Source organism: Engystomops pustulosus, chromosome 2, assembly GCF_040894005.1.
Source record: "Engystomops pustulosus chromosome 2, aEngPut4.maternal, whole genome shotgun sequence".
NCBI lineage: Eukaryota > Metazoa > Chordata > Amphibia > Anura > Leptodactylidae > Engystomops > Engystomops pustulosus.
In genome coordinates this window covers 40,403,994-40,476,082 of record NC_092412.1, presented here as the reverse complement: position 1 = coordinate 40,476,082, position 72,089 = coordinate 40,403,994, and positions in this window count along the sequence as shown.

The following is a 72,089-nucleotide window of genomic DNA, read 5'->3' as shown; positions in this document are numbered from 1 at the left end:
TTTTTTTTTGCCCCAGTAACAATTGGAGTTTCCATTTTTTTTTTTGCTGTAATGGGACCAAGGATTATCAATAAAGCTTCGCTACAGACACCTTACAGCTGATCATTGCAGCCTGGGAATAAAGTAAAGCATCCAGAGAGCGCCTGTATGTATATTGTTGTGAGTATCTGGTATAATATACTGTACTTGTGTATACACACTATATATACAGTATGTATATGTCATAAAATATGTAACTCCATTAGCGTTACAACCTCTTTCGGCTAGAAACGCTCTTCTCACCTATCGTGATGATATGCAGGGTGCGCCACAGGATGGTGCCATTAGGCGATTGCTCTCCCAAGCCATTTAACAGCAGCTCTTATGGATAGATAAACACAGAGGGGCAGTAAACTAATTACTCCATGGATAGAGAAAATGTATTTTATTAGTAGGAATTACACAGTGTGCTCACAGATCCGTCAGCTAGAAGACCCTCTATTAACCTGTGCACTCCCAGAGTTCCTGGTATCTAGGGCAATATACTATTTTAATGGAAAGGGATAATATTGTTGTAATATACATAGTACTATCAGTTTTACGACTTGTTTGTCTTTGGTTGGTAGCGTAGATTTATACTCATACTGGTGCTGCAGTAAAGTAACAATAAAGATCATATGGAAGGAACTTTCACATGACTGCCGATCAGACTACATAGGGTTTTCTTTGTAGTCTGTAACCATGGAAACACAGATCTGTGCAGACAAGGCAGGCCTATAACTATACCAATAATAAAACTTAAATTAACCAATATTGTTTGCATAGTTGATATAAATTTCTTTGTATATACATTGGAAGGAGGAAATGCTCTATGGAGCCCACATAAACTTTAAATTGTGCAGCCTTAGGCACTTGTATATGGTAAATGTCACCAGCTATAATGCTCCAGTATGACATTGCATATCAGTATAGCATATTATACTGTGTATCACTGCAATATGTTTAACCTGTCAATTACCCAGCAGTGGGAAAACTCATTTAAAGGTATTTTGTCCAGAATCGTATCTCCCCACCACCACAAGAGGAGTCTTGTATTCTTGTTCACATAAAATATTGGCTGTGCATCGCTCAATAGATGTGTACAGGACTGTGAAAGATCTGTATCTTAAACATAACTTTCAGTCCAATAATGGTTGTCTTGCTTGCAGAAATGGGGTAAGGGGTTGGCCAGGGTAGGGGATCTTCTAGGGCGACACCCTCTCCTTCTACACATTCCAACCCTAGAAGTGATAAATGTGGGAACGAAAAGGAGGGTTGCAGGGAGCACAGGTAGGTTAGTATTTTTTGCTGTGCTACATATATAATGAGTGCATGTGTCTAGGCTACCTATATGCAAGGGGGAATGTTATGGGCTATCTATATACAGGGGGCCATGTGCCTGGGCTATCTATTTGGAGGGGGGCATGTGCTGGGATATATATATAAACAGGGGTCATGTGTCTGGGCTATCTATATACAGGGGTCATGTGTCTGGACTATATATATATATATATATATATATATATATATATATATATATATATATATATATATGGAGGCTGTACCTGGGCTACCTACAGGTATAAACAGGGGAATGTGCCTGGGCTACCTATATACTAGGAGCATGTGCTGGGCTATCTATATATAGGGAGCATGTTCTGGGCTACCTATATATAGAGGGGCAAGTTATGAGCTACCTATGTTCTGAGCAATCTATATACAGGGGGCATGTGCTGGGCTACATATAAACTGGTGGCATGTTCTAGGTTACCTATATACTGGGAATATGTGCTGGGCTACCTATATACTGAGGGTGCTTTGCTAAGAAATTTAAATTAATGAAGAGGTGCTGGTGTTAAATGTGAATTAATGAGGGGGAAGTATATGGTTGTATATATTATAAGTGTATTACCTGTATATGCAGGAGGGAAATTGTGGTCAAATTGAGGAGCACATAGCTGTTATCTAAGGGATATACTGACCATGATGTTTAGGGATAGAGTGTGGAGATGTTCTGCAGAGGACACAGTCACCCGGCTAATAAAATAACTTTAAAAGTAAGTGATGCCTGTGGCAGTCTGAAGGCAGCACACTTGTGCAGCACATTTAATGCCGGTATATATACATTTCTGCATGCAGTGTATTCATTTTGGTATGTATATATATCTACATGATATTCTAATGTGTGCTGTTTATTTATTGCTGGTAAATATTTATATGTGTGGCATAGTCTTTGGTATCTATTCGTTGCAGGTATATATTTATATTTCAGGTATATATTTATATGTTTAGTATTTTTAGCTATATTTACTGCTGGTAGGTCTTACTGTACATGATCCCATAGCAGTTGGCCACTAAGTTTAATTCTTATAATATTTAATAGGGGCCATTTCATTTTGCCCCTCAAGATCGGCCTTAATTCTGCTGCATTTTGTGTTACAATTTTGAAGGGTTGTGGCAATTTTGCCAAAAAGTCTTGTCCGACCCTGCATGCATGATAGTGAATTTGGGGACACAAAACCTCAGGATCAGTTGGGGTACCAGTGGCCAGAGCCCCAGCGATCAGAAATTGAATCTTATGACTAGATTGTAAGTTGGAATTTGGGAAAAGTCTCTTTTAAAGGGAGTAAAGTGGATATTGGAAGCAGTAGGGCTCCCATGTTGTATCAGCAGGGATTTCGCTGTTCTTGTGACCCCTCCGGTAAGCCCAGTTAATTGTGGCAAAATTGTCTGATCACCAAGGTCTGGTTTCTGAACCCTTTCTGAAACAACCATTGAGGTTCCAACTGGCCATTCACTTCATACATAGTGGTCACTACAGGGACCTTCCCTCTATCATGTCCTTGTGCCCCAGTAGGGTCAGGGGCCAAACTTTAAGTATAACGGAGATAGCAAAAGTAAAGGGATGGGTTGGTTTATAGAAGCATAGATCTATTACATTTCTTGTTACAGAAATTCAAGTATACATCTGTTGTGTAAGTTGGGGATTTATCACAATGGTTATTGACCCCATGTATACTGTAGCCGTGCGTTTCAAAGGAATGGCGGCGTGTTTGCGAATTCTCTTTACATTACCCAGTAATCGACATAAATTCTTTCATTTTCCAATGCCTCAGGATCATTGTGGTTTATCTGGCCCTGTCAAATCCTGACAAGCCTGTAATGCTGGGAGTGGGTGGAGCGGCCGAATCTGGGAGTCATATGTGAGACTTTTTTCTAGGTGAAACATGGGTGTAAAAATAGCGCTTTATCTAGGGGGGGAAAAAAAAACCTCACCACAAACTATTTGTTCTCAACTGAGTTCAATCCAAGGTCTCTGAGCAATGGCTGAGAGAAGCCGTGCGTCTGTCTGTTCCTGTGGGCTGTTGTCTTCAGGAAGTGGCTTAGAGGGTGTTTCTAGGGTCGTAGGTCACAGCACCAGGCGCTGTTCCACATTACTTCCAGCACTCATAGTGTTATTATAGAATGAAGGAAACTTCTTGATGAGTTGTGTGCCCTATTTTAGCCATAAATCTGTATATATCTAAAATACTGTTACCCCTTTTATAACAATTCTAGTGTCAGACATTAGGTGTGTTCTGGCGTGATAGGTGTGCAACACAGCAAATGTCCCCAAATGCCCGAGTCCAGCTACAATCCTGCAATATGTAAATATATTCCCAGTCCTGCTGTTACTAGCAAAGTTATAGTTACACACATCTCCAGGTCCATTACCTAACATTGTCTACAGCTTTATATGGTCAAACCTGCTGGTTGGCTCCCTAGAACTTTCCTTTCTGGAATCAATACCAGTGATTTCAAGTCTTACAAGACTCTGGCTGACGTAGAATGGGGGATTACCTGTGAATAATGACATCCTTGCTGACTGTTTCCAGTGTAAATCGGCAAACTTGTGACTGTAATACAGGCTTCTATTTAGGGTCAGTATAAGGTAAGTAACGCCATGTGTTTACTCACTTACTCTTATGATGGCCGTGGATGGAAAGGGGAAATGACGATACAAAATTGAAAATAAATTGTACCAATATCTTGAAGCTTATATTGCTACTATTAGAATAGCTTTTTATATGTTAATAAATTATGTTTATACTCGGCTGTCTGGTCTTGATTTATCTCCCTATCTCTCTCCACCACAAGTCAAGATAACATTACTACGGAACAATGTATGATATATAATGATTTATAGCTTTATACATACATAGAGGATATGAGACAAGGTGCTATAATGGCGAAAGCCTAATATTCATGACCTCATAATTAAGGTTTTTGGCTTTAATTTCATGTACTACTGGGGTTGTCTTCTGCTGGATCCCTGGGGTTCATCATTGTGCTGGAGCCTGGGCTGTCACGTGGTCCTCTCATATACCAGTGCAATGTACCCATCCATTGATATCACCCCCTGCACTAGTACAGAGAGAACCTACTTTAAGATTAGACATCACCTCACGTGCTGTTCCTCCGCTATTCTTACTAGAAACGTCGGAATAATATCCAATTGTCAACACGCTTATAAATATTCATGAGGAATAACAGAGGAACTCTACCAACCAGAATGATAACACAAAGGGGCTTATTTACTAAGGGATTTTCCGACATTTTCGGGGATTGCCCGGCTGTGACACCTATTTAGCAGGGGATTGTGTCGCATGCGATCGGATTGTGGCACAGCTGTGTTGGCTTTCATGCAACAGAAATCGGGGGGCGTACTGACGATCTGACTGATTCGGACTGAGCGCAGGATTTAACTTTTAAATTGTGTCGCAAGATCAGCACTCACATACACTGGGAAGAAGAAAGTGAACTCCGGCGGACCTGAGCGGGGAAGTGACACATGCAGGATACTGGGTGCACGATCTTAGTGAATCGCGGCACAGTGCATTATCGTCGAATAATGCACTTTCGGTGATCAACTCCGGACGGATCAGTAAATGTGCCCCAAAATGCTTCACAAATGTTCTGGGGCAATCATTATCGTCTTTACACCAGTTTTTTGGAGGTCTTGGGTCTATAGCTGGTGTTTGGAATGCCTATGTCTTATTCATGAATTGTTGAGGCCACAAACAAAACGCAGTTTTCCCAACTCTCCCGCCTTTTTTTGTGCAAGCTTTGAAATCCTAACACTTTTCCTGCACTTCTAGATTCCCGACACTTTTTTTGCCACACAATTAGCATCATGAATGTGGAGTTAGTTCAGAACGTTTTCAGTTGTGGGTCAATTCATTAAACTCTTTTGCCACAATCCAACATCCCAGTATAAAATACAAGGGGGATTTAACAATGTGCCTCAGGTCCCGCCAGTTTCTAGCTTTTGCTGCGCCAGATTTATCACTGTGATGATGAATTCTGGTGCAGGATAAGACTGTCGGTTCCTACTTTTAGTTGGTCTAAACTGTGTGCCAGAATTTTGGGCGCACAGACGATTTCTTGCAGGCCTTGCCCCTTTCTCGCGAGGCCATGCCCATTTTCCCAAAGGCCACGCCCCTAAATCGGACAAGTCGGAAAAGTGCCAAAAAAAGACCTAAAAGCCGTGATAACTGTTATTCAAGGCATTTTAGACAGTGTTTTCGGCGCAAAACCTCCAGAATTGTGGGGCAAGTGTGTTTAAAAATCCCCCCCACTGCACCATTAGTGCACCAAAAACACGGACCCTGCAACACTATTCCGCCAGCAAACGGCTTTTGTTTTTTTTTTCCTTGTTGCACCTGTTGCACCTTATTTATGAATTGGTGCTTTCCGACACTCATGAATTTTTCTATTTTTGGGAGCCTAATTTGTGACCCGCTTGGGAATCTGACACTTTTCCTGCGATTCTAGTTTTCCGACACATTCTTTGCACAATTTTTGGCGCACAGAGTTCTATTTAACCTTCATGAATGTGGAGTTAGGTTAGTCCATTTTTAGTTGTGCACCAATTCCCTACCCCATGGGCCACAATCTTGTATCCCAGTAAAAATTATAGCACAATTTGTGTGCCAAAAACAGTGATCCAGCACCACAATCGATAAATCCTGTCTAATGTCTCCTGCACACAAGAGGGGTCTCTCTATACCCAAAATGCTGAGAAGTCCATTTCAGATCCAAAGCAAATTTTGATATAATTTTAAAAATTGAGAAACTCGATAAGAGCTTTTTTTTTTAAATTGAAAACCTGTGTTTTAGAGGACGAGAGGGGGTTAAAGATCAATTTCCAGGACAAATGAGGCAAAATCGGTTCAGACCTTAGCCAAATCTTCAGAAAAATTCAATGAAGCGTTGATGAAATCAGACTGTACAAGATGTCAATACATGAGTGTCATTGAATTCTCTATTATCTAATAACAAAATAATAATAATCATTATAAAAATAATAGTAATAATATAAACAGTGTTATTAAAAAAAAATATATATATATATAGGGCTTTAATATTTACAAGTGTGCTAGAATCTCTGAGAAATAGTTACATCATTTAGTAGAATTTACATGACAGGGAAAAACCTGGGACTTAAAGTTCTACAAAACTTGAAGAGGTCCAAATCTATTGTCGTGGCATAGATAATAAAACACATGAAGAATATCTCAGAGAAAACATTCTGAGGCTTCAAGTGCCTCAAAACATTTACAGTAGTAGGAGAATATACATCCTAGCGCATGCTGGGAGTTGTAGTTCCACCAAGCTTGTACAGTCACGTATCTATAGGTACATGATTGGCAATCATATAGTATAAGGATAATATACATCAGAGTATATTCTGAGACTTTTAGTTCCACAAAGAGTTTACACTCCTATTTCTATTGTCACATCTTATACCATCATACAGTAATTGGAAAATATACATCTTAGCACATGCTGGGAGTTGTAGTTCTAGGATTGTACAGTAACATTTCTATGGTTACATGATTCATAAATTTATAGTACAAGATGAATATTCATCACATTACATTCTGAGACACATCTAGAATTACATTATATACAATTTTGAGACTATACATGGGAGGATATTATGCGACTTGTAGTTCCACAGACTTGTACAGAGTACGAACAGTCTAACCTTCAGGATATATAGTTAATGAGTAATAGGAGCATGTATATGTCAGGTATATACCTGTGCTGTGTGGATGAGGATGCATCTACATTAGACACATTTACAATGTATACAGAGGTAGCGTTGAAGGCTCCATATCCCCATATAAAGCAGTTGTGGCAGTGTAATGGGTGCACATGGCCGTGTCTTCTCCTATTTATACAATGGTAATTCCTGAGTTAAGAGGGAATCTAGGAGCTGCTATTTGTAATGTAAATCCCGATTTTACGAGCAGAGCTTTCTGTGCATGAAACACAAGACAAACTGTATCACCAATAAATGAGGGCAATAAAGGCACAGAAAGCATGCCCTCATCTCTAGGAACTCAGGACATGCACCCAGCAAGTGCACACAGCCATCCTGCATAGGGCACATTGCACATCCAACCACTCTGAGCAGGGCACATTACACACCCAGCCACCCTGCATAATACATATTACACACCTAGCCATCCTGCATAGGGCACACTACACACCCAGCCACCCTGCATAATACACACTGTACACCTAGCCATCCTGCATAGGGCACACTACACATCTAACCACCCTGAGCAGGGCACATTACACACCCAGCCACCCTGCATAATACATATTGCACACCTAGCCATCCTGCATAGGGCACACTACACATCTAACCACCCTGAGCAGGGCACATTACACACCCAGCCACCCTGCATAATACATATTGCACACCTAGCCATCCTGTATAGGGCACATTACACATCTAACCACCCTGTACAGGACACTCTACATACCTGGCCACCCAGCACAAGGCACATTACACACCTAGTTAACCTGCATAGTGCACATTACACACCTACTCATCCAGAAAAGGGCACATTAAACAACTAGTCAACCAGCATAGTGCACATTACAAGCCTAACCACGCTGCATAGTACTCATTGCACACCTACCCATCCTGTACAGTGCATATTACACATCTAGCTACCCTGCGCATCTCTAGGAACTCACAGATGCACCCAGCAAGTGCACACTATACAACTAGCCATCCTGCATAGGGCACACTACACATCTAACCACCCTGAAAGGGCACATTACATACCCAGCCACCCTGCATAGTACACATTGCACACCTTGGAATCCTGCACATTGCACATTACGCACCTAGGCAACCTGCATAGTGCACACTACACACCTAGCCACCATGCACAGAGCACATTACACACCTACATATCCTGGAAAGGGCACATAACACACCTAGTCTACCTGCATAGTGCACATTACACACCTAACCACCCTGCATAGTACTCATTACAAACCTACTCATCATGTACAGTGCATATTACACACCTAGCCCCCCTTCACAAGGCACATTACACACCTAGCCACCCTGCACCAGGCACATTACACACCTTGCCACCCTGCACAGGGCACACTACACACCTAGGCATCCTGCATATTGTACATTACATGCCTAGCCATCTGCACAGCACACACTACACACCTAGGCATTCTGCACAGTGCACATTACATACATAGCCATCCTGCATAGTGCACACTACACACCTAGGCATCTCTCCCAGTGCACATTACATACATAGCCACCCTGCATAGTGCACACTACACACCTAGGCATCTCTCCCAGTGCACATTTCATACATAGCCACCCTGCATAGTGCACACTACACACCTAGGCATCTCTCCCAGTGCACATTACATGCATAGCCACCCTGCACAAGGCAGTCTACTAATAACACCCTCCACCTGTAGAGGTGGAAACCCTTAGGCTGCTGAAGCTCATGGATAGATAGATGTAGATACTGACGTGTGTACTGGTATACTCTGCATTCCTCATCTATAGTTCTGATTTATACAGCAATTTGTATATATCTCATATATTTTAATATGTCTATCTATATATCATCATCATACAATTGCATCATGTTAAATGTACCCAATGTATCAAATAATGTACATATAATAATATTGTACAAATAATAATTATAAGTCTTCGGTGACATATATTTCATGGTCATATATAGTATATTGTATTATCTCATATTATTTGTGTATATTTTTTTATTTCAGTGTAATGGTAGAATAAATGACAACCAAAAAGTAACTTGTGCGGGACTTTTTTTTTAATCTTTTGCCACAAAGTATCCAAATGTCACAAAATATACTCAGCAATACCAAATATATGAAATAAGGACGCACTTACATTATAAATGAATGATACGATATGGGAGCACAATGGTATGATTTTTATTACTATAATAATAATAATAATAATAGAGCATCTTGGAGTAAATTGTTATCACTTTAATTAACAATGCACTTTTTTTCCATAACAAAATAAATTATATATATATATATATATATATGAAAAATTTAAAAAAATAGAATTGGAAAACATATATTAAGGGAAACTAAACATTCATGTAGATTAAAACCTAAGTATAGAGCTTCCAATAACTACTAATCATTGATCAGTGATATTTGGATGACATGCTAGGTTATATTCGATTGTATAATAGAATATAACCTGGAATGTCATTCAAATATCACTCATCAAGGATTAGTAGTTATTGGAATCTTTATAGTTATGTTTTAATCTACATGAATTTAGTAGCAATTTATTATCTTTCTCATAACTTTTCCATTTCAGTCTATAGGTATTGGAGTCCTCCAAAGCAGTTCCCAAGGGTAAAACTTTACAACTACAGTTGAAGTAAAAAGTCGCTCAGTAACTTTAGTTATGATGAAATAAGTGAATATGCATAAATATCCGGAGCAGAAGCTTATCTCTCCCTGTATGTGACCAGTGACCACTGCACTTATTAGCTACACCCTGCAGATATATATGTCACAGGTCACCAGAGAGCAGCATGATACATTATTATTTATATTGTTTTTATTATTATTATTATTATTATTATTATTATTATTATTATTATTATTATTATTTGTATTATTATAATTATTAGCATTACCATTACATATTATTTTTAGCATTTAAATCATTAGTAGTATTTATATTATGATTACTAGTTAATAATAATAATAATAATAATAATAATAATAATCTATTTTGTATTATAATTCGTTTTTAGCACCCTAATATTCATGCTCGTTCTTTTATTATATAACTTGTCATCATTATGATTACTACAGTAAGTAAATAATTATGATATTATGATATGACATACTTTTATGATTATCTTATAGTTTGCATCGTTACTTTGTTACCTAGACTAAAATTCATAGTTGCACATTTAATTTTTAGTTTCGTATTAAGATGTAGCGATATTGTTATAATATTATTCATATTTATTCAACAATTTAAACTAGTGTTCCACCCTAAATACATGTTATATGGGACAGGGTGAAATGTATGAAGAATAATAAGCATTAGAGAACGTTAAATAACCGGTAAAATCCTCATACCTATAGTTTGCCTCTTATCATAATATTTCCTTATATATTCTTGATATTATGATGTGGCACGATCAAGAAATATATATATATATATATAATATATATATATATATATATATATATATATATATATATATTTCTTTTACAATTTTAGTTACATGAAAGAACTAGTAGTTCTTGCAATTAGTATAATACTAGCGGTGAACTGGTACAATACATATAGATGTCTGTTTCCAAATATATTCAATGCAGTAATATGATGGATAATTGCTCCTTGCCATGTGTAACCTGAGCAGACCACATGTACATGGAATCCATCTATAATACACGCTGGATACAGTGTATGTGTAAATAGAAAGTCACTGTATACAGGCTGGATTTGTAGTGTTTGAGTAGATAGAAAGTCACTGTATACAGGCTGGATGTGTAGTGTATGAGTAGATAGAAAGTCTCTGTATACAGGCTGGATGTGTAGTGTATGAGTAGATAGAAAGTCACTGTATACAGGCTGGATGTGTAGTGTATGAGTAGATAGAAAGTCACTGTATACAGGCTGGATGTGTAGTGTATGTGTAAATAGAAAGTCACTGTATACAGGCTGGATTTGTAGTGTTTGAGTAGATAGAAAGTCACTGTATACAGGCTGGATGTGTAGTGTATGAGTAGATAGAAAGTCACTGTATACAGGCTGGATGTGTAGTGTATGAGTAGATAGAAAGTCACTGTATACAGGCTGGATGTGTAGTGTATGAGTAGATAGAAAGTCATTGTATACAGGCTGGATGTGTAGTGTATGAGTAGATAGAAAGTCATTGTATACAGGCTGGATGTGTAGTGTATGAGTAGATGGAAAGTCTCTATATACAGGCTGGATGTGTAGTGTATGAGTAGATAGAAAGTCATTGTATACAGGCTGGATGTGTAGTGTATAAGCAGATAGTAAGGCACTGTATACAGGCTGGATGTGTAGTGTATAAGCAGATAGTAAGGCACTGTATACAGGCTGGATGTGTAGTGTATAAGCAGATAGTAAGGCACTGTATACAGGCTGGATGTGTAGTGTATAAGCAGATAGTAAGGCACTGTATACAGGCTGGATGTGTAGTGTATAAGCAGATAGTAAGGCACTGTATACAGGCTGGATGTGTAGTGTATAAGCAGATAGTAAGGCACTGTATACAGGCTGGATGTGTAGTGTATAAGCAGATAGTAAGGCACTGTATACAGGCTGGATGTGTAGTGTATAAGCAGATAGTAAGGCACTGTATACAGGTTGTATGTATAGTGCATGAGTAGATAAAAAGTCTCTCTATACAAGCTGGAAGAAAGGTGTATGAGTAGATAGAAAGTCACTATATACAGGCTTGAAGAGCAGTGTATGAGAAGACAGAAAGTCACTGTATAGAGGTTGTATGTCCAGTGTATGAGTATATTGAAGGTCTCTGTATACAAGCTGGACGTGTAGTGTGTGAGTATATAGAAAGTCTCTGTATACAAGCTGGATGTGTAGTGTATGAGTAGATTAAAATCCCATGTATAGAGGCTAGATATGTAGCGTATGAGCAGATAGTAAGGCATTGTATACAGGTTGCCTGTATAGTGTAGGAGTATATAAAATGTCTCTGTATACAAGCTGGAAGGAAGGTGTATAAGTAGATAGAAAGTCACACTATAAAGGATGGAAGAAGGTGTATGAGCTGATAGAGAGTCACTGTATACAGTCTGTATGTGCAGTGTATGAGTAGATAGAAGGTCACTGTATACAGTCTGTATGTGTAGTGTATGAGTAGATAGAAGGTCACTGTATAGAGGGTTTATGTGCAGTGTATGAGTAGATAAAAAAATCTGTATACATGCTGGATGTGTAGTGTATGAGTAGATAGAAGGTCCCTGTATACAAGCTGGATGTGTAGTGTATGAGTAGATAGAAGGTCCCTGTATACAAGCTGGATGTGTAGTGTATGAGTAGATGGAAAGTAATTGTATACAGGTTGTATGTGCAGTGTATGAGTAGATAAAAAAATCTGTATACAGGCTGGATGTGCAGTGGTGTATGAGTAGATAATAAATCTGTATACAGGCTGGATGTGCAGTGGTGTATGAGTAGATAATAAATCTGTATACAGGCTGGATGTGCAGTGGTGTATGAGTAGATAATAAATCTGTATACAGGCTGGATGTGCAGTGTATGAGTAGATAATAAATCTGTATACAGGCTGGATGTGCAGTGTATGAGTAGATAATAAATCTGTATACAGGCTGGATGTGTAGTGTATGAGTAAATAGAAAATCTCTGTATACAGGCTGGAAGAGTAGTGTTTGAGTAATGATGATGATGTATACTACTAGTCATTAATAGGGACTGCATATAGGAATAGTGATAGCAGGCATTTACACTCAACTGTGCAGGACTGTGCAATGTGTGCAGGTTCTCAGCCTCACCATGTGTTATGGTAGGTAAGTCACAAGCACTACAGTCTTTTCCCAGCTTAATTTTAATATTTTTTTTTTTTTCCCCATGATTTTAATTTAGGAAACCGTAAATATACTCCTGTGATATAATATTAACCATCTATTGTTCCCTATGGTTATGGTTAATATTCTGGAGGATTCTCTCTTCTTATTAGTGATTGCTGTGGTTATTATCATCGGCAGTAATTATTTTGAAGAACTTGGAACTTCCCCTTTATTATTCTTTTATCTGACATATCCTTCCTTAATTTTCTGAACCCCAGTAGTAAAATATCAGTCAGTTTAAGAGGATTTAACTTTTACTTTTATGCAACTTGTGACCATTTAGCTGCTCCACGACTATAACCCCCAGGTTGCAGGTGGCAGGGGATGCTGGGTGTTGTAGTTATACTAAAGATCCACTGGTTAGGAAATACTAATCCATATAATAATTTTCATATATTCAAGGATTTGTGGTAAAAGTTAGAAGGAAAAAAAGCAACAGAATGCACAATCTGTAACATATCTCAAGCCTAGCACATTAGATGTTATATTTTTAGTATTTTATTTATTTTTAATTTTGCTATAAAATACATTATAAATATTAGCAATATTTGGAAATCATTAACAAGGGCACAGGCAGGTTACTATTGTTATAATATAAGGCATTGGAGGCATCTCATGTGGAGGTGCACATCTTACAGCTGCTCCTTGATTGCCTCTACCACCAGCCCTCAGTGTAACCTTCACTATGCACATATTGCCCCCCCTATATCTATATAATGGTGGCTTCCAGGTCCACCCAGGGACCCCATTTTAGGGGACTATAGAGAGGATTGACAGACCCCCTTGTGGTGTTTGGACTACGACTCCCTCTCACTTTTAGAAAGTTTGGAACTTTCTCAGGGGCATCTGACTTCTCATCTGCAAGTGATAAGACTGTCGGACATGCAGCGAACTACATGTTGTAGGGACTATAGGGAAAGATCTTTCTTATGGAAAAAAAAGTCCATAGAATATAATGGGATTGTTATTATTATTATATTTTGCTTCCAGGATATTTGCAATTCCTAAAGTGCCCCAGTCTGCAGGGTCTCCATTACTCCAACCTCATCTTACATGCCAAAGCCTCCTTTGTGTCCTATACCATTGGTTCTAGAGTGGATTTGTAGGTTACAGGGAAATTAGGGATTGGAGCACAAGTGAATGATGACAATCTCTGTACAGCCCTGCGGAATATGTTTGCGCTATATAAGCCCCAAGAAAAGAAACACATTAAAAATGTTAGGGCATCAAGGCTGAATGGAAAGATAAAATCTTAGCTGCTGCAATATTTAACTTTCATCCTAACAACCAGCTCAGCGAGTAACATCTCAGGACATGGAACCTCTTAAAAAAGGATTATTCCAGCTATTGATTTTTATAGACAGCTCAGTTTGCCAGTAAGAGCTGCCCGCATTAATGAGTAACCATGTGCGAGCCATGTAGATGCCCAGTGTGCAGGTAAATGTGCAATCTCAGCCTTCATCCCAGATCTGGACAAAGAGATCATTGTGCGTATGTGCTGCAGAAGCCTATAGAAGGCAGCTCGCTGGCAGGACGTATTCGTGGGTAATGGCGGCCACAAGTAGGAAGATTTATCCAAGATTACAGATGACAAAATCGTTTCGGTGCAGCTTTGCCAAATTTTCCATAAGATTCAATTAGTGTCCGTTCAAACAAATGTTATTCTAGTCTCCTTAAAGACAGATTTTTTATTTATTCACTTAAAAACCGGGCCCTTTTTCGCTTTTGCATCTTAATTTCTCACTCCCCACATTCAAAAATCTATAACTTTTTTATTTTTCCATGTAAAGAACTGTATTAGGGCTTGTTCTCTGCATAACAAAATGCACGGTATTCGATATTCCATGCCGTGCCCTGGGAAGCGGGATAAAAATTCCAAATGCAGTGAAATTGGTCAAAAAACATATTTGCGCCATTTTCCAGTGGGCTTAGTTTTTACGGCTTTTACTGTGTGTCCCAAATTACATGTCTACTTTATTCTTTGGGCTGGGGTTTTAATGTGTTTTTATACATTTAAAAAAAAAGGAAAACCTTCTGTACAAAAAAAAATCTTTATTTCGGCACCTCCTGGCGCTAATAGCTTTTTCATTCTTTGATGTACAGAGCTGTGTGACATGTCATTTTTTTGGCATTTTGTACATTTGGGCGCTATCTTCTGTTAAACGAGGTTAAACGCTGGAATAAATGTTATTATATTTGGATGGATCGGACGTTCTGGGACACGTGGTTTGAATTTTTTTTTTAAATTTATACATTTTAAAAAAAAATTTCAAATGTATTTATTTTACTATTTTTCAGACTCTCTAGGGTACTTTAAATCATTCTGGCAGTATATGAGGATTTTTCTGATCATTTGATACAATGTGCCACTGGCACATTATAACAAATGGCCAGAAAATATACAGCCTCAGGTCTTACAAAGATCCGAGGTGGTCATGGAGACAGATCGGCATTCCCTGATGCATCACGGGTAGTGACATTCTAAACCAGTATGGTGGTATTCACACGCCGCTTTTGGCGGAGGCGATTGAAGGGTTAGCTAGTATCGATCGCGGGTGTTTGCCGCAATATGCACCCACCTTGTATGGAGAGGGCTCACTCTGTTGAAATCAATGAACATCATAAAGGATCCATTAGATTTCCGTTATTCTTGTTAAAGGGGTTTTCCCACAAAGAAAAGTCAGGCTCTATCCACGGGAAAGGGCCTAACTTGCTGATCAGTGGGGGTCTTAGAGCTGAGATCCCCGCAGAACGCGAGAACGAGGGGTCCAATGGGGCCCCAAGTACCTCCTTCGGTGATCTCCGTCAGCTCCATAGAGATTAATGGAGCAGAACAGTCATGCGCGACCATCTACTCCATTAATCTGATGGAGAGACGAGGGGTCTGATTGACCGTGGCCGTGGGGGTCTCAGCACTGAGACCCCCACTGATCAGCAAGCCTTACTTTTCTTTGTGGGAAAACCCCTTTAATCTGAAATTTTTACAAAGCGAGTCAGAAAATATTTGGATAAAACAACATTTAGGGCAACCAACATTTAAAGGGATCCTCTTGTTTGCAGTTGGTTGATTTAATTGCCTAAGAAGTTCTATCGTTTTCCAGGGTGTTGTGGATATTAAAGGGGTGGTCAGAGTGGGTTAAAAAAAAAATGAAAGAAGTGATGGTCACCCTGCCAAATCCAGATGACTCTCATTTCCATTTCTTCCCACTGGAGCATCGCTTTACTAGCCAAGTGTACAGATGTTCTGAATGGATAGAGATGTAAAGTCGAATAGCTCATAGATTGTAAGCTCTTGTAGGACCCTCAGTATTTGTAATATTTTAATGTGTTTGTTTATGAACCATGTGATCTGTAATGTGCTGGGGAATATCTTGGAGCTATTTAAATAACATTATTATTATATATTATTATTATAAAACATTCTAAAAGGCATGGTAAAACCTGTGAAATCTGCAAGCATAATATGATAGTGGAGAAAAAGCTATGAAGATTGTAATAAAGTTTAGTGGAAAAAGATTCTGTATACTTTATAATGCAGATCCCCCCTGTTCTATAACATGCTGCCTGCAGATAGGACACTATGTACAATATGCTCTGCTCCTCCTGCTCTATAACATGCTACCTGCCGATAGAACACTGCACAATCTTCTCAGCTTCTCCTGCTTTATAGCATGCTACCTGCAGATAGGAAACTAAATATAATCTGCCTAGCTGCAACTGCTCTATAACATGCTGCCTGCAGATAGGACACTACGTACAATCTGCTCTGTGCCTCCTGCTCTATAACATGACACCTGTGACAGAAAACTGCACAATCTGCTCAGTTTCTCCTGCTCTATAGCATGCTACCTGCAAATAGGAAACTAAATATAATCTGCTCAGCTGCAACTGCTCTATAAAACGCTGCAGAAACATCTGCAGATAGGACACTATGTACAATCTGCTCTCCCCCTTTCTCTATAACCTTCTAACTGCATATAAGGCACTACATATAATCTGCTCAGCTCCTCCTGATCTATATTATCCTGTCTGCAGATTGGATGCTATGACACTATGGTGAGCTGTTCCATGCTGTATAACAGGCAGTCTGTAGGTAAGGCCGCCTCCTGCATATGTCCTCCTACTATTTGCTGTCTGCAAATGGGTGCCGTTGAAAATGGCTGGAACACACCCTATGTGCTAGCTCACAGCCCTCTGCAAGAGGCCTTACACTGTATTTTACAAGTGACAGGTTCTCTAACATTTGTTTTCATGCATTATGTACCAAGCATACCTTGTAGCTACACTGATGCAGAAACATATCTTGTTTCATCCCTGAGCTGAGTGGTTTTGCTGAAAAAACAATGATAAAATTATGATAATGAAGTGCTGTCACATTTGTGCCTAACTCAGCACAGTTGTATTGCAGTATATGGTAGGAACGATCTGACTATCTAGGGTTAATGTACCCTAGATGGTCTAAGAAATAGTGAAAAAAAAAAGAAAAAAAAAAGTTTAAAAAATGAATACAATATTAAAAGTTCAAATCACCCCCCTTTCCCTAGAACTGATATAAAATATAATAAACAGTAAAAATCACAAACACATTAGGTATCGCCGCTTTCCAAAATCCCCGATCTATCAAAATATAAAAACGGTTACGGCCGGCGGTGACCTCCGAGGCGGGAAATGGCGCCCAAATATCCGAAATGCGACTTTTACACCTTTTTACATGACATAAAAAATGTAATGAAAAGTGATCAAAATGTCACACAGACCTCAAAATGATAGCAATGCAAACATCGGTTCATTTCGCCAAAAATGACCCCTCACATAGCTCCGTGCACCAAAGTCTGAAAATGTTATTAGCGTCAGAAGATAGCAATTTTTTTTTTCCATTTTCGTACACATTCGTTTAATTTTTGAAAATGTATTAAAACGCAATAAAAACTGTATAAATTTGGTATCACCGCGATCGCACCGAACCAAAGAATAAAGTAGGCGTGTTATTTGGAGCGAAGAGTGAAAGTAGTAAAAACTGAGCCCACAAGAAAGTGATGCACACATGTTTTTTTTTTTCAATTTTTCCACATGTGGAATTTTTTTCCGGCTTCCCAGTACACGGCATGTTATAATAAATTATATCACGGGAAAGTAAAATTTGTTACGCACAAAATAAGCCTTCACACAGGTCTGTACACGGAAAAATGAAAAAGTTATGGATTTTTGAAGGTGGAGAACGAGAAATGAGCGAAAAAACCCTGCGCCCTTAAGGGGTTAAGCATTAAATCTCCATGCCACCATAGCGTGACTGCAGCTGTCAGGGATTTTCAGCAGTGATCACTGTTACAGCAGGGTAAGCAATGACCGATAAGGGACCACCAAAGGGTCTGTGCAAGATACGTGTTGGATTTCAATTATCACATTTTTTCATTTCCTTTATTCATTCATTCATTCATTTTCATTCATTTCATTTATTATTATTATATATCATAATAATTCTTTATTTATATAGCGCACACATTTTATGCAGCGCTGCAAAAAGTTTGCCAAATCAGTCCCTGTCCCCAATGGGGCTCACAATCTAATCAACCTACCAATATGTTTTGGAGTGTGGGAGGAAACTGGAGGAGCAGGAGGAAACCCACGCAAACACAGAGAGCATACAAACTCATGACCCTGGGACTTGAACCAAGGTACCCAGCGCTGCAAGGCTGTAATGCTAACCACTAAGCCATTGCACTGCCATATTTAACCACCCTATCACTACAGTTCGTAAATTTCATGTACCTACAACAAGAGGAATGTCTGATTGACAGCTCAAGGCTCTGGGCTGCGGGGGGTTTTGCCACGTTTTTGAACATAGGCCACTGGACTTAGTGAGTAAAACTTTGAGCAATATGGAAGTAAATCTAGCATGCACGGTATTTAGTGATGTCTTTTCCTATCTTTATATGATTGTGGGTTCCCAGGAGAGGCAGCTATCTCTGGCTACTTTATTGGGAACAGCTCAGCTAAAGCAAACTAGCAGACAGGAGTTATCTCCCCGGGCCTTGTTTGACTACAGCCCAATTGTTGCTATCGATCTGTGACAACAGCTAACAGTAGGTGCTTGTGCTTCCCATAGGCTTAAGAGAGGAGGCAGACAAGCTATCTCTGTGTGCTGAGTAACTCAGTAACAATGTAGGGCCAAGAAACAGGAGCCCCTCTTATCACTGCCGATTGACCTTTTCGTTCTTGCAGCCCTCATAAATGCCACAATACTGCAGGTATAACATTGTTCCCATATTTCAACTGAAGATAACCCAACAATTCCAGTGTTAGCACGACGCACAATACAACCCCCCGTCTGCTCACACATTGCCCAATGTAATACCACAGTCTGTGTTACTATATGAAGAGTTCTGCTAGTGCCGTGGCTGGGGGTTCAACACAAACACCCCAGTGTGCCCGAACCAAGGCTTACTAATACTACCACCACCAAACATACTACTACAACCACTAAACATACTATTATGACCGCCACCAAACATACTACTACTACCACCAAACATACTACTACTACCACCAAACATACTACTACGACCGCCACCAAACATACTAGTACTACCACCACCAAACATACTACTACTACCACCAAACATACCACTACTACCACCACCAAACATACTACTACTACCACCAAACATACTACTACTACCACCACCAAACATACTACTACTACCACCAAACATACTACTACTACCACCAAACATACTACTACGACCGCCACCAAACATACTAGTACTACCACCACCAAACATACTACTACTACCACCAAACATACTACTACTACCACCAAACATACTATTATGACCGCCACCAAACATACTACTACCACCAAACATACTACTACCACCAAACATACTACTACTACTACCACCAAACATACTACTACCACCAAACATACTACTACTACCATCAAACATACTATTACGACCGCCACCAAACATACTATTACTACCACCAAACATACTACTACCACCAAACATACTACTACTACCACCAAACATACTACTACTACTACCACCAAACATACTACTACCACCAAACATACTACTACTACTACCACCAAACATACTACTACTACCATCAAACATACTATTACGACCGCCACCAAACAAACTACTACTATCACCACTACCACTACCAAAGTGCTTATCGTAGCAGATACTGGTGCAGAGGTGAGTTCCAGACTAAATCTAGTACTGGAAAAAACCTGTGATTTATAGATGGTAAGCGACATGTCTGACTGTAGACAATCATACTTCATCTTTTCCAGGGCCCTTTTAAGCAGCGGTTAAGGTGTGGTTTAGGTCTATGGAACTGCCCAAGGAGCTCAGAGAGAGAATTGTGGCAAGGCACAGATCTGGCCAAGGGTGCAAAAGAATTTCAGCAGCACTCAAAGTTCCTAAGAACAATGTGGCCTCCATAATCCTTAAATGGAAGAAGAACCATGGTGAGAGAGGTAAAGAAGAACCCAAGATCACTATGGCTGAGCTCCAGAGATGCGGTAGGGAGATGGGAGAAAGTTCCACAAAGTCACCTATCACTGCAGCCTCCACCAGTCGGGGCTTTGTGACAGAGTGTGCCGAAAGAAAGCCTCTCCTCAGACATGTGAAAGCCACATTTAGTTTGCGAAAAAAAACACATGAAGGACCCCCACAGCTAAAATAACAAAGTGGCTTCAGAACATCTCTGTGACCATTCCTGACTGACCCATCAAGAGTCCGGACCTAAACCCAATTGAGCATCTCTGGAGAGACAGGAAAATGACCTCTGCCAATGTTCACCATCCAACCTGAGGGAACCGGAGAGGATCTGCAAGGAAGAGGCAGAGGATCCCCAAATCCAGGTGTGAAAAACTTGTTGCATCTTCCTAAGAAGCCTCCTGTCTGTACTAGCTCAAAAGCTGCTTCCTAAATACTGAGCAACAGGGTTTAATACTTTATTTACTATATAAATAAAGGAATTATTATTATTATTATTAAAGGGATCTATCTGTACACTTTGTGTACCCACTGCGTATCCCTATGGGGAAAGAAGCTGAACAGGAGACCTTCCGTTTACCTTCCATATATAGTTTCTGCCATTGTCTTCTATAACATAAGAGAATAACTGCAGATTATGCCCTTCTGTGATTAGCAGAAAACAGCAGTGCAGATTATGTCTTTTTCTGTTATATATAATGGAAGAATGAAAGATGGAAGCCCCATACATGTAGGACTATGGGGAATGGCGGATGAGTGGAGATCTTCTATACATGTAACACTAAGGGCACTGGAGGGCGAGGGCAGTCCTTCCACCTGCTTTCTCTATTTATTTTCCATTATTCTCTTCTATAAGGAAAGTAGATAATGGCAACTATAAGAAGTGATGTGAACCGGACCTTATATTGAATGGTTTTATGTACAATATTTGTATCATACAAAGCGATGACATATTACTTAGAACAAAGGACACATCAACGCTGGACTAAAATAATGCAGAATTCCTGTATGGAAAAATCAGCAGCATCTTTAAAGAACATCTACCACAGGGATGAAGTATTGTATGCAAATGAGCTTGAAAGGCTCCAGGCTCCATTAACACCTATGGCATCTGGAGCCCCTCTGGCTCATTTGCATATAGTCCTTCATCCTGGTGGTAGAATGCCCTTTAAGGTTGAAATCTGAAATGAATCTGCAGCTTAGCTGTGTGTTATATGGTCTGCAATAACTGAGGTGCCCATTGTAATGTTCTGCAGCAGCCAGTACGTGTATTATCAGACGACATGTGTATTGTTATGTTCTACAGAAACTAGTGTTTGTATTGTGATATTCTGCAGATGTGGAAATGTATATTATGATGATCCAAGCGGATGCAGTGTGTATTATGAGGCTCCATGTGTGTGTATATTTTGATCTTCTGCAGCAGCAGAGGTATTTATTGTGATGTTCTGCAGCAGCTGAGGTATATATTGTGATCTTCTGGAGCAGCAGAGGTATGTATTGTGATGTTCTGCAGCAGCTGAGGTATGTATTGTGATCTTCTGCAGCAGCAGAGGTACTGTATGTATTGTGATGTTCTGCAGCAGCTGAGGTATGTTTTTTGATCTTCTGCAGCACCAGAGGTATGTATTGTGATGTTCTGCAGCATCTGAAGTGTGTATTGTGATCTTTTCAAGCAGCTAAACTTTTCGTTACAAGGTTCTGCAGCAGAAAGTATTATGAACTGAATGAGGTTTGCCCTGTCGGCTAAATAGGCTAGAAACTGCCATGGTCTTTTCCATTAAGTCAAGGCAGCCATGACAATACAGTATATAAAAAATAGGTAATTTACACCTACTAACCCCACTTTACTTTATCCTGTATATGTGTGCAAAGCAAAGTACTACTCCTATCCTGTATTTATAGGCACAGCACAGTACTACTACTTCTATTCTGTATATATGGGCACAGCACAGTACTACTACTTCTATTCTGTATATATGGGCACAGCACAGTACTACTACTTCTATTCTGTATATATGGACACAGCACAGATGTAGTACTCTTGTCCTGTATATATGGACAAAGCACATTACTGCTATTTATATCCTATATACAGTACATGGGTACAGCACAGTAGTACTACTCTTATTCTCTATATATGGACAAAGCACAGAACTACTACTCATATCCTGTGCCTACAATTTGGGCTCAGCAAAGTACTCTTAGACTGTATATATGGGCACAGCACAGCACTACTACTCTTATCCTGTATATATGGGCACAGTACAGTACCACTACTCTTATCCTGTATAAATGGGAACAGTACAGTACTACTACTACTATCCTGTATATATGGGAAGAGCACTGTACTGCTACTCTTATCCTGTATATGTGGGCACATCACAGTACTACTACTCTTATACTGTATATATAGGTACAGCACAGTGCTACTGCTCCTTTACTGTATAAATGGGCACAGTACTACTACTCTTATCCTGTATAAATGGGAACAGTACAGTACTTCTACTACTATCCAGTACAGTACTCCTATCCTGTATATATGGGCACAGTACAGTACTACTACTCCTATCCTGTATATATGGGCACAGTACAGTACTATTACTCCTATCCTGTAGGGTACAGCTCAGTACTACTATTCTTATCCTGTATATATAGGCACAGCACAGTACTACTGCTCCTATCCTGTATAAATGGGAACAGTACAGTACTACTACTCCTATCCTGTATATATGGACACAGCACAGTACTACTGCTCCTATCCTGTATAAATGGGAACAGTACAGTACTACTACTCCTATCCTGTATATATGGACACAGCACAGTACTACTACTCCTATCCTGTATATATGGACACAGCACAGTACTACTGTTCCTATACTGTATAACTGGGCACAGCACAGTACTACTACTCTTATCATGCATAAATGGGAACAGTACAGTACTACTACTCCTATCCTGTATATATGGGCACAGTACAGTAATTCTACTCCTATCCTGTATATATGGGCACAGCACAGTACTACTACTCCTATCCTGTATATATGGGCACAATACAGTACTACTCATATCCTGTATAAATGGGCACAGCACAGTACTACTGCTCTTATCCTGTATAAATGGGCAAAGTACAGTACTACTACTCCTATCCTGTATATATGGGCACAATACAGTACTAGTACTCTTATCCTGTATAAATGGGAACAGTACAGTACTACTACTCCTATCCTGTATATATTAGCACAGTACTGCTACTACTATCCTGTATATATGGGCACAGTACAGTACTACTCATATCCTGTATAAATGGGCACAGCACAGTACTACTGCTCTTATCCTGTATAAATGGGCAAAGTACAGTACTACTACTCCTATCCTGTATATATGGGCACAATACAGTACTAGTACTCTTATCCTGTATAAATGGGAACAGTACAGTACTACTACTCCTATCCTGTATATATTAGCACAGTACTGCTACTACTATCCTGTATATATGGGCACAGTACAGTACTACTCATATCCTGTATAAATGGGCACAGCACAGCACTACTGCTCTTATCCTGTATAAATGGGCAAAGTACAGTACTACTACTCCTATCCTGTATATATGGGCACAATACAGTACTAGTACTCTTATCCTGTATAAATGGGAACAGTACAGTACTACTACTCCTATCCTGTATATATTAGCACAGTACTGCTACTACTATCCTGTATATATGGGCACAGTACAGTACTACTCATATCCTGTATAAATGGGCACAGCACAGTACTACTGCTCTTATCCTGTATAAATGGGCAAAGTACAGTACTACTACTCCTATCCTGTATATATGGGCACAATACAGTACTAGTACTCTTATCCTGTATAAATGGGAACAGTACAGTACTACTACTCCTATCCTGTATATATTAGCACAGTACTGCTACTACTATCCTGTATATATGGGCACAGTACAGTACTACTCATATCCTGTATAAATGGGCACAGCACAGTACTACTGCTCTTATCCTGTATAAATGGGCAAAGTACAGTACTACTACTCCTATCCTGTATATATGGGCACAATACAGTACTAGTACTCTTATCCTGTATAAATGGGAACAGTACAGTACTACTACTCCTATCCTGTATATATTAGCACAGTACTGCTACTACTATCCTGTATATATGGGCACAGTACAGTACTACTCATATCCTGTATAAATGGGCACAGCACAGCACTACTGCTCTTATCCTGTATAAATGGGCACAGCACAGTACTACTACTCTTATGCTGTATATATGAGCACAGCACAATACTACTAATCCTATCCTGTATATATGGGCACAGCACAGTACTACTGCTCTTATCCTGTATAAATGGGAACAGCACATTACTACTACTCCTATCCTGTATATATGGGCACAGTACTACTACTCCTATCCTGTATATATGGGCACAGTACAGTACTTCTACTCCTATCCTGTATATATGAGCACAGCACAGTACTACTACTCCTATCCTGTATATATGAGCACAGCACAGTACTACTACTCCTATCCTGTATATATGAGCACAGCACAGTACTACTACTCCTATCCTGTATAAATGGGCACAGCACAATACTACTAATCCTATCCTGTATATATGGGCACAGCACAGTACTACTGCTCTTATCCTGTATAAATGGGAACAGTACAGTACTACTACTCCTATCCTGTATATATTAGCACAGTACTGCTACTACTATCCTGTATATATGGGCACAGTACAGTACTACTCATATCCTGTATAAATGGGCACAGCACAGCACTACTGCTCTTATCCTGTATAAATGGGCAAAGTACAGTACTACTACTCCTATCCTGTATATATGGGCACAATACAGTACTAGTACTCTTATCCTGTATAAATGGGAACAGTACAGTACTACTACTCCTATCCTGTATATATTAGCACAGTACTGCTACTACTATCCTGTATATATGGGCACAGTACAGTACTACTCATATCCTGTATAAATGGGCACAGCACAGTACTACTGCTCTTATCCTGTATAAATGGGCAAAGTACAGTACTACTACTCCTATCCTGTATATATGGGCACAATACAGTACTAGTACTCTTATCCTGTATAAATGGGAACAGTACAGTACTACTACTCCTATCCTGTATATATTAGCACAGTACTGCTACTACTATCCTGTATATATGGGCACAGTACAGTACTACTCATATCCTGTATAAATGGGCACAGCACAGTACTACTGCTCTTATCCTGTATAAATGGGCAAAGTACAGTACTACTACTCCTATCCTGTATATATGGGCACAATACAGTACTAGTACTCTTATCCTGTATAAATGGGAACAGTACAGTACTACTACTCCTATCCTGTATATATTAGCACAGTACTGCTACTACTATCCTGTATATATGGGCACAGTACAGTACTACTCATATCCTGTATAAATGGGCACAGCACAGCACTACTGCTCTTATCCTGTATAAATGGGCACAGCACAGTACTACTACTCTTATGCTGTATATATGAGCACAGCACAATACTACTAATCCTATCCTGTATATATGGGCACAGCACAGTACTACTGCTCTTATCCTGTATAAATGGGAACAGCACATTACTACTACTCCTATCCTGTATATATGGGCACAGTACTACTACTCCTATCCTGTATATATGGGCACAGTACAGTACTTCTACTCCTATCCTGTATATATGAGCACAGCACAGTACTACTACTCCTATCCTGTATATATGAGCACAGCACAGTACTACTACTCCTATCCTGTATATATGAGCACAGCACAGTACTACTACTCCTATCCTGTATAAATGGGCACAGCACAGTACTACTACTCCTATCCTGTATAAATGGGCACAGCACAGTACTACTACTCCTTTCTTGTATAAATGGGCACAACACAGTACTACTACTCCTATCCTGTATATATGGGCACAGCACAGTATTACTACTCCTATCCTCATATATATGGGCACAGCTCAGTACTACTACTCCTATCCTGTATAAATGGGCACAGCTCAGTACTACTGCTGTTATCCTGTATAAATGGGCACAGCACATTACTACTACTCCTATCCTGTATATATGGGCACAGGACAGTACTACTACTCCTATCCTGTATAAATGGGCACAGCACAGTACTACTACTCCTATCCTGTATATATGGGCACAGCACAGTACTACTGCTGTTATCCTGTATAAATGGGCACAGCACAGTACTACTACTCCTATCCTGTATATATGGGCACAGCACAGTACTACTGCTGTTATCCTGTATAAATGGGCACAGCTCAGTACTACTACTCTTATCCTGTATAAATGGGCACAGCACAGTACTACTACTCCTATCCTGTATAAATGGGCACAGCACAGTACTATTACCCCAGTATATGACTTTTCCTCCGGTGGAATGGGGTGACCACCCTGTTACCTTTGCACTGGACCATTCAGTGTGTTAAACCAGCCCTGGTGTCAGGAGATGTTTAGGGCTGGACCTGGACTTCACCTCTTGCAGATTATTTTGAGTTTTTTCAGGCACTGATTGATTTCACATATCAGAGACTTGATGGTTGTTATTTCTGCATGTCTGCCACTGCCTCAGAAGAAAACAAGCCAGCGACTTAATGTTTTACTAATTGTCCGATGATTTATTATCACAATTTTTTCACTTATAAAACTGACAAAGTCTTGGCTGATAACTGTGATATATGTCACATTGAGCAGGTTCATGATAAAGGAGACTTGCCGAGTGGCGACAGCAGGCTGCTTCTACAAACACGTCATATATCTATCCTCCTAAACCCCCAAGGAATGTTAATTATTATGTGATGTTATAAAGGGACGTGAAGGTTCAAAGTAAATAGGAAAAAGGTGGAAAAAGGTGCCTGGCCAAGAGGTAATAAAATGGTCATTTTATACTAAAATAACATAGGAGGAAAAACTTTACATCACTTTCACTCACCCAAAAAAGTTACTAAGGGTCCTGCAGCCGCGATTCCGGCGGGTTTTCCCGAATATTTCCGATTTGCGCCATTTTGCGCTGAATTGCCCAGGGTTTTGGCGCACGCGATTGGATTGTGGCGCATCAGCGCCGCGTCAGAAATCAGGGGGCTTGGCCGTCGGACAACCCGATGGATTTGGACAAACCGCAGAATTTAAAAAAAGAATTGTGTCGCAAGGTCAGCACGTACATGATCCGGGATGAAGAAGGTGAACTCTGGCGGACGTCGGCGCAGCAGCGACACCTGCTGGATATCAGGCGCACGACCTTAGTGAATCCCGGCAGACCCAAATCCTCGTCGGACAACTGGGGGCAGATTTATCAAGCTGTCTGAAAGTCAGAATATTCCTAGTCGCCTATGGCACCCAATTACAGCTCAGCTTTCATTTTACCAGTGCTCATGAATATTTTAAAGGGGAGTTGTGATTGGCTGCCATAGGCAACTAGTAATATTCTGACTTTGCTTGATAAATCTGCCCCATAATTTTTAAGTAGTGCCTCTATGGGACTAGGAGGGACTCATTGGCTTCAGGACAAGGAGTAAATACTGACAACTAAAGGCCCAAGTGTGTGGATCCTCTGTCACAGAATGATTCTCTCTGCAAATCAGTCATAAATCTAAGATGAAGCTGAATGGTAACATCTTTGGTAAGGTAAGGCGGTGAAAGGAGAGATTATATATTATAATGGTCAGCACGGCAGCTTAGTGGTTAGCATTACAGCCTTGCAGCACTGTGGAAATAGGTTCCAGCCCCAGGGTCAACATCTGCAAAGAGTTTGTATGTTCTCTCTTTGTTTGCGTAGGTTTCTTCTGGGTCCTCCGGTTTCCTCCCACACTCCAAAACATACAGGTAGGTTGATTAGACTGTGAGCCCCCTTGCGACAGGGACCAATTGGGCAAGTTCTGTGCAGCGCTACGTAATCTGTGTGCTCTATATAGGTAATGGAATTATTATTATTATAACAATCTTGGTGGTCTGGGACAGGGTAGGGGTTACTTATCAAACTAATCCAAATTATTTATGTAATCTATGAAGAGACCTGTGAAGGGGGAAAAAAAGTAGAGATGAGCAGATGCAACGTTTGCGTTCAGCCGCACAACCTGGACATATTGCTGGAATTCTGAACAGTCAATCCATCAAATACGTCCCACTAGCAAGTAGTCATGGCTATGGTTGGCCATATAATTTTATAAACAGCTGTGGGAAAATGAAAGGTAAGCTCTAATTGGTTACCATGAATAACTAGAATAGTTCTGCTCTCAGACATGTCTGACAAATCTCCCCCACTGTCTCTGCTTTTGCTGTGTATCTGACCCTTTGCTTGTACTTTGACTTTTTTTTTGCCTCACGACTTTATACCTTGCCACCATGTTAGTTTTGACGTGGTGTGCCTGACCTGTGTAATTGTCTGTCTCTTTTGTTTGTTTGTCTTCCTGTCTTGTGAAGAAACTCAGAGTATGAGTTGAGAAAAAATTCAGCACTTTTTTTGAAAACCATAGACAACAATTTTATTCATGGTGCTAGACAATCCTTTAGTGTAACGTTTCAAAGTATTATGATGTTCTAAGACATTGTGCATTATCCTTTTATCGGTGTAGCGGAAACATACAATATACCAGAAATGTACAAGTTGGAAACATCTAAGAATAAGCCTTTTAATAATAGAATTTTTTTAAAAAAACCTATTTCCACTACTCATAAATGTGACCTTATTAGAAGTTACAAAGCCTAATCCACATTCACTAATTATATGTTACACAGTAACTTTAGAAGGAATATGGGTGACAGGCCTGCAAGTGTTGTTTTACCTTGAAGACAATGGGGCACATTTACTTAACCGTCCCATCGATGCCGCCGATCAGGAATGTCCAACGAGGATTCGGGTCAGGCCGCGATTCACTAAGATCGTGTGTCCAATTTCCTGCATGTGTCGCTCCCCCGCTGAGGTCCGCTGGAGTTCACCTAATTCTTCCCAGTTCATGTGAGTGCTGATCTTGCGACACAATTTGGTTTTTAAATTCCGCAGTTTGACCGAATCAGTCGGGTTGTCCGACGTCCACTCCCACTGATTTGTGTCGCATGTAAGACACAATCCGATCACGTGCGCCAAAAACCCGGGGCAATTCAGGGGAAATCGGAAAAAAATAGCGAAACCCGACGGAAATGCGTTTGACGGACCCTTAGTAAATGTGCCCCAATGGATCCAGCACTTGCCAGGACAATGAATAAATTACTCTTCATTCTTCCTGTATTCATGTGAATGTGAATGAAGCAAGTGCTTCTGCAGTAAGGAGGTCAGTGAGAAAATTCCTCGCATAAACCACAAAAATTACAGACAAAACTCAAAAAACAATATCTAGATGGCTTCTTTGAAGGGTGAATCCCTGTCCCTGGAATGTGCTTATACTGTCCCACCTGTAGAGGGGGCTCATGATTAAACGTTCACTAAAATCTTGGTAAAATCTTACTAATTGTGTAGAGGAGAGTGTTAGCTGAGGAAATACAATTTTGTAATATATCTTGTGTCATACACAATGACACCAGAGATTTACCTGATATTTTTTTCATTATATTTTACATTTTTTTATCTTCTTTTCTTGCCAGCAGAGTATTCCCTCTTTATTTCTTTCTCTACTGTTCCTTGTACACTGGAGTCACATTTTACTTTTATTTTATCTCTTTGTTGTTTTGTTTGCTTTTTTTGCGTCCTTAGAACAACAGGCCCCACAATTGTTGTCCAAAGAAGTTGAGTGCATGTGCTCTGCATCATATCCAGAGTGTTGCCACCTTTGTTGCAGAGGTGACAGGGGTGGGAGGTCAGCCAATCAGTGCTCAGACCATGCACAAGAAAATATTTTTCTAAAGACAAGCAGACTAACAAAATAGATTACTGGAACCATGCCCTGTGGTCTGACGAGATCAAGATAAACTTATTTGGTTCAGATATTGTAAAGATTGTGTGGTGACTACCTGGCGAGGAATGCAAAGACAAATGCGTGTTGCCTACAGTCAAGCATGGTGATGGTAGTGTCATGGTTTGGGGCTGCATGAGTTCTACTGGCTGTGGTTAGGTACAGTTCATTCAGGGAACCATGGATGCCAACATGAATAACGGTGACATACTGAATCAAAATATGATCCCCTCTTTTCAGAAAATGGGCCGCAAAGCATTACCCAGCATAACAACCACCCCAAACACACCTCCAAGACAACAACTGCCTTACTGACCAAGCATGTCTCCAGACCTAAACCCAATGGACCATCTGTTGGGCATCCTCCCATGGGAAGTGCAGGAGGACAAAGTCTCTAACGTCCACCAGCTCTGTGATGTGCTCATAGAGAAAAGGAAGAGGATTTCAGTGGTTGTATCCTGTGAAGCTCTAGTGATGTCCATGCCCAGGAAAGTTAAAGTGGTATTCCCACAAAGACAAAATTCTTAAATATACTATTACATTTTACAGATATAACTCCAACCTGTCTCTATCAGTTTGGGTGTTTACATTTTGGTCCCTGGATACGACCATAAACACCAGATTACTCTCATGAATAGCTTCAAATAGTGCAAAAGAGACCAGCACTACAAACTGCAGACAGAGGCACTTTCTGTAGTAAAGCAGCCTACAGAGACCTGCTATACAAACTACAGACAAGATCTGGATCTGAGAGGAGGCGAAGGCATAGCAGAGCTCACTGTTTCATAGGTGAGGTAGCAAAGCTGAGTGTGTCAGTGGGGCTCTGGCGGACCTGAGCATGGGGAAGTGACACATGCATGATATCGGGCACACAATCTTAGTGAATCACAGCAGATTTGTGCCTTCCGGTCGGACAATGCACTTTCAAGATCACGCAGGACAGGTAAGTAAATGTGCACCATAGTGTCTTAGATCCATCTCATGACTTTGATCTATCTCATCTCTCTTTTTTATGTGTTATATACTAGTAGAATCTTCAGAAGCTATATAAAAGTGTAGATAAATCTGTACCCTGATAATATAAGTACATTGTCAGCACACAGCATCTCACAGCACAGAGGGCTCATGAAGAGACCATCACTGAGTGAACGGAGCAAAAACAGCAATAAGACTGAGTAAAATTATAAAGTAAGAGGTTAAAAATGATCTTTATTGTGTTAACATCACTAGGGAATTGAAATTTGAGAACTTTCTTTTGTGGGCAATGCTGTAAATAAAGGGGGCCACAAAAAATATTGACACTTTGGACTAAATGTGGCCATTTTTATTGAGGTAATATCACTACAAATGTTTATTAAGTGTTAATGAAAAAATAAAATATCATAACAATAGAACATGTGTATCATCGACTTAACAAAGACCTGGTAATAAAACTGTCCCTGAGGAAGCTAATGCTGAGTTCACACTACATTTTTGACAAACGCTGTCTGGAAAGCTCAGCGTGCCCATTGAAATATACTGGCAGATAGAGGTTTCCTCTGTCTGAGCAGTAATCAACGCAACTACTGGTAAAGGCGGGATGGAAAGGCATAGGAAGCTATGGCTTTCCCACCTGCTGACCGACATATACGCTCAATGGAGGCAATATAAGGCCCCTTCCACACTAGCGTTTTTGACGCGCGAGTTCTGCGCATGCTTTTGACGCGCAGAACTTGCATTGCACTCTGTCCCATTGTTTCCAATGGGTCTTTCCTCATTTGCGTTGTTTTTCACGCGCGTGCTTGCGTTTGTTTTGACAATATATATGTGTGTAAAGAACACATTGCAGATGTTTCCATACATCTGCAATGTGTTCTTCACACATATATATTGTTCTTCACATGCTATTTTGTTCGCACCGTTCCGCGCGTATCTCCCGACAAGTAAGCAGATGTGCCGAACATCTGTAGTCTATTCTTCACTGTGTTCTTTAGTGTGTTTTTCACTTAAATGATCCTGTGTTCACTGTTTTTATTCTATTCTTCCTCTGCTAACTTGTCGGGAGATAATATACGCGCGCGGAACAGTGAAGAAAAGATTGTAGATGTTTGCATATATCTGCTATCTTATCAGAAGACATTCTTTTTCAATTAAATAAAACATTTTATTCCCGAACCATGGTCCCTTTGAAAAAGTCCCATTGACTTAAAAAAACGTGCGTGAAAAACGCACCGAAAACGCAAAAAAACGCGAACAACACGCGCGTGAAAAACGCTAATGACTCCAAGGAAAAATGGAACAAAAACGCAGCCAAAAACGTCAGTTTTTCACGCATTGCACCCTGACGTGAAAAGCAACGCTAGTGTGGAAGGGGCCTAAGGCTCATCAGATAATAATAATAATAATTCTTTATTTATATAGCTCCTACAGATTACGCAGCGCTGCACAAAGCATAGCAAATTGGTCGGACTTAACTGCTTAACAGATAGAACTGCAGTCCATTAAAGCTCAGGACATGGCGAGCTAAGACACATCCTTTGCTGTCTGGGATGGAAAAAGAACGGAGAAGGTGTGGACAGAGCCGGATTATCATTGGAGCTCCTGCTCCGTGTCAAGGCTCCTGCTCCTGTTCAGGGGATCCTAGAGGAAAAAGCAACTACGATAATCCAAATTTCTCCTCCTTCTGTCTGCTGTATTGGTGTCCTCAGGGAGCTGATACAGTTGAAAGCTGTGACAGAGCGGGGAGCAATCATTTATTACATGCCGGCATTTTGCTATAAATTAGTGTTTTTAATGTAGTTCTGTAAAAGATTTCCCATAACTGGTCTAGGAACTGCCCCCTTCTTCTGCATATGTTAATTATTGGTAGTGTAATGATGTAAATCACATTTTTATTTTTAGGGTCCAATTACCTTCCCAGCTATCGTCTGTGTCTGCTTATTTATTAGGGTATAAGGTCCAAATTAGGTTAATAAGGTTCAAGGAGAATGTAGTATTTAGAATTGAGTTATATAATCCTATAAAGAGAATCTGAACCCACCAATACACCAAACTCGAGTACTCGAGTAAAAAAATATAGGTTTTAATAGGTTTTTGTGGTAAAATTAGGAGCCTCGGCTTATACTTGGTTCGACTTATACTCGAGTATATACAGTAATTTAATGTTAGTACTGTTCACATCATATTGATAAATTGATATTAAACTAGAGGAGTGGAACACATCAATTACAAATAATATTCTCTCCATGAAAAAAGCCAATGCATAACTTTGTTACTTGACTCCTCTACAGTTTTCCAGAGATCGTTGCAGTACATGATAAATGATGGAACTGAAATATGCTGCAGGAGATTCCTGGATATGGTATATATATACTGTATTTTTCAGACTATAAGGTGCAAAAAAAAATCCTTTGATTTTCTCAGAAATCAAAGGTGCGCCTTATAGCCCATTGAGCCTTATATATTAGCCGTACTTACAGACAACAGCTGCCTTGAACTGTGCACAGGTCTGCCACCTGCTGGTCATTCATCCTTATAATCAGGTGCGCCTTATAGCCCAGTGCGCCTTATATATGAACCATACTTACAGACAACAGCTGCCTTGAACTGTGCACAGGTCTGCCACCTGCTGGTCATTCATCCTTATAATCAGGTGCGCCTTATAGTCCAGTGCGCCTTATATATGAACCTAGACATTTTAGCAGGCATTTATTGATGGTGCGCCTTATACTCCGGTGCCCCTTATGGTCCGAAAAATACTTTTTGTTTGTGTGTGTATATATAAATATATATATACCGGAGTAAACCGGATGACACTGGTTCTACTCTTCTCATGGCTCAGGTGATGACATCACAATGATGGTAAACCGGATGATACTGGTTCTACTCTTTTCATGGCTCAGGTGATGACATCACAATGATGACATCAGTCACCTCAGTTGTTCTTTACCCTTCGGTGAGGAAAGACATAACTGCGGCTCGCTCGCTATTTGCTATTGCTTTTATTTATTGCTCCTTTCTACAAGTGACCTGTTGTTGTCCGTGACTCAACATGGAATCAAATAGAAAGAGAAAACTCCCATCATCAAAAGGAGATAGGAATTTTGGAGAGGAAGAAGAGGAGGTTCCATCAAAAAGGAGAGGAATTAACATGGAGGGACCCAGCAGCCAGCAGGTAAGAAAAGCCGATCCTGCCACACAGCTGCCGAAAAAGTCCTCATTCCTTCGTGGACTGCAAAACCAAAGGAGATGGTTTGCAGGAAGATTAAGGAAGCAGAAAACTTTCATCATTCAAAAAAGAAGGCAACTTATGGGACTTAAAAGCTGTTCCGGTGCCTTCAAATATAAGAGTAAATCTCTTAAAAGGGAAAGGGAAGAAGACCATGGTGCACCCACTAAGAGGCCTAGGATAGGAAGTGCAAGACCTGAAACAACTAATGAAGCATTTCATGATCCTTCCCATCGTGGGAGAAAACGACCCTTTCCCAAGAGCAGATCATATAGTGAAACCGATATGAAGAAGGCCAAGATATTCACCGATTATTCTCAAAAAGAAAGAGCAGGAGAAACAGAAAAGGCCACTGTACCTTTAACAGTGGAGAAATTTACATTTCATCATGTTCTTGGAGAAGGTGGCTCTGGGATGGTGATGCTGGCAACAGACTCCATACTTAAAAAACAAGTTGCCATCAAGGCAGTACAGAAGACTTCCCTACTATGGGACAAAGAAGAAGGTCAAATTCTGCAGATGGCTCACGAGAGCTTCTTTTTGGTCCATGGCTACGGAGCATTTCAAACCCATAGTTACCTCTTCTTTGTCATGGAGCTGGTCTCTGGTGGGACCCTCTATGACTTCATTGAAGAGAAAGAAATGCTGAGCCTAGCTGACATCAAATTTCTAGTTGCAGAGATGGTGTGTGCAATACAGTTCCTTCATTCCCGAGGCATCATTCATAGAGACCTGAATGCCGATAACATATTGCTGACTGCAGATGGCCACATTAAGATTGCCGATTTTGGACTGGCTGTCAGAACATCTGGAGAAGGAGACTTCCAAGGAACCCCTGCACCAGAAAACATGACCGGTGACCCGTATACTGCAGCAGAAGACTGGTATTCTTTAGGATTGATCACCCTCGGTCTGGTCTTTGGCAGCAGATATTTAGGGATAGTTCGCCGAATCTTTGACGTGGTCCAAAGCTGTGAAATATCTGAACGCTTTGACCATGCTACAAAAGATCTTCTAATGGGGCTCCTTTACCAAGATAGGTCTCAAAGATTAGGGATGACAGGAAACATCCGTGCACATGACTATTTCTCTTCAATTGACTGGGAGGAATTGGAATCAGGAAAAGCAGTGTCACCACTCAAAATCACCAATAATCCCATAGATGAGTATGTGACAAGGCAGATACCTGCACCAGACAGTGAGGCTATGGGGGAGCCCATCGATATGGAGTACCAAGAGCTCTTCAAGGACGATTCATTTGTCTGTCCTGCTTGGAGTGCCCACTACCACACTGCTCAAATAGGCCCTTAAGCTGTCTGCCCATCAATTTCCTGATTCATCTAAGCCCAGGAGTCTCATAGCCAGATATTATGGACATTGCTTATAGGCCCTCGAATACACCTACAGGGCCTGAGCACAGGATGGACCTGGTCAGGCACCAGAGCATGACCTGAATATAGCAGAGTATTCAAGCCCAATGACAGGTAAGTACAATACATATACAATTTTTCTATGCTAATTAGAAATGTATTTAGTGAACTTAATGTTAAAGCGCTCATAGACATTAGATATACGAGCAGCACACCCTTATTGGCTGAGCATTGGCTGAGTTTCAGCACTTGGAATGTGCAAATTCTCATTCAAAACATTCCAGAAACTTCAGGATGATCTACCTGTGTGGTACAGGGGCTTCTTTAAATATTTTCAGCTGAAACATGAAATTGAGGTGAAATCACTGAGTTTCTCTATTGATAAAAATTACCATGGATAATTTAATCAATCTCTCCTACAAAGAAGGAATTTCTATCATAAAGGAATATAAATTGATAATTTATAACTATCTCAGCAAGACAAGATCAGTTAACCCCCTTATTGACCAGTGCTGTAATAGTACAGGCTGAGCCCTCTCCGTAGCCGCTAAGTCTTTGATGCATATTGCAGCAAACACTTACGGGTAACACCCGCGACCGGTGCTAGCACTGATTATATAAAATAAACACTGATTTAATCAAATAAAAATGGGAAAATAAAAACTGAGCTCTGATTGGTTGCCATGGGCAACTAGAACACTTCTGCTCTCATCCACTTCTTATAAATCTCCCCCATAATGTTTGTAAGGCAAATAGGTAGAACTGACTGCGTAATATGATAGCAATTCACATCTATACCTACCATATCAAATGCAGTATGTAATAATAATAACTAATCATTCCATTATTCATATAGCCACATCATATTTCACATCACTACACAATTATGTGTAAAAAAGAAAGGTAGGAAAGATCTTACCTTGATAGACAGATATATAAGATATATAGATAAATAGATAGACAAGAAGCGAGATAAATGGTTAGATAGAGATATAGATAGGAATTACACAAATTATAGGAGATAGATAACTAGGCAGAGAGATAATAGATATATAGACAGGAGATAGATGATAGAGCATCTTCACCGGGATATTCATCCAAGGAGCACTCCATCCTCTGCCCACAAAACTCACCATGCAGGGGGCCCCGGGCAAATGCCCAGTTTGCCCACTTTTACGCCGGCCCTGACACATAAATCTATCACAGTATAAGACTGTCTAGTCCACTAGTCTAACTTTAAGGCTGTGGACACAAAGCTAAGGGTTTGTCATTGTCTAAATACTTGTACTGCTTTATCCCTACTTGTCCATGGTCAGTAATGAACTCACTTCCCTATTGCTCAGACATGTATATGATACTATTTCCTGTGAAAAATTAAAGGGCACCTGAGAAGATGTAATTAAGGTAAAAATCCAACCTCCTCCCACCCCTTAATAGCCAGCGATCTCACAACTTCATCCCCAGATATAAGAAAGAATTGTCTTGGACTTAAGGAAGTTCCCAATTAAGTCTCATGTACTATAGACAGAGTGCGAATCCATCTATCTAATATATAAGGGCTCATTCAGATGGGCGTTTTTGAGGTCCGTATTCTATCAGTTTTCTTTTGCAGATGGCATACTAATCCATTGATTCCTATGGGTCTGTTCACATATTCGTTTTTTCACAGATGTGAGAAAGAGATTGCAGCATGCACTATTTTCTTCTCACATTTGTACCATGGACCTATATAAAAGATAATGGATGAGCAAAAAAAATGGACGGTTCATGGATGACATCTATATGTGGTCCATTTTTTCTCAAATGTTTCTAGGCGACCAACTGGGCAGGGTAAAAAGTAGATAAAAAAATGTATTTGTTCTTTTTCAGAATATGAAAAAAAGTGGCCATAGATGAGTATGTGACAAGGCAGATACCTGCACCAGACAGTGAGGCTATGGGGGAGCCCATCCATATGGAACACCAAGAGCTCTTCAAGGACGTCTCATCTGTCTGTCCTGCTTGGAGTGCCCACTACCACAGCGCTCCAATGGACACCAGAGCAGTCTGCCCATCAATTTCCTGATTCATCTAAGCCCAGAAGCCTCATAGCCAGATATTATGGACATTGCTTATAGGCCCTCGAATACACCTACAGGGCCTGAGCACAGGATGGAGCTTGTCAGGCACCAGAGCATGACCTGAATATAATAACAGAATATTCAAGCCCAATGACAGGTAAGTACAATATATATACAATTTTTCTATGCTAAATAGAAATTTATTTAGTGAAGTTAATTTTAAAGCACTCATAGACATTAGATATACGAGCAGCACACCCCTATTGGCATAATCCGTCATTGGCTGCATAGTGCAGCCCCCTCTCCACCTCACAGTATATAGGTAGTCAGCACACTGCAGACCCCTCTCCACCTCACAGTATATAGGTAGTCAGCACACTGCAGCCCCCTCTCCACCTCACAGTATATAGGTAGTCAGCACACTGCAGCCCTCTCTCCACCTCACAGTATATAGGTAGTCAGCACACTGCAGCCCCCTCTCCACCTCACAGTATATAGGTAGCCAGCACACTGCAGCCCCCTCTCCACCTCACAGTATATAGGTAGTCAGCACACTGCAGCCCCCTCTCCACCTCACAGTATATAGGTAGTCAGCACACTGCAGCCCTCTCTCCACCTCACAGTATATAGGTAGTCAGCACACTGCAGCCCCCTCTCCACCTCACAGTATATAGGTAGCCAGCACACTGCAGACCCCTCTCCACCTCACAGTGTATAGGTAGTCAGCACACTGCAGCCCCCTCTCCACCTCACAGTATATAGGTAGTCTGCACACTGCAGACCCCTCTCCACCTCACAATATATATGTAGTCAGCACACTGCAGACCCCTCTCCACCTCACAATATATATGTAGTCAGCACACTGCAGACCCCTCTCCACCTCACAATATATATGTAGTCAGCACACTGCAGCCCCCTCTCCACCTCACAGTATATAGATAGTCAGCACACTGCAGCCCCCTCTCCACCTCACATTATATAGGTAATCAGCACACTGCAGACCCCTCTCCACCTCACAGTATATAGGTAGTCAGCACACTGCAGCCCCCTCTCCACCTCACAGTATATAGGTAGTCAGCACACTGCAGCCCCCTCTCCACCTCACAGTATATAGGTAGTCAGCACACTGCAGCCCCCTCTCCACCTCACAGTATATATGTAGTCAGCACATCGCAGCCCCCTCTCCACCCTCACAGCATATAGGTAGACAGCACACTGCAGCCCCCTCTCCACCTCACAGTATATAGGTAGACAGCACACTGCAGCCCCCTCTCCCCCTCACAGTATATATGTAGCCAGTACACTGCAGCCCCCTCTCCACCTCACAGTATATAGGTAGCCAGCACACTGCAGCCCCCTCTCCACCTCACAGTATATAGGTAGTCTGCACACTGCAGACCCCTCTCCACCTCACAGTATATAGGTAGTCAGCACACTGCAGCCCCCTCTCCACCTCACAGTGTATAGGTAGTCAGCATACTACAGCCCCCTCTCCACCTCACAGTATAAAGGTAGTCAGCACACTGCAGCCCCCTCTCCCACCTCACAGTGTATAGGTAGTCAGCATACTACAGCCCCCTCTCCACCTCACAGTATATAGGTAGTCAGCACACTGCAGCCCCCTCTCCCACCTCACAGTGTATAGGTAGTCAGCACACTGCAGCTCCCTCTCCCTCCTTACAGTATATAGGTAGTCAGCACACTGCAGCCCCCTCTCCCCCCTCACAGTATATAGGTAGCCAGCACACTGCAGCCCTCTCTCCACCTCACAGTATATAGGTAGTCAGCATACTGCAGCTCCCTCTCCCTCCTTACAGTATATAGGTAGTCAGCATACTGCAGCTCCCTCTCCCTCCTTACAGTATATAGGTAGTCGGCATACTGCAGCCCCTCTCCCCCCTCACAGTATATAGGTAGACAGCACACTGCAGCCCCCTCTCCACCCTCACATTATATAGGTAGCCAGCACACTGCAGCGCCCTCTCCCCCTCACATTGTATAGGTAGCCAGCATACTGCAGCCCCCTCTCCTTCCTGACAGTATATAGGTAGCCAGCATACTGCAGCCCCTCTCCCCCCTCACAGTATATAGGCAGACAGCATTGTGCAGACCCCTCTCCCTCCTCACATTATATAGGTAGCCAGCATACTGCAGCCCCCTCTCCACCCTCACAATATATAGGTAGCCAGCACACCGCAGCTCCCTCTCCCCCTCACATTGTATAGGTAGCCAGCATACTGCAGCCCCCTCTCCTTTCTCACAGTATATAGGTAGCCAGCACACTGCAGCCCCCTCTCCTTCCTCACAGTATATAGGTAGTCAGCACACTGCAGACCCCTCTCCTTCCTCACAGTATATAGGTAGCCAGCACACTGCAGACCCCTCTCCTCCTCACAGTATATAGGTAGCCAGCACACTGCAGCCCCCTCTCCTTCCTCACAGTATATAGGTAGTCAGCACACTGCAGCCCCCTCTCCTTCCTCACAGTATATAGGTAGCCAGCACACTGCAGACCCCTCCCCTACCTCACAGTATATAGGTAGTCAGCATACTGCAGCCCCCTCTCCTTCCTCACAGTATATAGGTAGTCAGCACACTGCAGACCCCTCTCCTTCCTCACAGTATATAGGTAGTAAGCACACTGCAGCCCCCTCTCCTTCCTCACAGTATATAGGTAGTCAGCACACTGCAGACCCCTCTCCTTCCTCACAGTATATAGGTAGTCAGCACACTGCAGACCCCTCTCCTTCCTCACAGTATATAGGTAGTCAGCACACTGCAGCCCCCTCTCCCTCCTTACAATATATAGGTAGTCAGCACACTGCAGCCCCCTCTCCTTCCTCACAGTATATAGGTAGTCAGCACACTGCAGACCCCTCTCCTTCCTCACAGTATATAGGTAGTCAGCACACTGCAGACCCCTCTCCTTCCTCACAGTATATAGGTAGTCAGCACACTGCAGCCCCCTCTCCTTCCTCACAGTATATAGGTAGTCAGCACACTGCAGACCCCTCTCCTTCCTCACAGTATATAGGTAGTCAGCACACTGCAGACCCCTCTCCTTCCTCACAGTATATAGGTAGTCAGCACACTGCAGCCCCCTCTCCCTCCTTACAATATATAGGTAGTCAGCACACTGCAGCCCCCTCTCCTTCCTCACAGTATATAGGAAATCAGCACACTGCAGCTCCCTCTCCCCCCTCACATTATATAGTTAGCCAGCTTACTGCAGCCCCTCTCCACCTCACAGTATATAGGTAGACAGCACACTGCAGCCCCCTCTCCCCCTCACAGTATATAGGTAGCCAGCATACTGCAGCCCCCTCTCCACCCTCACATTATATAGGTAGCCAGCACACCGCAGCTCCCTCTCCCCCCTCACATTGTATAGGTAGCCAGCACACTGCAGCTCCCTTTCCCCCCCTCACAGTATATAGGTAGACAGCACACTGCAGCCCCCTCTCCACCCTCACATTATATAGGTAGACAGCACACTGCAGCTCCCTCTCCCCCCTAACAGTATATAGGTAGCCAGCACACTGCAGCCCCCTTTCCCCCCTCACAGTATATAGGTAGACAGCACACTTCAGACACCATTTAATATGCAGGGGGCCTCTTAAATTAGTATATAGTATACACTATAAAATCCTGTCCTTAACAATAATATAGAATATATGTGATTCATAACTGGGTTGATAACACTCATTTCTTTTTACAGGCCTGTCTTCCAGTCCAAGGTGGTGAATTCTTCGGTAAGGACCTCCTCCTCTCCGGGAAGCTGATCTTCATCTATCAGGACCCATTTCCTCCAGAGCGCTGAAGAACATCTCTCAGCCCTTGTCATCTCTCAGTCCTTCTATACAGCGCTGATCATCACTTCTCAGCATTATATAGGTAGCCAGCACACGGTAGACCCCTCTCCACCCTCACATTATATAGGTAGCCAGCACACTGCAGACCCCTCTCCCCCTCACAGTATATAGGTAAACAATATACTTTAGCCACCTCTCCACCTCACAGTATATAGGTAGCCAGCACACTGCAGCCCCCTCTCCACCTCACAGTATATAGGTAGCCAGCACACTGCAGACCCCTCTCCACCTCACAGTATATAGGTAGTCAGCACACTGCAGACCCCTCTCAACCTCACAGTATATAGGTAGTCAGCACACTGCAGACCCCTCTCCACCTCACAGTATATAGGTAGCCAGCACACTGCAGACCCCTCTCCACCTCACAGTATATAGGTAGTCAGCACACTGCAGCTCCCTCTCCACCTCACAGTATATAGGTAGTCAGCACACTGCAGCCCCCTCTCCACCTCACAGTATATAGGTAGTCAGCACACTGCAGCCCCCTCTCCACCTCACAGTATATAGGTAGACAGCACACTGCAGCCCCCTCTCCACCTCACAGTAAATATGTAGTCAGCACACTGCAACCCCCTCTCCACCTCACATCATATAGGTAGCCAGCACACCGCAGCTCCCTCTCCCCCCTCACAGTATATAGGTAGACAATATACTGCAGCTCCCTCTCCCCCCTCACAGTATATAGGTAGTCAGCACACTGCAGACCCCTCTCCACCTCACAGTATATAGGTAGTCAGCACACTGCAGCCCCCTCTCCACCTCACAGTATATAGGTAGCCAGCACACTGCAGACCCCTCTCCACCTCACATTATATAGGTAGTCAGCACACTGCAGCCCCCTCTCCACCTCACAGTATATAGGTAGTCAGCACACTGCAGACCCCTCTCCCCCCTCACAGTATATAGGTAGTCAGCACACTGCAGCCCCCTCTCCACCTCATAGTATATAGGTAGCCAGCACACTGCAGCTCCCTCTTCCCCCTCACAGTATATAGGTAGTCAGCACACTGCAGCAGCCTCTCCCCCCTCACAGTATATAGGTAGTCAGCACACTGCAGCCCCCTCTCCACCTCACAGTATATAGGTAGTCAGCATACTGCAGCCCCCTCTCCACCTCATAGTATATAGGTAGCCAGCACACTGCAGCTCCCTCTCCCCCCTCACAGTATATAGGTAGTCAGCATACTGCAGACCCCTCTCCCCCCTCACAGTATATAGGTAGTCAGCACACTGCAGCAGCCTCTCCCCCCTCACAGTATATAGGTAGTCAGCACACTGCAGCCCCTCTCCCCCTCACAGTATATAGGTAGTCAGCACACTGCAGCACCCTCTCCACCTCACAGTATATAGGTAGTCAGCACACTGCAGCCCCCTCTCCACCTCACATTATATAGGTAGTCAGCACACTGCAGCCCCCTCTCCACCTCACAATATATAGGTAGTCAGCACACGGCAGCCCCCTCTCCACCTCACAGTATATAGGTAGTCAGCACACTGCAGCCCCCTCTCCACCTCACAGTATATAGGTAATCAGCACACTGCAGCCCCCTCTCCACCTCACATTATATAGGTAGTCAGCACACCGCTGCCCCCTCTCCACCTCACAGTATATAGGTAGTCTGCACACTGCAGCCCCCTCTCCACCTCACAGTATATAGGTAGCCAGCACACTGCAGACCCCTCTCCACCTCACAGTATATAGGTAGACAGCATACTGCAGCCCCCTCTCCACCTCACAGTATATAGGTAGACAGCATAGTGCAGACCCCTCTCCACCTCACATTATATAGGTAGTCAGCACACTGCAGACCCCTCTCCACCTCACATTATATAGGTAATCAGCACACTGCAGCCCCCTCTCCACCTCACAGTATATAGGTAGCCAGAACACTGCAGACCCCTCTCCCCCCTCACAGTATATAGGTAGTCAGCACACTGCAGCCCTCTCTCCACCTCACAGTATATAGGTAGCCAGCACACTGCAGACCCCTCTCCACCTCACATTATATAGGTAGTCAGCACACCGCTGCCCCCTCTCCCCCTCACAGTATATAGGTAGCCAGCACACTGCAGACCCATCTTCCCCCTCACAGTATATAAGTAGTCAGCACACTGCAGCCCCCTCTCCACCTCACAGTATATAGGTAGACAGCATACTGCAGCCCCCTCTCCACCTCGCAGTATATAAATAGACAGCACACTGCAGCCCCCTCTCCCCCCTCACAATATATAGGTAGCCAGCACACTAAAGCCCCCTCACCCCGGGTATATGTAACACACTGCAGCCGCAGGACATAAAAAAAAAATAAGTACTCACCATCTGGCGGTCCCTATGACTTGCCTTCTCCCCTCTTCCTCAGCAGTAGTGCAACTCAGCTCCGTGTGCTCTTTGCCGGTGTACACACTGTGACATCATACTTTGTGTGGCAGAGGAGTGCGAGGAGCGCATGGAGCTGGGTTGCGCTACTGCTAAAGAGGATGGTAGAAGACCTGGGGGCAGTGGGAGGCTGCTTGCCACCCACCCAATTCTTCTGCCGGGTCATGCCCGGGTCTGTCCCCAAACCCGCCTGGTGGAAGAAATGGGCATGTTCCTGATTAAGGCAGAAGTTATGCTACTAATTAGAATAGGTTGTGAATGCAAAGGAAAATACAGCTTCGAAATTTGACTTATGACTGGATGAACCAGGCCTGGTCTCTTGAGAGATAGAATGTTAACAGGTGGGGGTTAGGGATCATGCACACAAACGTATGCCCGCTGGGCATACATTGGCACGCGGGAGAGGAGGAGCGGGTGAGTGTAGGCTCTATCTTTTTGCGGCTACAGCTCTGAGCGGTGAGCGTTTGTTGCACTCGCCATAACAAGCCCGTGGGCCATAGCTGTTTATGGGGGACGTATGTATTTATTTTAGATCTTAAACAACCTTAATAAAAATGATCTGATTAAAATTAAAAGATGTCCCCAGGAAAAAAAATATATACAACCAACACCATTTAATATGCACGGGGCCTCTCAAATTAGTATATAGTATACACTATACAATCCTGTCCTTAACAATAATATAGAATATATGTGATTCATAACTGGGTTGATAACACTCATTTCTTTTTACAGGACTTCCTGTCCAAGGTGGTGAATTCTTCGGTAAGGACCTCCTCCTCTCCAGGAAGCTGATCTTCATCTATTAGGACCCATTTCCTCCAGAGCGCTGAAGAACATCTCTCAGCCCTTGTCATCTCTCAGTCCTTCTATACAGCGCTGATCATCACTTCTCAGCAATGTAGTCACCAGAATGCTGATCATCCACCACCATAACAGCGCTGTCTACAGTTAGGAGTCTGTTCCTTCTGGAATAGATATACTGGTTTGGTTATAATCCCACATCATGTCATAAGGCCTCTTGTAGGTCATGCTTGATGTCAAGGGAGCTGCCTTACAAGGTAGGTAAAAGAGGCATGGTTTTCCATATCCCATCCTGGAAAACTTTTCTTATTTTCCCAGAATCCCCTAGTGGAGCATTAATGGTTATAAGACTCCACACGCCTTCACGACGGCCTTAATTGGCAGTTGTAAGGAGAACTCTTCTCGACCCTAGTCACAATCCTCTCACCTAGCCAAACCAGTTCCGTGCACTGTACTGAAGAGACCCAACCAGGTCGAAACAGCGCTGTCTACAGTTGTGAGTCTGTTCCTTCTGGAATAGATATACTAGTTTAGTTTTAATCCCGAATTATTTCATAAGGCTTCTTGTAGGTCATGCTTGATGTCAGGGGAGCTGCCTTACAAGGTAGCTAAAACAGGTGTGGTTTTCCCAATCCCATCCTGGAAAACTTTGCATATTTTCCCAGAATACTTCTAGTCGAGCATCAATGGCTATAAGAGACACCTACACGGCAGCCTTTTACTTCTGGATGATCATCCTCCATCAACATTTTTCTTCCAAAACTGCTAAACACCATCAGTGCCACCATGTTCTCCATGAATATGTCCACTGCCTATAAGGCTTCTTCTCTACTGACCATCTTTGAGAAGCCTTATTCCACCAAAGCACCTAATCATATAGACCTATAGGCACCAGTTTCACCAACTCAGCTGATAATATCTATTAGCCTGTTTCACCCTCTCAGCTGATGACATCTATTGGCAACTATTCCAGAAAAACTTCCAAACTAAAACTAAAGGCTGCATTCGCACACATATATATGGCCGATATACATCCCCCATACACTTCTATGGGCGCACGACTCTGTACGGGAGCGGTACAGTGCAGCACATGTGTGGCAGCGTACCGCTCCATAGCCCGTAGAAAGATAGGACATGTCCTATCTTTCTACGTGATACGGCGCTGTGTGCTGTATATTCCTATGGAGAGGGGTGCGGGTGAGCTGCGCTCATCCCCTGCTCCTCTCCGTAACGCCGATGTATGCCCGCCGAACTATGTAGCCTAAGACTTATTGATGATACATCTAATTAATAGGATATAACATAACATTGTGTTATAGCTAATTTTTTTAAAAAATTAGACATCATTTCAGATTTAATCTTCAAAAATGAATGGAACTTTAGAAAAAGAACATGGCAGATATTGGGGGTCATTTACTAAGGGCCCGATTCGCGTTTTCCCGACGTGTTACCCGAATATTTCCGATTTGCGCCGATTTCCTCTGAATTGCCCCGGGATTTTGGCGCATACGATCAGATTGTGGCGCATCGGCGCTGGGTTGCACGCGACGGAAATCGGGGGGCGTGGCCGAACGAAAACCCAATGGATTTGGAAAAACCGCCGCATTTTTAAAAAAAATGTGTCGCGGAGTAAGTAAATCTGCCTCATTCTGTCAACATTTCTGTCAGAGTGGGCATAACCTAAGCTGTAACAAGATGCATAAATATAAAGTAGATTATAGATTGACATATAGATAGACATATAAGACAGATATGAGAGATAGATACAGTAGAAGAGAGATAGAAGATGGATTGATAGATGGATAGATAGTAGAGATAACCGAGCATACTCGTCCAAGCTTGATGCTCGTTTGATCATTAGCATACTCGCAACTGATCGGTGCTTGGACGAGTATTTCGCAAGCTCGAGAAAATGGCATCTCCCCGCATTTAGATTTTTGGCTGCCAGAAACAGGGCCAATCACAAGCCAGGAGACTCTGCAGTACACCCAGCATCACGTAGTACACTTACCTGTCGATGGCAATGGTTGGTTGGCCTGATCAGGTGACCCTGGAATAGACTAGCCCCTTCCCACGATGCTCGGATCATTCTGTCTGGATGCAGTTAGGGATAGAGCTGCTGGTGGTCAGGAATAGCGTTAGGGTGTTCTATTAGATTACTGTTAGGCAGGAGTGATTCTCCAAGAACCCAACAGCCCTTGTTAGGGCTACATTAGTGTTTTTTAAAAGTTAAAGTGACAGTCACAGCACAAAATCCTTTTGTGTGCTGTCAATGTTGGTTAAAAACTAGCCATAGCAATCATCTTATGAGGTTGCTGTCTGATTTCTTCTGCACGTTTTGTTCTATATAACCAAAAAAAAAAAAAATACCAAAAGAATTTTGTTTATATTTCTCTGTTCTCTATAAAAGAGACTTTTATTTGGAATATGTTGAACCCCAGGGCCAAGGGTAGAGGACAAGGACGTGGGCATCCAATTACTGCAGGGGTCAGAGGCCGTGGTCCTGGTCGGGGTGAGACACTACCTGCAGATGAGGGAGCAGGGGAACGCCGCAGAGCTACACTCCCTAGCTTCATGTCTCAACTTACTGGGACTCGTGGTAGAGCACTGTTAAGGCCAGAACAGTGCGAACAGGTGATGTTGTGGATTGCAGGCAATGCTTCAAGCCATTTGTCCACCAGTCAAGTGAGCACTCCTCCAGCTCCTCCACCTCAACCTCCTTCCCCCCAGTCTGCCCCCTCCCAGGAAAATTTAGAATGTGATCCGACATACTCTGAGGAACTGTTTTCTGGACCCTTCCCAGAGTCACAAACCACTTGTCCGGTTGCTGCTGAGCTCTTTCCCGATGCCCAGGTTTTCCAACGGTTGCAGTCTGTGGGTGATTGTTGACGTAGTGGAAGAAGTGTGTAAAGAGGTGTCGGATGATGAGGAGACACAGTTGTCAGACTGTGGTGAAGCTGTTGTCAGGGCAGGAAGTCCGAGGGGGGAGAAGACTGAGGGATCGGAGGATGATGAGGTGACAGACCCAAGCTGGGTTGATAAGCCGGGTGAACACAGTGCTTCTGAGACGGAGTCGAGTCCTATAGCAGAACAGGATGGAAGAGGCAGTGGTGGGGCCAGACTCAGAGGCAGGGCCAGATGCATCAGTGCCAAATGTTTCACGCAGTGAAGCTCCCGTGGCAAGGGCTAGATTTTCTGAAGTCTGGAGGTTCTTTAAAGAAACAGCTCATGACCGACGGACTGTGGTGCGCAACCTGTGCCACACCAGGATCAGCAGGGGTTCCACCACTACTAACTTAACTACCACCAGTATGTGCAGGCATATGAGTGCTAAACACCCCACTCAATGGAACCAAGGCCGTTCACCTCTGGCCGGGTCCACCACTGCTCCTACCCCTGTGTGATTAGCTGCCTCTGCTAGTCAGCCCCCTGCCCAGGACCCCGGCCCAAACACCTCCCGCTCGAAAACCACAATTTCGCCTCCACGATCCTCCACAGCGTCCACCAATGTCTCCATGCGCAGCGTTCAGCTGTCTATACCCCAGACGCTGGAGCGCAAGAGGAAATACAGTTCCACCCACCCACATGCCCAAGCCCTCAACGTCCACATCTCCAAATTACTCAGCCTGGAGATGCTGCCCTATAGGCTGGTAGAGACCGAGGCCTTTCGCAACCTCATGGCAGCGGCCGCCCCTCGGTATTCGGTCCCCAGCGGCCACTACTTTTCCCCATGTGCCTTCCCAGCCCTGCACCAGCACGTGTCAGACAACATCATCCGTGCCCTGACCAACGCTGTTTCTGAAAAGGTCCACCTAACCATGGACACGTGGACAAGTGCTGCCGGGCAGGGCCACTATATGTCGCTCACTGCACATTTGGTTAACTTGGTGGAGGCTGGGACTGAGTCTGACCCTGCGGGCGCTCATATACTGCCGACGCCGAGGATTGTGGGGCCTACCTCTGTCATGGTCTCTCAGGCCTATTATGCCGCCTCCTCCTCCCACCCCTCCTCCACCTCCTCCTCCAAATTACCATCCGTGGGCATGGCGCCATCAGTCGGTAGCTCTAGGCGCAGCAGCAGTGCCGCAGCAAAGCGACAGCAGGCGGTGATCAAACTGCTCAGCCTAGGCAATAAAAGGCACACCACCCAAGAGCTATTACAGGGCATCACGGCGCAGACTGATCTGTGACTTCCACCGCTGAACCTGAAGCCAGGCATGGTTGTGTGTGACAACGGCCATAACCTGGTGGTGGCTCTGCAACTCGGCAGACTGACACATGTGCCATGCCTTGCCCATGTGTTAAATCTGATAGTTCAGCGGTTCCTCAAGACATACCACAATCCGTCTGATTTGCTCACGAAGGTGCTCCGCATCTGTGCGCATTTCAGAAAGTTGACCACAGATGCTGCCACTCTCAGGGCAGCTTAGCGCCGCCTCCAACTGCCCGCTCACAGACTGTTGTGCGACGTGCCCACGAGGTGGAATTCCACATTAACTATGCTGTCCAGAGTTTACCAGCAGCGCAGAGCGATTGTAGACTGCCAGATGTCAACGTCCACCAGAACTGGTAGTAAGGTCAGTCAGCTTCCTCAAGTCTACAATGAGGAGTGGACATGGATGTCTGATATCTGTCAGGTGCTGAGTAACTTTGAGGAGTCAACACAGATGGTCAGTGGCGATGCCGCCATCATCAGCCTCACCATCCCGCTGCTTGGCCTGTTGAAAAACTCTCTGGTCAGCATGAAGTCGGAAGCTTTGTGCTCATCACAAGAGACGGGGGAAGAAGATTCCTTTCCTTTGTGGATAGCCAGAGCACCCTCTGGTCTGTTTCTCAGAGCGTATCGGAGGAGGTGGAGGAGGAAGAGGAGGTGGAGGAGGAAGAGAATGTCGGCAAGACAGAAGAGGGGACCATTGCTCAGTCCTTAACTGTTCAGCGTGTATGGTCAGAAGAAGAGGAGTTGGAGGAGGAAATGGAGAGTCAGGCCAGTGAGGGGAGTGAATTGTTGCGCACTGGGACTCTGGCGCATATGGCAGATTTCATGCTAGGCTGCCTATCCCGTGACCCTTGCGTTCAAAGAATTTTTTCCAGCATCGATTACTGGGTATTCATTCTTCTGGACCAACAGTACAAGCAAAATCTTTCCACTCTCATCCCTGGAGAGGAAAGGAGTGTGAGAATGCATGAATACCAGCAGGCCCTGGTGCACAAGCTGAAACAGTATTTCCCTTCTGACAGCGCTAGCGGCAGAGGGCGTACTTCTGCAGGACAAAAAGCGAGGGAGAGTAGGCGAGCAGGCAGCTTTTCCAGCACTGGCAGGGGTACGCTTTACAAGGCCTTTGCCAGTTTTATGTCACCCCAGCAAGACACTGTCACCTGTCCCCAGTCTCGGCAGAGTAGGGATGATCTTTACAGAAAGATGGTGAGGGACTACGTAGCTGACCATACCATTGTCCTTAATGATCACACAGCTCCCTACAACAGCTGGACATGTGGCACGAACTGGCGCTGTACGCCTTGGAGGTTCTTGTCTGCCCTGCCGCTAGCGTGTTGTCTGAGCGGGTTTTCAGTGCAGCTGCTGGCATCATCACAGATAAGCATACACGCCTGTCGATTGACAGCTCTGACAGGCTGACGCTTATCAAGATGAATCAATCATGGATTTCTCATTTCCATTCTCCACCAGGTGAAAGCAGCTCAACCTCTCAAATTCTCATGTATGCACTCCTCCTCCTCATTCTCCTCCTTCTCCTCCTCTTTGTACACTAAAGCAGAGGAAACTGGCTATTTTTTGCCAGGGCCAACTGGCTCTAGCTATAGTACTCTATGTATGTAATTTTTCTGGAGGGCCACTTACCCGGTCCTCTGTTTTAATAAAATTTTGGGAGTGCCACATACAGGTACTCTATGTATTACATTTTTCTGGAGGGCCACCTACCTGGTCCTCTGTTTTAAAAAATTTTTGGGAGTGCCACATACAGGTATCTGAGGTTTCCAGGTGTTTGGCCAAGCTTCCCTGTGCAGAGCCTTGGTCCCCTTGAAAAATGCTTGAGTCTCCCTTTGACTTCAATGGGGTTTGTTATTCGAAACGAACACTCAAGCATCGGAAAAAGTTCGACTCGAGTAACGAGCACTGGAGCATTTTAGTGCTCGCTCATCTCTAATAGATAGTATATAGATAGGTAGATATAAGATATATAGATAAATAGATCATTTACTAAGGGCCCGATTCGTGTTTTCCCGACGTGTTACCCGAATATTTCCGATTTGCGCCGATCGTACCTGAATTGCCCCGGGATTTTGGCGCACGTGATCGGATTGTGGCGCATCGGCGCTGGCATGCACGCCACGGAAATCGGGGGGGCGTGGCCGGACGAAAATCCGACGGATTTGGAAAAGCCGCCGCATTTAAGAAAAAAAATGTGTTGCGAAAATTACACTTACCTTTACCAGGTATAGGCTGGTGAATTTCAGGGCATTCCGGCGCGCCTCCGGGGAACTTCAGCGCAGCAGCGCCACCTGGTGGACGGCGGAGGAACTACCTTAGTGAATCCCGGCCGGACCCGAATCCATTGCAGAGAACGCGCCGCTGGATCGCGAACGGACCGGGTAAGTAAATCTGCCCCATTGAGATATAATTATAAGAGATAGATAACTAAACAGAGATGATAGATATAGACAGGAAATAGATGATAAGTATCTTCACTCGGACATTCATCCAAGGGGAATTAAAGTAGCCATTGATCCTCTGCCCAAATAAGTCCACATGCAGGGGCCCCGGGCAAATGCCCAGTTTGCCCATCCTTACACCAGCCCTAACTCAGACAAATAAATCTAGCACAGTATAAGACTTTCTATTCCGCTAGTCTAACTTTAAGGCTGGGGACACAAAGCAGAGGGTTTGGCATTGTCTAAATACTTGTACTGCTTTATCCCTACTTGTCCATGGTCATTAATGAACTCACTTCCCTATTGCTTGGACAATTATATGAGAAAATACTATTACCTGTGAAAAATTAAAGGGCACCTGAGAAGATGTCAATAAAAAGATAAAAATTCAACCTCCTTCCACCCCTTAATAGCCAGCAATCTCACAACTTCATCCCCAGATATAAGAAAGAATTGTCTTGGACTTTCCTAGTCCAATAAAGTCTCATGTACTATAGACAGAGTGTGAATCCATCTATCTAATATATTAGGGATCATTCAGATGGGTGTTTTTGAGGTCCGTATTCTATCAGTTTTCTTTTGCAGATGGCATACTAATCCATTGATTCCTATGGATCTGTTCACATATTCGTTTTTTTCACAGATGTGAGAAAGAGATAGCAGCATGCACTTTTTTTTTCCTCACACTTGTACCATGGACCTATATAGAAGTTAACGGATCATCAAAAATAATCGACTGTACATGGACATCTGTATGTGGTCCATTTTTTTCTGAAATGTTTCTAGACGACCAACTGGGCAGGGCAAAAAGTAGATTAGAAACCCATTCTTTTTTTTTCAGGATATGAAAAAAAACGGATGACATACGGACATGAAAAAAAAAGGATGCAGATTCAATACAGACTGAACACTTACATCACACGTCCACAATTTTTTGCAGACACACAGCGGACGTGCCCATCTGAATGAACCCTAAAGATGAGTAGTTGTGCCTATGTCCGCTATCTGAATCCGCATGTTCACAGTTACAATCATGAAATTTTGATCAGACGGAACCTGTGACTTCGGAAACTTTTGAGGCTGGAAATTTTCAGCCTGCGCATTCCAAAATACACTTACTAACTGCCAAACTACAGGAGCTATTGTCTTTGTATAAGACATCTTATGTGTGAGTTAATAAGATTGCGATGCTTAGCCAACGTTGTTGTAGGGGCATTAGATAATCTCTGATACACTAGTCACATCAGTCTTATCTTTGCCTTTATATCATCTCTGATACTCCAGTCACATCCACAGCAGTGTTCCAGTCACACCCAAAGCCTCAGTCGTTTTTCTATGGTTATATAATTTCTAATACTCCAGTCCCATCCAGAGCTTCAATCATTTATCATCTCAAATGATTGCAGCTCTGGATGTGACAGGATAATCAATCTATTGTTTTATCATCTCCGATACTTCAGTCACATCCACAGCAGTGCTCCAGTCACACCCAGAGCCTCAGTCGTTTATCTATGGTTATATAATATCTAATACTCCAGTCCCATCCAGAGCTGCAATCATTTATCATCTCAGATGACTGCAGCTCTGGTTGTGACAAGAGAATCAATCTGTTGTTATATCATCTCTGATACTTTAGTCACATTTAGAGCTGCAGTTTCATATCTTCTACTATTTCTTGAATTCGCACCTACAATCTCTTGCTCAACTTTCCTGCTTTTGAGTGAGTATACATTTCAGTGATGATGACACCAAGTGAGTACCAGTCCACTCCGGCGTTATACTCCTTCACAGGCAGCATCTGCCAGAAAGGAGGCAACATAATAACATTATAAAAAAGTGATCCCCAAAAATAATTCTACTGCATCCACTTTGGCTGTGCCGAAGATCACGGGACCCACTTCACTTGCCTCTGTGTAACCCAAATACAGCACTTAAAACGGCATCATTGGGCACCGCTCAGACCACTCATTGGCTAATACTGATCCTGTGGCCCCTGACACTTCCACTTGACCCAAAGATGCAGAGACTATGGGGAAACTGACCGAGGGTCAAGCAAACCAGGATCCTCAACATGGTAGGTACAATTTTCTTTCTGGTTATACTTGCCCCAGTGGGTATTCCAGGATTCCTCGATCGCATCAAACAACAGAAGCAGTATGATTGTGTTCCTCTCCTATCAGGAGCCACAAAGCCTGCCGTCCCAGCATATCCAGTTTGGTCTCTGTATGTTGGTAAGAGTGAGACCGAAATCGGTGATCCTTACATGACCCATTTCAGCCACCAGGATTTTCTCAGGCTTTATGTCTCGGTGGATGATGCTCTTTGTACTACCGGTAGATACCACACACAAGCTCCGGGCACAGAATCTGTAACTGAGAAGATTAAAATAAGAGTTAATAATCCTGATGACATAATAAGATTTATTTTACTAAATTATCATCTCAATTTAGAGAGGAAGAAGTCCTTCCCTTCACCCAATAAGGGAAAAAAATGCTGCCTACTCTAATTAACAATTCCAATATTTGAAATGCACTTTATATTAATTTACTCTTTAACCAGTTCGCGACCGCCCGCCGTGTATTCACGGCGGCGGTCGGGTCGCGCTGCATGGAGTGGGCTCACGAGCTGAGTCCTCTACATAGCCGGTAAGTCTTTGCTGCACAGCGATGGCTGCCGGCAAAGCTGCCGGCAGCCTCAAAAAGATAGTGGCGATGGGCGATCCGTCTCCATGGTAGCCTCGGGTCTTCCGAAGACCCGAGGCTATTTCGTTTTAACCCCTTCATTACAATGTGCTGATAGCACAGTACATGTAGTATGGCATACAGTAGTATGGCAGTATATGATAGCATCGATCAGACAACCTAGGGTTAAAGTACCCTAGGGCGTCTGAAAAATAGTAAACATAAAAATAAAAAAAGTTTAAAAAAAAAAAATTATAATAAAAAAACATAAAATTTCAAATCACCCCCCTTTCCCTAGAACTGACATAAATATAAATAAACAGTAAAAATCATAAACACATCAGGTATCGCCGCGTCTGAAAATGCCCGATCTATCACAATATGATAACAGTTTTTCAATGCGTTTAACCCCGTAACGGAAAATAGCGCCCAAAGCCAAAAATGGCACTTTTTTGCCATTTTGAAAAATATAAAAAAATCTATAAAAAGTGATCAAAAGGTCATACAGTCCTAAAAATTTCCGTTTAAACCTTAAAGATTTAATGTATTAGCTCATATATAGACATATACAGCCCATTTACCAACCCATAAATAGAAAAGTGTTGCGTTAACTGCATAGATCCAGAAGGTAGTACACTTATAATCAGAACCAAGTAAAATACAGCACCAGAGCCAAGTTCTTACTATAAATACAGCCCCATAACCAAGTTCAATACATATATAAATAGCACAGAGCCAAGCCCAATTCTTACAGAAAATACAGCACTAAAACCAAGTTTGCACATATTAACAACACCAGAACCAAGTTCAATACATAAAAACAACATCAGAACCAAGATCAGTAGATAAATACAGCATCTTAATTCAGTTCAGAAATTAAATACAGCACCAGAACCCAACTGTAATGTCAGCACGTCTGATTGGAGGAGGAGACTCTTTTACCTGGTCACCTTTTCAACTTCTTCCAGCCACAACTCCTTTCTGCAGATTGACCAACACAAAAATTTAGATTCATCACTTCATCATCATTTCATCTATCTTCTTATCACAAACTTAATATTGTTCCCATAGTAACCAATATACTAACATTCCCCACACAGTACCAATATAGTCACAGTGTCCCCATAATGTAGCCAACATAGTAACAGTGTCTCCACAATCACCAAAATAGTAATGGTGTCCCCACACAGTTGCCAGTATAGTAACATATAGTCAATATATATATGGTTCACCATACCCCCACACAATAGCCAATAGTCACTAAATTATTGCACCTAAATTCTGTCCCTCATGGTCCCTCCAGCTACAACCTCTCCCTCTCTGTCTCCTCTCTGTAAAGGGGATGGGGCATGTGACCCTGCTTCTTATAATGTCTTGCCTGGCCAATCCCAGCCAGGCCAATAGTGGGCATGGCTGTGGTTGTTAGGGGCTAAGCTGCCCATCAACCAGAGTTTCCGGTGGGGCTGTAAGCCTCTGTAATATAGAGCAGCCATATAGGGTAAGTTGTCAATATGAAGGTGCAACATCCCCCACCGGGGCCTAGCCTCTTCTGGCGGTTGCGGCCTAGGCACGCTAGTGTCACGGTGCTTGGTATGGGGAACCGGAAAGCTGTCCTACAGCCTGGCAGGTCTCCAGCAGGGTGGTGTTGGCAAGAAATGATGAGGGAGAGGCTGCTATAGCGGTTCTCCCTGGGGCAACCCTTTGGTGTCTAGAGTATGAGTCTCTGTGTAGTGGACAGGGTGCCTGTGATGAGGGCAGCCATAGTAGCAGGGACCAGACGGAGGCAGAGCGAAGTTGAACGAAAACAACTTACAGTTCTTTATTGGAACCGACAGGAACCGCAGCAACGTGCCTTTAACAGAATGGTGGAGTATTGAGATGCAGTTGGAGGAAGCCACAGGAGGTAGATCGCCAGCCTGGATGCAGAGGGCAGGCTGGGAGGTAGCTGTGTCCTAATAGGAAGCTTCAGCTTGTCCTGGAGTGCTTCAGGTATCACCCTTGAAGGTAGGATGATACCCCTTTCCTCACTAACTCTTATCTATTAGCTCCACTCTTCAGAGGCAGGGGCTAGGCTCTTCCTGCTCTGGTATGGTATGCTGGCTGAATAGAGTCTGGACTGGGGTGACCCAGTCTGCTTCTTCTGATCTGAGCTAAGCTAAACTAGTCTCTAGCTGTTGTGATCTGAGCTGAGCTCAGACTAAGCTGTTCTCTTCTCTCTCCTGAGAGAGACTGCTTTCTAGAACATTCCTGGCCAGGGGTTTTGTAACTCCTCTGGTCAGGTGGTGGCTGCTCCTCCAATTACATCTCAGCTTACATTAGACAGAATGCAATACAAGTGATTGGATGACAGATCTTGAATCATACAAAACACTTAACTCCTGCTTTGCCAGGCAGGAGCTACCACTGCAATGTCCCCTGTGTGATGTGATGACATGCTGTGGGATGTATTCGCAAGCACTCCTTCGCCATTGCATCGGCGAGGGTGTTGCAAAGAGATTTAATAATAATAATAATATCAAGAACATGCTTCCCCCTATTCCCCCCTGATCTTGCTGGTTGGGTTTAGGTGTCATTTTTTAAAACAAGACGGGGCTGAGATTTTCCCTACCTTCAAACGAAAACTGTAGTTTAAGGGCATAGGGCAAAACCTATAACATAGGGTTTGGGTGACATGTAATAACAATTAACTTTGGGCTGAAATGCAAGGTCTGCAAGGACAAGGAAAGGGCTTCCAGATTCCGTCTGTACCCCTCACTGTTCCACCATCACATCAATCTTGTCAGCAGATATTGGTGTCTACTGCCCGTACAATTCTACTATAACTTCCCCGGCCGAGCACATGATGGACACCACTGGGTCTTGCTAAGGATGAAAGAGATAATGATATTTGTAAATGCATTTAACTCTGGTAAAAAAAAAAAAAAACATTTACATAAAACACAAAGTTAATAAAGAAAAAACTGGAATAGAATGCGGGGCCTCAAGGTTTATCTATTGGGATGGCCCGAAAAAATCACTTAAGATTATCATAGAAAAAAATACAACTAGTGATTAAAGATTGTGATTTGTGAACAATCTATTTTTATTTACAAGTATTTACAAGTGGTGTGTAAGTATCTTATTGGCGTATTCGGTACCTCGGCACTGGTAACCTGTCTAAAAAGGAAAAGATAAATGAGCATATAAGAACTTGCTGAAGCTGTCCACATGTGCTTAGTAAGTGTATATGTAAAGGACTCACCTTCGAAATATGTTAACACGTCTCAAGAATCACAGATAACTGTTAACTGTATTGCAGTATATAGGGATTTTGCTAAAGTAGGGTTAAAGTACTCTAGGGATCTAAAAATGGTAAAAATGTTTTTTTAAATCATCCCCTTTCCCTAGAACTGATACAAAAATAAACAAACAAAATAATTGACATGTTAGGTATCGTCAGGTCCTGATCCATCAATATATAAAAACGTTTTTTGAACCCTGTAACATAAAAAAGCACCCAAAACGCCACTTTATCCCCAATTTTCAACACATAAAATTTTATAAAAAGTGATTAAAAGGTCATACAGACGAAATGTAAGCTGATTTAATTAAGAAAAGGAATCTCATACAGCGCTGTACACTGAAGTATGAAAAAGTTATTAGCGTCAGAAGATGGCGAAATTAAGAATTTTTGGACAGGTTTACATTTCTTTTAAATGTATAAAACGCAAAAAAAACTGTCTAAATTTGGTATCCCATCATCCTACCAACCTACAGAATAAAGAGGTGTCATTTCAAGTACACAGTGAAGGTGTAAAATCCCAGCCCACAAGAAAATACATTTTTTCACCAATTTCACCCCATTTGGAATCTGCTTCCTGCTTTCCAGTACATTACATGGAAGAACAAATACACTACAAAGTACAAAACAACTAGAAGCTGATGGGCCCCAGTGCGAAGTCTGTGCCATGCCCCGGACTATAATGTATGGTTTATAGTAATAGTCTTCTCATATGGGAAAGTGACACCATAAGGGCCCCCTAAACCTCCTGGGCCAGGGTGCGACCGCAACCTCTGCATCCCCTCAAGTTACGCCCCTGGGGAGGCTAACACCATTAGTAGGGGAGGCTGTCCCCACTAGTAGTTGGTTGGCACCATTGGTAGGGATGGGGTTGGCACCATTATTATGGGAGGCTGGCACCATTAGTAGGGGTGCTGGATTCATTAATAATGGGGGCTGCCTTCACTAGTAGGATAGTAGGGATGGGGCTGGTACCATAAGTAAGGGTGCTGGATCCATAAGGGGGAATAGTCCCAATTTTATGTGGGGCTTGCTTCAATAGTAGCAGAGGCTGGCACCATTAGTAAAGGGGCTGGCACCGTTAGTAGGGGGAATAGTACCAATTTTATGTGGGACTGCCTTCATTAGTAGGAGAGGCTGGCACCATACGTAGGGGTAGGGCTGTCACCAGAAGTAGTGGTGGGACTGAAACTATTAGTAGGGGGCTGCTCCCATTAGTATGGGGGGGCTGCCTTCATTAGTTGGGGGGCTAGCACCATTAGGTAATTAGGGTATTCTGGCTAATCATATAATACAATGCCTCAATATTTACACGTCTGGTATCTGCATTATGGAGCTGAGTTCTTTTCAGGAAAGAAACTTGTGTGTCTGAGCCCTTAAGTCCAATGTACACATTCAGAGGATTAGGCTTATTTACATATGACATAGAAACTGAAAGAACAAGACAAAGTTACTGCAACACATGAATGTAAGGTACTTAGTAAATGACCTATAGCGTGTGACAACATAGTGTTACCACAACAGAAAGCGGCTTGTAAGGGCACGAGAGCTACAAGATTGCTCCATCCAGTAGTCTCTGCCCTGAATAGATAAAGCATATATGTAGCAGGGTGAACTTATTGCTAAAGGAAATCTACCGTCTACCATCATTTACCTATCATGATACACTTGGGACACTTACTCATAGATCCAGGCACAGCGACATTGATGCTCCACTAGGGGATTCTGAGAAATATCAAAATTTTCCAGGATGGGACAAGAAAATCCCCTAGAGGAGCATCAATGGCTATAAGTCTCCACACCACTACAAGGCAGCCATAATTGGCAAAGTCTCTGTAAGGAAAACTCTTTATACCTGACCCTAGACACTCGGCTAAAAAGGTTCCCTACACTGTACTGAAGAGACGCAACTAAGTTAAAACAGTGCTGTTTATTATTATGTCCGATTTCATTTCACCCATACAAACAGGATAGATAAAAGTGTGAATGACGGGAAACACCAAGAGGACATAATTAGGGTATTGAACATACCATTAAGCGGTGGTGTACACCGATGTCATGGGGGGCATAATATCATGAAGAAGGCCCTCAATGATTGCTCAACCAATATGCCTTATTACTATGTAACTGTCTCTCAATACCATATTATTATATGAATTTATACCAGAAACAAAGATAAATGAGTGATAATACTATCTGCATACAACCACCACTAGGGGGAGCTCAGAGAATAGAAATGTATACATCTTTCCCTCAACTCTATGAAAGGAGTAAAAATCTCTTTGCTTTGAGCTCCCCCTAGTGGCGGCCACTTGAAAATACAGCAATTAATGTTGTAGAGTAGGACAAGATCAGACCTGAGCACCAATCAGCTGTATGATATGTATACATGGCAGGTAGGCCTCAAGTACAAATTTTTCATATATTCATTTTACTTTTTGATACATTCCCTATGGACAAGGGGGGAAGTTACACCCATTTGTCAATTTAAAACATATTTCCAAGAGGATTGACATAGAAATTACTTGATGATGAGTTGTAAAATTAGGAGCTTTAGGATTACTATTTTATGGGGAATACAAACATTTGGTAAAACTTACATAGCAGAAGAGATGACAGACGACCGATTAGAGAATATTTTGGAGCTTTTCTCAAATTATCAAACTTCACAATGACATTTACACTGATCATCCACAGTATATGTAATTTATCAGTACGTTTGTTAGTATTTGTAAGTATGTCTTTTATATTTTATCATATATATATATATATATATATATATATATATATATATACAGGCAGTCCCCGGGTTACATACAAGATAGGGTCTGTAGGTTTGTTCTTAAGTTGAATTTGTATGTAAGTCGGAACTGTATATTTAATCATTGTAATCCCAGCCAGAACTTTTTTGGTCTCTGTGACAATTGTATTTTAAAAATGTTGGGTTGTCAAAAGAATCAGGAGTAACACTAAATCTTCATTACAGACACATTTGATAACTGTTACAGCTGATCATTGTAGCCTAGGACTAAAGTACAATAAATTACCAATATCCAGAGGTCCGTTTGTAACTAGGGGTCGTATGTAAGTCGAATGTTCTTAAGTAGGGAACCGCCTGTATATATATACATATATCAATATCAAGTTGGATTCATCTGTTTGAAGCAAACTCCAGCTGCAATCCCACCACTGTCCTGTAGAGGGCAGTGTCACCTCACCATTTGGAAGTAATGGGCACAGAATGCACTTTTCTATTTTAGTCAATAATTACATAATTGCTGTAAAGGATCTAAATTACAGAAAAAAGCATAAACATTTGATAATCACCGCAGCGCACTAATGGATACTGCCTGATATCTCACTTGGGGGATTTTACAAGCAGAACTTGCTCTTAGGAATGGGCGACACTTTAATGTGAGATCCAATGGGTATAATAGTTGTTTGTGTTTCTGCAGTGCCCCCAGGCATGTCATTTAGGTGTTTGTATTGCGGTAATATGTAATATGTATAGGACATTTATTAACCTCTTCAGTGGCAGAGGTGACAGTAGTTCAAGGCTCCTCATCTCGGTGTGAATGGAGCTGTTTACTGTGATTTCTCTGAAAATGAAGTCTGGGACAAAGGCAGTTTATATAAGATAAAAACAGAAACTTATCTGTGCCGAGCAGCCAAGTATGTGATAAAGCTTTTCTGTTACAGAAAATCCCAGGAAAGGAAGAAAAAAACCTACACTGTGCCCCATGTGGCGATGGCTGATGGATATATTATACACCGGACTATAGGACTGCATGGAGCAGCAATATTTATATCATATATATCATAGGAGTATCAAGACTTTTCTTCACTTGTGGAAAATATCTGTTTTCCGACCCTCTCATAGCACAATGTCCCAGCAAACTTCCCCCACAACTTTGGAATGTTTCTAGAGGCTCATCAAATAGTTAATAATAATAATTCCTTTATATAGTGCACACAGATTACGCAGCGCTGCTCAGAATTTGCCAAATCAGTCCCTGTCCCCAATGGGGCTCACAATCTAATCAACGTACCAGTAAGTTTTGTAGTGTGGGAGGAAACCAGAGGACCCGGAGGAAACCTGCGCAAACACAGAGATTCTTTAGTTTCTTAATCGTGTACATTGAGGGGGTGCAAAGGGTGTATTCAACCCTGGCCCCGATGCCCAATTAGGCCCATAAGTCCTACCTCCAACCTTACAGAAGAAGGAAGGGGGGATAAAGGTTGTGGCGGGCAACAAACCCATAACCCAAATGCTTGTTTCCCACATAGCAAAAATAATATAAGACCTCTTTGTAGCCCCCACATGGTATAATGCCCCTATGTGAGCCCTCACTAAATAAAACCCTGTATTGTGCCCCCACTGTGCAATACCTATATGTTGTATCTGCCATGCTATATAATGCTATATAATATATATATTGTGCCCTCCGCTCTGTAATGCTCCTCCACTACTGCGCTCTCCACTGTATAATGCCCATTTGCACCAACACGATCCAGCTCAGATCCGAAGCGGACACAGCGTTCAGTAAAACATCTTCTTTATTTGGTACATTTTAAAAGACATAGGAAAACATCAAGCGTCCTTAGTCATGGATTACATTATGTCTTTTTAAATGCACCAAATAAAGAAGATGTTTTACTGAATGCTGTATCCGCTTTGGATCTGAGCTGGATCGCGTTGGTGCAATTCTGGATGTCTCTTGACTGGAGTAAGGATCCGTGCTCTCCCCCACAAAGCTTTCTCACATGGTAGGAGCTGAACGGCACAATTTAGAATTTATAATGCCCATTTGCTCTGTCAGTGACTGTATAATACCACCACTTCTTTGCAGGGGAGCAACAACCAGGCCCGCAGGGAGAGGGGGCCCGCGGCTGTTGGAGATTTTAAAGGACATCTACCACCAGGTTCAAGGATTGTAAATTGAGCTGGTGTGTGTCCCTTCTGGAAGGATCCACTCTTATTTTAGCTTCTTATGTCCTATTTTTTTAAAGGTTTTTAAAGTTATGCAAATGAGCATGAGGGGCTCTGGCCTCCATTGGTGCCTCCAAATGGGCTCATTTGCAGAATTTTAAAGCCTTTTTTCTTAAAAACAAGGGCATAGAAAGCTTAAAGAAGAGCAGATTCCTGCTACAGGGGGCACACAGTGATATGTTGGCGTGCTTGGTTTACAATCCTGTATCCTGGTTGTAGATTTCTTTAAAAGTGTGAGTCGTGGGACCCCTCCCACCGCAATCAGTTCTACTGTGGTGAGATCAGGCCAGGAAGAACTCAGGCCCCAGGTTAGATCACAACTTTCTGCTGTTACAGTGGAGAATGCATACTTCCCAACCGAGCATTGAGCAGGATGGTCTTGGTTTTCGGTAATGTGTTGGGATATCTGCTCTGTCAGCATCCTCTAGACATCGACAGAGCTGATTACAGTAATTCTGCAGAGAGCCAGCAGCACCATACACTAAAGCTGTGACTCTGCTTCTGCTCTGTGAATGGAGAAAGTTGAGTATATGTTACTGCTGGGAGGCACTGTAAGAGGGGGAACTGCTGGGGGGCACAATAAGAGGGGGGGCATCTGGGGGCGCAAAATAATTAGGGAGCTGCTGGGAGCGCAAAATAAAAGAGGAGCTGTTGGGAGTGGGAATAAGAGGGGGAGCTGTTGAGAGGGCAAAATAAGAGAGGGAGCTGCTGGGGCTTTACAATAAGGGGGGAGCTACAGGGAGGTGTGCACCATAAGATGGAAAACTGCTGGTTTGGGGTACAGTAAAAGTGAGTATTGTAAGTGGGTGAGCTGCTGGGGGCCACAATATGAGGGGGGGCTGCTGTCAGGGCTTTAATACCATATCTGTGGGAGCTGGGGGCAAAATATCAGCAGGGGGTACAATGTGACAGGGAGCTGAGGGGGCACAATGTGAGGGGGAGACGGAAGCACTACGTAGGAAATTATACAGTGTTCGGGTGGTAAGGAATGGGGCAAAAGTTGTGGCTTAATGGCAACTGTAGGGCCACTGAGACTATTGGCTACTCTGTGGGCATTGTGATTTTGCCTCTATGAGGGTCACTGTATCTTGGCCACTGTGGGGGGCACCATGACATGGCTACTGTGGGGGACACCATGGTGTGGCTACTGTGGGGCACTGTGACATGGCTACTCAAGGGGCACTGTGACATGGCTACTGTGGAGGGCAATGTGACTTGGCCACTGTAAGAGGTACTGTGATTTGGCCACTGTGGGGGGCACTGTGATTTGGCCATAGTGATGGGGACTGTCACTTGGCTACTGTGGAGTCATTATGACTGTGTTTGTTGGCTATTGTGGGTGAACTGTCAAAATACTGGCTTCTTTGGGGCCCCTCCAGTTTCTATAAATATTGCACTCCAAAAAACTGAAATGTGTATTAGTAGAGTTCAATTCTTTTTGGTTATAAAGAGCAATGGGCACAATTCCAAGAGGGCCCAGAGGACTGTAGTTTTGCCACTGCTTCATTGCCACACTTCAATGCCAAATTAACTGTGCCTCCTGCTCTATTATGCTCCTCCACTACTATGCTCTCCACTTTCCTATTGTACCCCTTTACTGCATAATGGATAATCTATTTAGTCCAGCTTTATTTTGTCCCCATGGTAATTTGCCTCCCTACTGGCCCTACTTGTCTGTGGAGGAAGAAAATGTTGAACACTCCGGCACCAGGAACTTCTTAAAAAGTTGCAAGTTTTATTTGTCAAAAAAATTTTCAAATCCATAAAAATTATTTGCAAACATCCATTAGCGCATCACCAAAAAGACCTTATGTGGAAAGGCAAAAGCCTACGCGTTTCAGGTGTGTGCTACACCCTTAGTCATGGCTACTTGTCTGTGAAATGCCCCTTACTCTACTCCACCGCACTGCAAAATGCTCTTACTGTGTAACCTCTTATGTCCCCCCCCCCCATATTGTGGCCCAACCTTAAATATTATTGGCCTCCCAGAAATAAATCTGCAGACTGCTATGATCTCTTCATCTCAGCTATAATCTCTCCTCCCATTGCTGTGCATAAGGCCAATCTTTTCGCTTAAGAGGGAGGTACAATACAGTAAATATAATAGTTGGACTATGTAGTAGAGATTTATCCGTTATCCATTACATCCTTGGTCATGTGATGTCACACAGGTGCACGGCTCGTTAAATCACAGAGTGTAATCCCATGACCAGGGTTTAACCACAGGAGGTAAACAATGAATCTTCATATAGAATGACAGCAAGCAGAGGTCTAGAAAATAGTGAGGAATCGATAAAGTATGTTTGGAAATTGTGTAACTTTTCATTATACAAACAGAAGCAGTTATTATCTGGATGTGCTTAAAGTGGACAACCCCTTTTAGGATCAATTATTTTACTTCCCGCTCTCGCATAGCTTTGAACTGTATTGGCATCCTATAACATTTGGCGCAAAACGGTGTGGACAGCTCATCAGCTTCCTTCTTCCAAATTCAGGGGGTTTTATTATCACTGCATCCCTCTAAGTGTGCCCCCCACCCCAAGCCTCTAGGGTCCAATGCAACTGCATAAGTTGCAAAATGTTCTCCTGCATCTACGTTACATTTAAGGTTAACAAACAGACTTTACATGGTGATGCCAATATCCCTGTAACCCTTTAGGACATGATGGACTTGATTGGTCGCCCTTGGCAGATTGATAAAAATTTGGATTCTTGATTAAAAATTACAAAAAAAGTTTAACAGTTTAGTGGACTATGATCCAAGCCAATGGCCAAGCTCATACCTTAGAAAATAGTATCTGGGGTCTTGACCCAATTCCCTCCGGGCCAAACTTCAGGGGTGCTTTTGGGACCAGGCTGTAGCTTGAGCAGGGTTACTTATGGGCTACTATTTTAGTACTATTATTCTATTACAGTCACAGTAGGGCACCATTATGTGGGCACTACAGTATTATACGCTACTATATGTAATGCTACTCTTTTTTGCACTGACCTGCTATGACCAGGGGTTGTTCAATGCAGAACATTTTGCAGAAGCGGTGCATGGAACATTTTGCCTTCAATAAGATCCTACTGCAATGATTGGTCTATGATATGATATAGACACACCCACTTGGCACTTTTGTGCTACTTCTGAAAAAAATCACAGCACATCACCCAAGCAGAAAAACTATTGTATTCATTAAATGGTAGCCAGATGCTGTATGAAATATGTGTTAGTGGCCTCTATGACTATGACCATACCATATATGAAGAAAGGTCATTGTATGGGGTCTCCAGGCTGTGTAGAGTTTTATCTCTCTACCTCTATGTCAGACACCTGCACCATTGATGGAGACAATCCAGTAGTTCAACATCACCTGCTACCTAGAAGAGAGGAGGTTCTACCATCACCATAGACAGGGGGCATCCTCTACACCTAGAAGAGAGGAGGTTCTACCATCACCATAGACAGGGGGCATCCTCTACACCTAGAAGAGAGGAGGTTCTACCATCACCATAGACAGGGGGCATCTTCTACACCTAGAGAATAGGGGGTTCTACCATCACCATAGACAGGGGACATCCACTACACCTAGAGGAGAGGGGCTACTGCCATCACCATAGACAGGGGACATCCTCTACACCTAGAGGAGAGGCGATTCTACCATCACCATAGACAGGGGACATCCTCTACACCTAGAGGAGAGGAGGTTCTATCATCACCATAGACAGGGGACATCCTCTACACCTAGAGGAGAGGGGCTACTGCCATCACCATAGACAGGAGGCATCCTCTACACCTAGAGGAGAGACGGTTCTACCATCACCATAGACAGGGGGCTTCCTCTACACCTAGAAGAGAGGAGGTTCTACCATCACCATAGACAGGGGGCATCCTCTACACCTAGAAGAGAGGAGGTTCTACCATCACCATAGACAGGGGGCATCTTCTACACCTAGAGAAGAGGAGGTTCTACCATCACCATAGACAGGGGACATCCACTACACCTAGAGGAGAGGGGCTACTGCCATCACCATAGACAGGGGACATCCTCTACACCTAGAGGAGAGGCGATTCTACCATCACCATAGACAGGGGACATCCTCTACACCTAGAGGAGAGGAGGTTCTATCATCACCATAGACAGGGGACATCCTCTACACCTAGAGGAGAGGTGGTTCTACCATCACCATAGACAGGGGGCATCCTCTACACCTAGAGGAGAGGGAGCTCTACCATCACCATAGACAGGGGGCATCCTCTACACCTAGAGGAGAGACGGTTCTACCATCACCATAGACAGGGGGCATCCTCTACACCTAGAAGAGAGGAGGTTCTACCATCACCATAGACAGGGGGCATCTTCTACACCTAGAGAAGAGGAGGTTCTACCATCACCATAGACAGGGGACATCCACTACACCTAGAGGAGAGGGGCTACTGCCATCACCATAGACAGGGGACATCCTCTACACCTAGAGGAGAGGCGATTCTACCATCACCATAGACAGGGGACATCCTCTACACCTAGAGGAGAGGTGGTTCTACCATCACCATAGACAGGGGGCATCCTCTACACCTAGAAGAGAGGAGGTTCTACCATCACCATAGACAGGGGGCATCCTCTACACCTAGAGGAGAGACGGTTCTACCATCACCATAGACAGGGGGCATCCTCTACACCTAGAAGAGAGGAGGTTCTACCATCACCATAGACAGGGGGCATCTTCTACACCTAGAGAAGAGGAGGTTCTACCATCACCATAGACAGGGGACATCCACTACACCTAGAGGAGAGGGGCTACTGCCATCACCATAGACAGGGGACATCCTCTACACCTAGAGGAGAGGCGATTCTACCATCACCATAGACAGGGGACATCCTCTACACCTAGAGGAGAGGTGGTTCTACCATCACCATAGACAGGGGGCATCCTCTACACCTAGAAGAGAGGAGGTTCTACCATCACCATAGACAGGGGACATCCTCTACACCTAGAAGAGAGGAGGTTCTACCATCACCATAGACAGGGGGCTTCCTCTACACCTAGAAGAGAGGAGGTTCTACCATCACCATAGACAGGGGGCATCCTCTACACCTAGAGGAGAGGTGGTTCTACCATCACCATAGACAGGGGGCATCCTCTACACCTAGAGGAGAGGTGGTTCTACCATCACCATAGACAGGGGGCATCCTCTACACCTAGAGAAGAGGAGGTTCTACCATCACCATAGACAGGGGGCAACCTCTACACCTAGAGGAGAGGTGGTTCTACCATCACCATAGACAGGGGGCATCCTCTACACCTAGAGGAGAGGAGGTTCTACCATCACCATAGACAGGGGGCATCCTCTACACCTAGAGGAGAGGAGGTTCTACCATCACCATAGACAGGGGGCATCCTCTACACCTAGAGGAGAGGTGGTTCTACCATCACCATAGACAGGGGGCATGCTCTACAACTAGAGGAGAGGAGGTTCTACCATCGCCATAGACAGGGGGCATCCTCTACACCTAGAGGAGAGGCGGTTCTACCATCACCATAGACAGGGGGCATCCTCTACACCTAGAGGAGAGGGGGTTCTACCATCACCATAGACAGGGGGCATCCTCTACACCTAGAGGAGAGGCGATTCTACCATCACCATAGACAGGGGACATCCAGTACACCTAGAGGAGAGGCGGTTCTACCTTCACCATAGACAGGGGCATCTTCTACACCTAGAGGAGAGGAGGTTCTACCATCACCATAGACAGGGGGCATCCTCTACACCTAGAGAAGAGGCGATTCTACCATCACCATAGACAGGGGGCAACCACTACACCTAGAGGAGAGGCGATTCTACCATCACCATAGACAGGGGGCAACCACTACACCTAGAGGAGAGGCGATTCTACCATCACCATAGACAGGGGACATCCTCTACACCTAGAGGAGAGGAGGTTCTACCATCACCATAGACAGGAGGCATCCTCTACACCTAGAGGAGAGGAGATTCTACCATCGCCATAGACAGGGGGCATCCTCTACACCTAGAGAAGAGGAGGTTCTACCATCACCATAGACAGGGGGCATCCTCTACACCTAGAGGAGAGGAGGTTCTACCATCACCATAGACAGGTGGCATCCTCTACACCTAGAGGACAGGAGGTTCAACAATCACCATAGACAGGGAGCATCCTCTACACCTAGAGGAGAGGCGATTCTACCATCACCATAGACAGGGGACATCCTCTACACCTAGAGGAGATTCTACCATCACCATAGACAGGGGGCAACCTCTACACCTAGAGGAGGGGTGGTTCTACCATCACCATAGACAGGGGGCTTCCTCTACACCTAGAGGAGAGGAGGTTCTACCATCACCATAGACAGGGGGCATCCTCTACACCTAGAGGAGAGGCGGTTCTACCATCGCCATAGATGGGGGCATCCTCTACACCTAGAGGAGAGGTGGTTCTACCATCACCATAGACAGGGGGCTTCCTCTACACCTAGAGGAGAGGAGGTTCTACCATCACCATAGACAGGGGGCATCCTCTACACCTAGAGGGGAGGTGGTTCTACCATCACCATAGACAAGTGGCATCCACTACACCTAGAGGAGAGGAGGTTCTACCATCACCATAGACAGGGGACATCCTCTACACCTAGAGGAGAGGAGGTTCTACCATCACCATAGACAGGGGGCATCCTCTACACCTAGAGGACAGGAGGTTCAACAATCACCATAGACAGGGGGCATCCTCTACACCTAGAGGAGAGGAGGTTCTACCATCACCATAGACAGGGGGCATCCTCTACACCTAGAGGAGAGGCGATTCTACCATCACCATAGACAGGGGACATCCTGTACACCTAGAGGAGAGACGGTTCTACCATCACCATAGACAGGGGGCTTCCTCTACACCTAGAGGAGAGGAGGTTCTACCATCACCATAGACAGGGGGCATCCTCTACACCTAGAGGAGAGGTGGTTCTACCATCACCATAGACAGGGGGCATCCTCTACACCTAAAGAAGAGGAGGTTCTACCATCACCATAGACAGGGGGCATCCTCTACACCTAGAGGAGAGGCGGTTCTACCATCACCATAGACAGGGGGCAACCTCTACACCTAGAGAAGAGGAGGTTCTACCATCACCATAGACAGGGGACATCCTCTACACCTAGAGAAGAGGAGGTTCTACCATCACCATAGACAGGGGACATCCTCTACACCTAGAGGAGAGGAGGTTCTACCATCACCATAGACAGGGGGCATCCTCTACACCTAGAGCAGAGGAGGTTCTACCATCACCATAGACAGGGGACATCCTCTACACCTAGAGGAGAGGTGGTTCTACCATCACCATAGACAGGGGCATCCTCTACACCTAGAGGAGAGGCAGTTCTACCATCACCATAGACATGGGGCATCCTCTACATCTAGAGGAGAGGAGGTTCTACCATCACCATAGACAGGGGCATCCTCTACACCTAGAGGAGAGGCGGTTCTACCATCACCATAGACAGGGGGCATCCTCTACACCTAGTGGAGAGGCGGTTCTACCATCTCCATAGACAGGAGGCATCCTCTACACCTAGAGGAGAGGCGGTTCTACCATCGCCATAGACAGGGGACATCCTCTACACCTAGAGGAGAGGAGGTTCTACTATCGCCATAGACAGGGGACATCCTCTACACCAGTGATGGTGAACCTTTTAGAGACAGAGTGCCCTTACTACAACCAAAATCGACTTATTTACCATGAAGTGCCAACATGGCATTTTAAGCAGTAACTTATGCTACGTGTTCTTCCTCCTAAGGCTACCAATACAGTTGAAAGAAAGAGGGCAGATAGCTTCTCTTCAGGGTCTCTCAGTACAGGAAGAATGTTGGGTCCAGCAGGATGACCTAAAAAGATATTGCAGTTCCAAACAGCCAATGAAGTGTCACTTTAAAATAGCACTGAGTGCAGCATCTCTTTAGTTGACTGGGACTGCAAGAAGATTTGGTGGATTCTGTCCTGTTTGGTGAACTCTGTCCTGGGGCAATGGTCTGAATGCCCACAGAAAGGGCTCTGAGTGCCACCTCTGGCACCTATGCCATAGGTTCGCCACCACTGCTCTACACCTAGAGGAGAGGCAGTTCTACCATTGCCATAGACAGGGGACATCATCTACACCTAGAGGAGAGGAGCTTCTACCATCACCATGGACAGGGGGCATCCTCTACACCTAGAGGAGTGGCCTGTTTTTCTATTAAGATAATTGGGACAAATGGTAAAAAAACGGGTACGTTTTTAAAACGAATGCGTTTTGAAATTAACTAAAAACACTTGCTCTAAAACGGACCAAAAAGGCCATTTGTGGCATCACCCTAAGGACTAAAACAAATGTGAAACACAGACCATGCGGTGGCCGCATTTCATGGACTGAACACTGCACCAAGGATGAGTCTCCAATCATCATAGTTGCACATAATGCAAGGAGTCCCTACATCCGCACAGAATAACCATGTCGTACTAAAAACATGATTATAGTACGGTGCAGGGAGTCCTTGCATCATATATAACTGTGCTGCTATGACTCTCAACTCTGGGAACAGTGTTTGTTCTGTGAAATGCGGCCACCACATGCATGTGAATAAGCCCTAGAGAATGAGGTTACCTTCAAGGGATTATCCAGGTTGTTGAACCTGAGGGCACGGTCACACATTTCGTTAGTGTTGCGTTCATAACGCGACGCTGGCGCACAGGGGGCGGGCCTCAGCCCAATCGCATATGCATTTTCAGAGAAGCCAGAGAAAGCCGAGGCCCGCCCCCTGTGCGGTAGCGTCACGTAATGAACGCAACACTAGCGGAACGTGTGAGCATGCCCTTAGAATCCTCATTATCCCACTTTTCATCCCTATTAAGGCGCCATGACACTCCTGTCAGAACCGCATAAGGAAACATATGTTTTTCAAAATGTTTCAAAAATTTGCCCCTGCACACACCATTTTCCCCCTGTCAATAGGAATCCAAAAATTACTGTTTCAACCTCATAAGTATTACCATTATTACATATAGTTCAGATTTTACTTCCTTCTTTGTTACATTGTTTTATTTAACACAAATATTCCTTATGATATCCGAGAATTGCACAAAACATTTCAAACTCTTTGAAACTCAAAAGCTGAAAGGTAAAAAGGCAAATGCTAAATTGTGCCAACCCCTATTACAGGACAGAGAGTCCGCACTGTCCTCATGTGCTGAGCCGTGTGGTCCTACTAGTAAAAGGAGAGTAATTACACAACAACATAGGCTTCTTACTTCATTGTATGGAGGGCAAGGTGATTGACCCTTTCAGAGTGGTT